Source organism: Falco biarmicus, chromosome 1 (assembly GCF_023638135.1).
Source record: "Falco biarmicus isolate bFalBia1 chromosome 1, bFalBia1.pri, whole genome shotgun sequence".
NCBI classification, from domain to species: domain Eukaryota; kingdom Metazoa; phylum Chordata; class Aves; order Falconiformes; family Falconidae; genus Falco; species Falco biarmicus.
The window spans coordinates 83,444,262-83,516,081 of record NC_079288.1 but is presented as its reverse complement, the minus strand read 5'-3'; the positions used below and the strand labels follow the sequence as shown (position 1 = coordinate 83,516,081).

The 71,820-nt window shown below is 45.0% G+C and overlaps 2 protein-coding genes across 2 annotated transcripts; both read right to left on the bottom strand.

Annotated features, from left to right (window-relative positions):
- Positions 1–17,642: 17,642 nt before the first annotated feature.
- Positions 17,643–32,580, bottom strand: SUCLG1 (succinate-CoA ligase GDP/ADP-forming subunit alpha). The gene is made up of 9 exons (XM_056346787.1): positions 32,420–32,580; positions 24,430–24,533; positions 23,446–23,562; positions 22,711–22,923; positions 22,565–22,622; positions 20,380–20,463; positions 19,585–19,736; positions 18,904–19,092; positions 17,643–17,895 (listed from the first exon to the last, which is right to left on the bottom strand). Exons 1-9 carry the CDS (start codon positions 32,469–32,471, stop codon positions 17,869–17,871), a joined length of 996 nt encoding a protein of 331 aa, XP_056202762.1. The 5' UTR covers positions 32,472–32,580; the 3' UTR covers positions 17,643–17,868.
- A 20,350-nt stretch (positions 32,581–52,930) lies between these two features.
- RPIA (ribose 5-phosphate isomerase A) lies at positions 52,931–69,693 on the bottom strand. The gene is made up of 9 exons (XM_056349437.1): positions 69,430–69,693; positions 64,518–64,578; positions 62,563–62,618; positions 59,422–59,481; positions 58,745–58,809; positions 58,299–58,367; positions 57,654–57,795; positions 56,322–56,421; positions 52,931–54,130 (listed from the first exon to the last, which is right to left on the bottom strand). Exons 1-9 carry the CDS (start codon positions 69,610–69,612, stop codon positions 54,033–54,035), a joined length of 834 nt encoding a protein of 277 aa, XP_056205412.1. The 5' UTR covers positions 69,613–69,693; the 3' UTR covers positions 52,931–54,032.
- Between the last annotated feature and the right edge of the window lie 2,127 nt (positions 69,694–71,820).

Genomic DNA, 71,820 nt, shown 5'->3' with positions numbered 1-71,820 from the left:
GCTCTCTCCTACACCTTCTCCACTGCCCACCAGCACCTAGGCTGGAAGTATTTAAAGGATACTAACAGTTAGTAAAGTTGCTAGTTTTCAGTAACACCTTCCTCATAGCTTCCCTCACTTTCCACAACAAACTGTGATTCAGCCTTCAGCATTATTTCACGTTGATACTAAAGCCTGTTGACCACTTTATACAGTTTCTACAGATTCTACCCTTACTTGAGAGTTGTACAAGGTCAGTATCTTTAATCTCCTTGCTCAGCACACTTAAATAACATGGCACAGAACATTAACAAAGGTCAAGCCATCTCCCATATTTGTCCCTGTCACTTTCGTCACTACACAATCACAAGTGATATCAGCTAAAAATAATCTCTTTTAAAACATTATGCTGAGAGGTGTTTGCAGAGGTCTGCAGTCCACAGAACAGATGGGTTCTCCAGGTGTTCTCCTCTTAACAAAAGGAGTAATTAAGCCCTTTGTTTCCCTACAGACACCATGGAAATAGGGTTGTGTTTAACCTGTTCTTTTTTATTGATGCCACTGGGAACCACAGCAGCCCAGGAGACCAAACACCTGGAGTAGGTGGTCTCACTGCCAAGGAAACTATGGCTTGAAAGAAGTAGATGCAGGTCACAAGGAAGTGATGTTGAGCTTAATACTCAAAGAAGCAGAAGGAATGGGCTCTGATGGTTGCCTGCTGCCAGCAGGTCAGGCTGGGCAACCAAAATAAGAATCAGAGAGCAGAAGCCAGGTGCAGGGTCTGGGTTCTCTGAAAGGCTGCACTGAGCTCACCATGAAGCAGCCATGTTTCTTGATGGGTTTATATACAAGGAAACCACTGGTCACCACTTCAGCACATGGGAGAGACTGTCACTGCCTGAGACAAGTCACCCTGTGTCAGCCTCTCTCCTTTCTCCACTGGTGCTTCAGAGAGCAACCAGTCTCAGCACCCTCACCATCTTGCTTGGCTCTCAAGTCACCACCTTATCTCTCCCAATCTAATCCATGACCTTCCTCAGTTGTTTTTTCTCTCACCTCAGTTGGGCTGTGCTCTAAGGTGCAACCATATTTTAGACATGTTTGTGGTGACACTGAATTACCATTACTTCTACTACAGGAGCACACAGACACGCTGCAGTATTTACAGCCCCATTTCTCGAGGCACCATACAGATGGGTTTGAAGGGACAGTCCCTTTCCTGAGCTGGATATAGAAGAAGTAGGCAAAGACAGACCCAGGAAATTTATTATAGTTACTCAGCAACAGAGCAAGGAAAAAAAAAATGCCAGTCCCAAGCTTGGTTCTCTGCCCAGACAATTTTACCATTCCCACCTTTTAATAAGTTTAACTTTCTCTTTAGCCGGCATTTTGTTGAAACAAACTTTATGGTCCATAGCATCAATGGTACTAAAATAGGACAATTAATCACAGTCAGCCACCAAGTTTCCACTGAGTTCAAGCATTTAAGTCACAATTAGCAGACACAATATTTCAGGATCTCAGTTTAGTTGAAATATTGAAACACTGAACCAAATTTGATCTATGATGTTGGCAGAGATGCAACCAGTCCATTATTGTACAGCTGTATTCATCATAATTTATCTAGTCTCCATCAAACACTGCTGTGTTCACCAGGCCATGATGGAAAGCACTATAAGTGATCCTTGAATCTGCAGTGATGATGGTTCAAATCTAGTTCATCTAGCAGATTTTACTGTCCTGTTTCACATAAGCACAGCCAATAAAATTCCTAAGAAGAAGCACTTTAGGGCCAAAAAGATCAAGTTCTGCAGTAACAGGTTCCAGTAGCGCCAGACCAGCTGTACATTCAGCTCCCAAATATGCTGCCAAAGCAACAGTCACCAGCTCTGGAGCAAGGCAGGGCTCACCCACAGCTTTCTTACAGGTGAGACACTCCTCTGCTATATACACCATTCCTCACTAGCAGAACAAACAGCTACTGAACACCAAAAACGAGGGGGGTGGCGGGGGAAATACCTTTAACTGTCAGGGAACACTCTTTCACCTCCATCCCCGCAAGACCAAGATAATATTTCAGGAAGAGACTACTAGAGGACAGAGAGGATACTTAGATGTTATTGGGTAATAGAGTAACTGTTGAGGACTCAGACTCTTAAATCAGCTCACTAGCAAATCAGAGTTCCTTCAGGATCAGCTTCAGGTGCAGCTGAAAGACTGACACAGGTGAAACAGATGGGGCTAAAACTGCCTATTGAGATACACATCCTGCCTGGGCTGCAACTGTGCTTGTCTCCACTGACACAGAGGTGAGGGGGTCCTCACCCCCGAGCTACACACTCCTCCTCAGTCCTCCTAATTGCACCTCTCAGCTGGTTAAGGTGTGAAACTCCCGCCCCATCTGCTTCTCTGGGCTTTATTCAGCATCACCATCAACTTCATATGGATTTCAGACCAAGCCACCACAGAGGAGGAACAAAAGCAATCTGGCATATCTTGCTATAGCACTGGTGTCACCATGTCTATCTTAGCCTATGCTAACACTGGGCTCTTCCAGCCTGAAAGGTACTACTAAAATTATAGATGTTACAAACTTGGCATGGCACCCACAAAAAGAGAACTATATATGGAAAGTAATCATTTCCTCCTCTCCCTGAAAAAAAATTATGTAAATGGTTGAAAGGAGGGGAACAGAAATGCAAATCAAAGGAAAACCATCAAAAATATACTAGAACTGGTTCATTGTCTGGCAGTCACTGATGAATAACAAGGTAGAAGAGGAAAAATTAACGCCAAAGCACTGGGGAAGTGCCCAGCGGCACTAAAGTGTGGCTTACAAATAAGCTGCATGTAAAGGCAGATAGCTGCATTGCACAGAGCAGATCTGGAAACAAATTTATTCCCTTCATCTTCCCATCCCCATGAGCCTCCATGCACCTGCTGAGCCTTCCCAGTCCTCTGTCCATGAGGTCTCAGCAAGGTCATGGACAAGGGGCAGAGCCAAGACTGCTGGGTCTCTCTTCCCCTCAGCCCCCTGTGATTCAGCCCAAAGAGGCAGCACATCACTTTCCCTTGCCTGCTTACCCCAATGGGGCTGGCCAGCCAGCCACCACTGTCATGCTTCAGCCACCTGCACCCACCTCCTGAAATGGAAAAGAGATCTTGAAGCCAAGTCATTCATCCCGCCATATGGCATGGTGTTCCAGACTCTTGCTTCTCATGTGAGCCTGCACTGACCCTCTTCCATGCTGGGCAAGAAGTGTCTGCAGCCTGAAACCAGGCTGCTTAGTATCCATCAATGCCCCCTGCCTCTGAGCTATGCCATTCCCTGCAGGGCATGAGCCATCTGGACTGCGACATCTTCACGGTGTTGATATGGATGTCTCTGAGCTCTCAAAGCAATGGATGCCCTGTCCAAGTCCCTACATGTGACCAAAATGACCTACTTTCCTCACTCGTCTGAATTTAAAAGTCTTCTAAACAGGTTGCACAGAGCCTATTTCTAGCTTGGCAAATGCATGTTCTTCTCCACAGTGGACTTTTTTAACTGATGGTGCTTAAGATGATTTATAGGTTTCTAAGAGCCAAAGTCAAATCACATCACTGAGTTATTTTTGTATTATTATTCATGAAGCCCATTCAAAGCTCAATTCAAAGGGCATCTGTAAGCAGTTGGTGAAGAGCTGGAAACCCTACTGTAATAAATGAGTCATTTCTCAGTGGAGAACAAAAAACTTACCATGTCAGCAAGATGACTGCACATGGTAGAGCACTGAGAGAAAGATGAAACAGGATTAAGGGAATGGAAATACAGGAAAACCTGAAGGGAAACAGACAGCAAAACATACGGGTGGAAAGACCCTCAAATGGAGTTCTATAAGGAATTGTTCTTATGAAGCTTTTCAAAAGCTCCAGAGCATCAGAATGAGAGAAAATAATCCAGTTTATAAAATGACTTTGCACCTCGCTTCCCACCAACTTTGCTTCACAGACTGAGTGGCCCAGTGCAGAACAGGTGGTGCAAGGAGTCTCAAAGGGAAACAGCCCTCATAGATACATTGGTCCATGCACAGGGTCAACTTGCTAAGTCAGGACATTATTTTGTAGAAAGTACTTGGTCAGAGCAGATGGGGCAGGTTTCCGTGTGAAGTTCAGACACCAGCCTACCACCATGGCTCTCCAGGGAGAGAGCAAGGTTCCAGGTAGGACTATTCCAAGTACACATGCTAGGGAAAGCAGTCAGGAATATTTTTATTTTCTTGCTGCACTGCCCATAACAAGTTTTTGATCCTTAAGGATGACAATTACTCTTGCACTGGGCAACGTCAGCCTTTTCTAAACCACCTAGCACTCCTGCCTGACATTTGGTTGTCAGTAAGTAAGAAAGTATAAAGTACCCTTAGCTTTGTGTGAGCTAAATCTGAGCTAGGCTACATCAGTGCCAGCAGGCAGGGGAGGAACTGTTTGGTCTACAGGGGCTGCCAAACCAAGAGCCAGGCAATCAACTGACTAATACACAGTCCTAACAGCATCAAGGGTGAAGGTAGACAATCTTCACAGCTGGCAGTCACACACTGTGGCTCACAGAAGAAAAAACTTTGCAGGACAGACCAAAGCTTGCTAACTCACAAGCCAAGGCACAAAGGTTCACCTGCCTCTCAGGCAGGGCTCAGCCAGAGGTAGTTCAGTCTAATTTAAAATGAGGTGTGAAAATCACCATTGGCTCCTAGCCTGTTAAAAAATATTCTTGGGCTCACTAAAACCTTCTCCACCTCAAAGAGGAGTTCTCCACTGTGTCCACTTTTGTAGCTGGCTCCTTCCCCTCCTGCTGTCCCCAGCCCAGGCATTTTTACAAGTTCTCCCACTGTTCTCTTCCCATGTGATATCTATGCATTTGGAAACATGCTCCCTACTTATATTTTCAGGCCAGAGAAACCTCTGATATTTTGATGCTCTTAAAAGTATTAGCTCGTTTAGCTGAATAGGAGGCCCTGGAGCTTGTGTTTTCTCAGGAGCTTGGCACAGGCAGTTTTGCAGTGCTCCAGGCAATGGGCTCTGAGGGGATGGATCCCTTCAGATAAGAATTTGGTAAGATGGGACCACAGTCCTTACTAGCTAACTGTGGGAAATAGCTTTTTCTGGTCACTGATATGATTTCACTGTGGGCCCAGAATGTGTTCAGAGCTCATCAGGAATGAACAGAACGTGAAGCCCTCACATTGTCTGGGCCTCAGCAAAGCATGATTGTCTGATGGGTTTGCTGAACTGGCTGCCCTCATCGATGGCAGGCAAACAAAGGAACATGATTGTTTAGTTCTGGTCCAGTCTAGTGGTGGACCTCAGCTCCCAAACCATTTAATTGAATGGGAATATTTCCTGTAACACCAATTCTTTGGTCCCTGCATGGACAGTTTGTTTCATGAAGCACTGCAGTGTATAAAACACACAGAGGAAGCCTTTCAAGATCTCATTTATATCTTCCTGAGGCGTGGAGTTAACCAAATGAAAGAAAAGCCAAGAAATACACTGGACATATTTTTGCAAGTGCCACCTGCAAAGAGGATAGGTCTAGGGAGTAAAACTTATTGTGAAGCAGAAGCACAACTTTCATATTAATTGTGATGGGCAAGAGCGGTAGGATTTTTTTTCCTATTCTTTTGACACAGCTTGAAGATGAGTCACTCTACTTCGAGACCAGGCAACGAGTACTGAAGAACAATCAGGCTCTACCAAAAGAGACAATTCAAATGTCCATATAGACAAAGAGCTTAAAATACCTAAAACCTACTGGGGGTGCTGCAGAATCAGGCTGCAAATGGGAAACTGAAATGCAGGATTATGGTGGGGATATAGAGCAGAGAAGAGCAGCTACACTTCCAACAGCAACTTGCTGAAACAAATGCTGCTGCCAGCCTGCAGTGACCTTGCAGCTGACCCTGCTTTCAGGTCCTGAGGTCCCTTCCCGACTTGTATTATCCTTTGATCCCCCAGCCACTCACCTCCTGCCATCTGGGTTGTGTACTTAGCTTCTGTTTCCCTGGGATAAAGTGTTGGTAGACTTTAGTTAAAGCCCTCCAAGAACAGCTATCCATGTCACAAATCCAGACCACTATTTTGCATGCTTTGCAGGATCAAACAAAACAAAGCACTCATTAGGAGTGAGCCCTGGGATGAAATATCAAAGTCTGCAGAACAGAAATGATTTAATGAGTGTGTGGGTGCTGAAAGCCAGAAAGAACCATCACGGACACTGAGTGTGCCGAACACACGGGTCAAGGCATTTTAGCCAGTGATCTGCAGCAAGCACTTCTTTGCAATAATCACTCTGCTCATAACTGCAGAAGCATTGCAAACACCTTCAGAAGTTGAGATACCTTAAGATGTTAACCCCTTAAGAGGATGCCAGTGGAAGAAAGAGGCACTGTAATCCTTTTGCAGACCCAGGTGCTTGCTTATTAACCACAAAAGGAAAAAGGAGGCACTAAACTACAATTTAGGATCTCAGAGAAAAGCCTTTTCTTCTCCAGTCATCCCTGCTCTCTTCTTTGGGCTCACATCCTGCGATTAAGGCTGGGTCTGGAGTTCACATCAGACTGAAAAGGGCTGTAAAACTGACCCAGACTCAAATAACTTCTGAAATCTCTCAGTGATAAAAAGTGACACAATATACCCTTGATGTCACAGGCTCAGGAGAAACTTGAAAACACTTCTCATGTTTTGCCAATTGAATAGATATATTAATAGCTGGGTTCATATCACAAAAGACAGCCTGATCACACTGGTCTGGCAGCACAGACCTCCTCAAGAGCAGTGGAGCACAGAAAGGCAGATGCTGGTCGCTTTGGTCAGATAGGCAGCTTGACAGTCAGAGGGACTCACAATGGAGGAAGCTAGTTAATGAATGTAGCCCTCTCTATGTCAAAATTCACACACACACCTTTTATTTTTAATTCAGTAATGTTAAAAATGGGATTCTGTTCCACAGACACCTATATTTTGGTATCCAAATACAGGAGTTAGCTGGTTGTCTAAGCTAGGTCTCAATGGTGATCTAAAGTCCAAGTTAGCAAGCAGCTGAGGTCAGTCTGGATGTCCCAGGCCACCCTCCCTGACCTCCATCTGCATCCTTGAGCCCATGAGGCTTCCACAGATGCTGTTTCATATTCACAAGCCCCACATGGAAGGTATGGCTACTTGGCATCTCCATCTGGAAAGTTGAATCCCACCTCTACATTTGGCAAAAGCTGGATTTAGGTGCCTGGACCTGGAGCTGAGTGAAACTAATCTCTTCCCCTTCTGCACCAACTGTTTGCAGCATGAGATATCTCTTCCCCTTCTGCTCCATCATGCTGCCTCCTAAAACCCCATCTAAGGAATCATTTGCTAGTTTGTAATGTCTCTATAGAGTCTGCAGGCTTTTTAGGTAGGGGAGGGCAAAAAAAAATTAAGATCAGTTACTAGATAAGTCATTAATAGCCAGGGTACCAATACCCCTATTCCTGATGAGCAGGAATTAAGCTGTCCCATCTTCAAAGCAGTGGTTCAAACCTAGGTATGCTTCTTTAGTAGTTTGCATGAGAGCTTCACCAGGCCATAAGAAAGAGAGCAGGAATGTTTTGATGCAGACAGTAGGTGAACCAGCGGTCACTGCTGGCTCAAATGAGTCATCAGCCTTTGTAGCCTTCTGCCCTTGAGGGACCTTCCGCTACCTGGGATAATTGGCATTTATTAGCTGTTCCTTAGAGCTGCATCTGTGGAGAACATCCTTTTAAAAACCTAAAGCTGGAATTCACTTCTCTAATCAGAAAAAGATACACATAAAATGAATAAATGAACAGGATAAAAATATTCACAAACTAAATGCCAGCAAGTGGCTGATCTCACCCTCTCTTTAATCACCTGGTTCATTTAGCTAAGTCAAACAATGCTCTCACTGGAAGGAGTCCAGGCTGCACAGGCTTTGCAAAATCTCCACAAACCCAGGCTCTCAGGGCACATCGTGTTGGGTATTTCTGCAGCCATATGGGAACAGGGTGTTTTATAGGCCTGAAAGGAGCCAGAAACTTGGGTGTGCTTTTCACATGGGCTGAAGGCCGAGAACAGCCTGCCCTGCATCACCTTTCTCTCCCCAGGAAACATCCAGCTAAGCATCCTCTTCGTCTGTGAAAGACTGCTGTGGGGGAATTACTGGATGAGGGAAAAAAACTGTTAAACGTGCAATGCTTTCTCTGTGCAGAAGGATGTGTGCAGGCTCTTGCCTCCCTCCCTCACAGTGCAGGCACAGAAGCAGGTTAGAAAGCAACAAAGTGCGGCTCTCTGCTGTCCTCCTACGGACAACGTGGAAATGATCTCTTGCCATCGTGTAACCTCCAGACCTGAGGCAGCTGACTCACATCAGCTGAAGACGTTTGGTCAGGAAAGTAACTTTTCCATTCCTTCCATGTTCAGAACTCTGGGAACTTTGGCCAGGTTGCTTACTGGCTTCAAAGGTGGGAAACTGCTGCAAAGGGCAGATGTATCCTCAAACCTCCAACTCCTTAACCCTCTAAAAAAATTGTTTCCTTGCTTATGCTTTTGCAAAAAGGAACTCTTCAAAAGGATTTTATGGCTATACCTATCTCCAGAGTATGCAATACTTCCCCTGATTCCAGTTTCTGAGCTCTTAGGTTGTAAGCAAGTCAGGTTTGCAAGCTTTTCGCCACAGCCCTGGGGTAAGAGCTACCGAGCTGCCACTCCCAGTGAAGATACAGGCTTGCCGCAGGCTGGCAGCCTCCTGGGCACTTGCCTCCTGAAGCTGGGCGCTTAAGGAGCACAATTAAACAACAAGGCACGAAACAAGAACTTGAGAGATAGCAGTATGGCTTTGAGTCTAAACTTCAGGCTGGCATCCTCTAATCCAAACCATCTTCAAGCTTCTGCATGACTGACATTCAGGTGATCCTTATAGTCAAGAGAAATGAAACAAACCCCAGTTCATTACAACTATCTTCTGAAAAAAATATTTTCAAGCAAGTAAATCCCAGCACACGGGCTCTAACTACATAAAAACAATTTATCCGGGAGAAGATGTTCTCCCCATCCTGCTGACATTATTCACACATTAAATCAGAACTGACAACGCAATCTTTTCAGCTGAGCTGTTCTCATTCTTCTTTTTTTTATCATGATGAAATAATTCCCCTTTTTAACAACTTCCAAATGTTCATACTGATGCATTATTGAAGTGACAATGCAGATTTCCAAGCGGATGATGGGTTTGATTTTTTTCAAAGCAGTAAATAGACAGGATGTTAATGAATTGGAGGAGTATTAAAAATTTGTTTTGCAGAAGGAAATTTTTTTAACTATATAAACTGTTGCAACAACTATTGATTGCATTTCCACCACAACAAGGCAGGCAGAGGCTGATTTATGACAGCAGCCCACCCTATCTAACCAGATTTTATACAGTTACCATCCCATGACACAATGATGTATATTTTTGTGGCAACCTAGAAAATAATTTGCAAGGAATAACAGTTCATTCTTCAGCCATCAGCCATAAAGCTGTCAGGGGAGGGTCTCCAGCACTGTCTGTGGGACAGTGATGTAGTGAGGAGGACTGCGAAAGCTCACAGGCTGGGGGGAGAGAAGGGGGATCTCAAATTTATGGATATGAGCATTTTTAAGAGATTGTGTTGTTACTGATTTTATTTTAACCATAAAACAAAGCTAACAAAGTATCCATCAGAGCACGCAGTGTTTACCAAACTTCACTTTTCAACGTCTGACAAAAAATTCAAATGGGGTCTCACCATGTAAATTGACAATATAGTATTTAGTTGTCTGGAGACAGCTGGAAACAGCTTTGCCTCTTGGAACCCTGAGGTCAAGGTTAAGGAGAGGAAGGTGAAGTTCCTTAAGTGCCTTAAGGAAGAACATTCATATTCACAGGCTGCTGAGACACCAAAGATTGTACAGGAAAGTCCCTGAGATACCTACACAGCTTTGCAGATCCAGCCACCACCTTCACTCTTGGGCTGGCACGGTTATAAGGAAGCTCCCACAAGAAGCCTGTTTTCCTACCTGGTCCTCATTAAGTGCCTCACACAAAAGAATTTCTACCTATTTATCATAAGCAGAGCAAATAAATACCTTGAGAAGCATTGTTTCTGCGCTTCGACCTAGACTGAATTAAACAGGCAAGCAGTAAATACAGACACCCCCCCCTCCCCTCCACCATTCCCCTGCTGCCTTCTTTCTTCTGCCTCTGAACCTGAAAACTCTGAGGGTTTGGGGGTTTTTGTTTCATTTTTGTACACTGCTGTATCACCCCCATTTAGGGTACACTGGCTTCTCCACCAAATCTCAAAGCAAATCTGATTCACAGGAGCACTAGTACACCTGGAGATACTCCAAGCAAACGTCAAGGTGGAAAGCAAAGACGACAGGAGGCCTCCAGATGCCTGCTTCAGGCTGGGTGACTGCCACTGCAGCAGGTTTCCCTAGGGAAAAAAAATCGATGTTTGCAGCCTCTAACGATGCCTCGTTTTCCAGGAGCAAAAAAAATGAACAACATAAAAAAAACAAAAAAAAAAATAAAAAAAACCTAAAGTTAACCACAGAACACAGCCCCTGCTAGAAACAAGCTGAGCATATTTTCTTTAGATGACTAATTCTTGTTTATTTTTTGAAGGCTGCTGCTATAAAATTCACAATCCAATTACAATTTCCAGGCTGAAAGAATGGTTTCTAATTATATTGTTTTCCATCATTGCTAGAATCATTGCAAGAAAGAGCGGATTAATACTGTATGATTTTGTTCCCTGTACAAGAATCAGATCTCAGCATTCTCAAATGATTTATAAAAGACACATTAAATAAACTATTAACAGTTTTTTTGCAACAGAAATGGGCTGTACCATAAACAGGACAAATTGAAAAATACAGATTTGCTGCTGTGTTTTGATGCATCAGAAATGATGATTAACACAGTGCGTACTGACTAAAATGGTATAAACCTGAAACTGGAAGGAAAACTCGGGTGACTTTTGAAAGGTAGGACTGGGCTTCAGGAGAGACGGCTTATTGTCTGGCCTGGCAGAAACTTTCAACATGACTATGGATCAGTCACCTGGCCAAGGGGAGGAGGACCGCAGATCCAGATAGGGACATGCTGGTTGTGCTGCTGGTGTAACTGTCTCCATGTAGGTGTGAATGGGTGAGCCTTGGGTGTCTAAGCTTCTGTTCTAATCAGTACAGACCCAGGAACAAATGTGGATCAATGATCAAACATGCCTATGCGACCATTTCAGAGGTTCTGCTGTCCTTGCCTTGTTTCTCATATGCATTCCCCAAGCACTCAGCTCTGCCATGTGTCTAAACTTCAGGAGATGGATATGGGTCCTGCCCCACGTTCCATGTTTCAGGACAGGGCTGAACAAGGGTCTAGGCTGGCATCTATGAAGCTTCGGCTGGACTTATGCTCAATTCATCTATACTGTGGGAAAGAAAAAAAAATTTAGTGCTTGTCTTGAACAAACATAACGGCTGTCTACAGGAAGATAAATAAAATACATCCAGTTAAATGACTGAAATGATTGGAGACTAAATCTCCTGCCTATTGCTTCTCTTCCTTGCAGCTAGAGCTATAGTTAATAGTAAGACTTGCAGTCTGAAAGCAGAACAAGAAAGAAGAGGATGACCTTGAGCAAGACACAGCCCTTCAGGCTGTGAATTCTTCAGACATTTTTATATGCGGGTGCATGCACAGATCTGTCTCCACATACACAGCAGCTCTTTTCAAACACAGCTCCTAGCCCACAAGACCCCTTGCAGCCTCTTCCATGCAAGGGCTGACACCAAAGACCCTAAAACAAATTGGTCTCATCCAGCTTGCACTCCAAGAGTGGGACTAGTCCAGTCCCCAATGGCATTGCTCACACACTGCCCTGGGCACCTTCAGTGTATAGAGCCTGGTGGAGACAGCAGTGTGGAAGATGCTTTTCTTCCAAGGAGCTCAATCTCCTCCTGCTTCTCTCCAGGGAGTCAGCAGTTGGTGACCATTTCGGGGGGCGGGGGGGGGTGGGGGGGGGTGGTGGTATTACACACTGGTTGGGTTTGGTTGTTGGATTTTTTCCCGTGTTTTAAATTAAAAAAAAAAATAAATCCTTTTAGACCTGACAATTCATTTCTCTCCTCCCTAACAGCCCTATCTCTTCTGCCCTCCAGCCTTGGGCAACCGAATAAAAGCAAGAACAGACAGTATTGCTAAGTCCTTGAAGAAACAGCCTAAGCCATTTCTTGCCCATTTCAAAATGAAGATAGGTATTTCTCTAAAGCATTTGACTGCCAAAGCCATGCAGTTCAGACAATATTACTCACACCAGCTTGAAAAACAAGAAATTTCAACATCACGAGTGTACTGAGAACACAGACAGGAAAATCAGCTAGGTTCTTCCCATCTCTCTCCAATGCACATAGAAGTATACAATCATAAATCAATATAACATCCGAAAGAAGAAAGTAGTAGTGTTTTGTTTTCATCTCCTATTTCTCCAGGACATTTTGAGCCCGAGCTCAGAACGGGAATCAAAACCATGTTTTAGTGCCAAACCTGCCACCTAGAGAACAAAACTGCAAATGAAAAGAAATAGGTTTGTAGGCTGGTGGTTTGTTTAGTTGTTTTTTTTTAAAGTAACAATCTCATAATGTTACCGATGTGCTGAAAAGGATAAATTTGCTGCACTGTCTTTTACAGTAACAAAGCAGATTTTAAGAGACCCTTAATTATGTATCTGCAAAGCACAGGCATCGTTATAGGCTATTGCGCCTGCTCCCAGCACAAACACTGCTGCGTGTGGTTTGTGACTATAGGACAGAAGAAACACTTTTTTTGCCAGTTCTATATATTTTCGTGGCTTGTGTAAACAGACAGTGATCTCTTTTCTTTTGAGGTCATATAACTGTTGCAGAAAGCAAGGCAGTTTTTAATGAGAAGTTTTAGGTGCTTTGAGTGGCAGCAAACAGTCTGGGTCTGAGTCCTGCTAGCGAGCTACAGATGCTCAGCAGGTCTGACAAATATCAGACTGAAGACATGTGCCAAAAAAGCCTAGATTGGAGCCTAAAAAAAAAAAGAAAACCCACAGCCCCAGTGCACTTATGAGAAAGTTTCCTGAGGTTTTTAACTGGAGCAACACTCAGATTTCCCCTTCTAGGGAAATACCCTGCTTGCATCTCTAATTCAAATGGAACAAGTTGCTGATTTCCTTTTGAAACCTGAAAGTGTTTCAGAATTTCTGAGTCAGGAAATTTTCAAAATTGTAAACTTTCGTAATTGTAAACCAAGTCAATTCAATGCTAAAGTATATTCTCACAGATACGAGGAAAGGGTATACATCAAAGTAACCTCTATGTAAAAATGGTACCTGTGAGATTTTAATTCCTGCACAAATCATCTCCCTAACATACTCAGTCACAGGGCTCCCATGCTTCATTATACAGACCCGGCAGGAAAGGAGGAAGAGGCAGATGAGCCGTTGCTATAAATTCGGAATAGTGCATTACCTACTCTTAATCAGGAATCACCTTACTTAGCTTCCACTACCACTCATCTCAAACAGCCCCCTCTGCAGGGTCCTCAGTGCTCTGGGCTGCACAAAGGTTAGGTGCAAGTTAAACAGCAATTCCCATGTGTGCTGCTGCGTGTTACACGCTTTAACTACAAGACTGGTGTACCACCCAGCACCAGGATGTCTTGTCTCTATTGGAATAGAGAAATACTGGGTAACCCCTCATTAAATAATTCAGAAGAACCAATTCTTTAACAGTATGGCCAAATGCATGTAGTATAAACGCCATTTAATTGCTAGTGGGGTACCTCAAGTCGGTGTCCAAGAGACTTTTTTGGGGTTTTGGTGTTACAGTTCCCATGGAAAACAACAAACCCGGAGTCTCCCTTTTTCACCAGCTATTTCTAGTCACCATGAAACCAGGGGCTGCCTCAGCATGCCCAGCCCTGTACAGACGCTCTGGGAGGCGCAGCCCGCCGTGTAAAACCCTGAGCTGCTGCCTGCCAGGTGTCCACAGCAGCACAACTCCTCCTATTGCCACCTTCAGAAATCACCAGCAGGCTCCTGCCCATCAGGCTGGCACACAGCCCCTCTTAGAAAAAGCTTTAATCTAATCCTGCCCAGTGACAGGCAGTAGAAAAGGGAGGGCAAAGCTATTGCAAACTGAGCAAATGATTAGGTTAGCACAGGCGGTGCTTAACCCCACAGTTTTAACACAGTTTAAAGCTTTTCTTTGGCCATCACAAGTCAGCTACTTCAAAGCCATCAGCACAGAAGCCAGCCCCTGAGGTTCTTCTTGAAACCCTTATTATGCCTCTCAGAGCTCAGATCCTGGCATTTTCTGGCCCAATTTGCTCTGCCTCCACCCCTCACATGGCTGCTACCAGGGGACGCAATCACTAGACCTGCTGGGGACTGGTACCCGAATCTGAGCAGAGGTCAGCCACCCCCCAGGCTGAAGGACAACGGGATTTTGTAGGTACTTTCAGCCTACCTCATTAGCAGCCTCTGCCAGAGTGCAGCCTCTAAGCCACTTGTCACCAGTGAGGCCCATCAGTGAGCGCTCCTCTCCTTACCTGAAATCTTGAAATCTATTGTCTATTCTGCAAAGAATTAAGTTGCATCTTTGGTTCAACTAAAACCACCCAGATCATCCCAACACAGCAGCTGACTTACTTTAATTAGCACTGTGCTAGGGCCCTCTGTAATTTCAATCCACCACAAAAGGCAGCAGGTTAGCAAGAAGATAAAAAGTAGGACATCCAAAAAATGGACAACTTGAAGAACGGTGGTGAATCTTAGAAACTCTGACAATAGCAACTGAGAAATCCAATCTAATTGAGAAATCTTGATAGTCCCGTAGTTTTAAGAACATCTTGACACTGGAGTACAGAGCTGACCATCTTTCAGCAGCCTCTCCCCCTCCAGTGGACAAAGGAGACCTTATTTGACCAAATGAGTTGGAATCACTGTTTTGTTTCTATTGGTGAGCTTCAATTAGTGAATCTTAAGAAATCCCCTAGCTAGACTTGCATAGACTTGCTAGATGTCGGAGTGTCAGTTTAAGTGCAAAGGCACAGAGAGTAACCTACCACTGTTCCCCAAAAATATTATGTAACAAAACAGTCATCCTGGAAAACAACACAAACACAGAAGAAAAAAAATCCGGGCATGAATACATTCTAAAAAAAACACAAAAGGAAAAATATTCACTAGGTGTGACAGACCTCTCTAATCAACCTTAAAAAAAATTAACAGCAAACTCCAGGAGCACCTACTAATGAGACTATTAGCTATCAAAGACAAGTATTGCCCAGTAAAAAGTATTGTGGATCCGTATCCTTTTCTCTTTGTTCAAGAAAATCAGTGTGGCAGTGAATTCCCCCAACCAAAACAAATGAAACTGACATCTAGAATTCAAAATTAACATCTAGAACGTATCCCTCAAAAGCGCAAGTGATTTATGGATAGATGCCATTGCCGAGTCTCGATCAATGAAAAAAAGAACTATTTCATAAAACTTCATGAGAACTCAAACAGTAACATGAGCCATGTTTCTCCTGCACATAAAAACTACTTACTGGGTTATAAAGCAGCAAGAAGTTTAAGGCTCAACACTAACTTAACTTTTGCTTTTAAAAAAAATAAATGAACAATTCTCCAGATCAGATTACTCAAAATATTTATTCACAAGTACATATGCTATTAAACAGATGTGTTTTCCTAAAGAGATGCTGCCATTAGCAGGGTGAAGCTCTGATGGTATTTATCAAGTCCACATTTCTAGGCAGCCAGAGGAAAACAAAGAAAAACTGCAAAAACTAAGCCTTTTGATTGGACAAGGTCACATTCTTCCCTATCCTTAGGTGATGCTCAGTTCCGGGCTAGTACAGCCTGCTTCCCCAGGCTTGAACAGAACCAGGCAGCTGCTGAGGTGCAGCAGCAGATGATTGCTGCAAACATTAGAATCAACGTCACATTTTTAAACCTGCCCTCAAATTTCAAGATACAATGAAGCACCTTCCCAGGGTACAATGGTCATTGGAGTTGATGGCTGTCTTCTAAAATAGCTGGCACCCCTAAAAGAGCTTCCATGGAGCAATCCCTAGCAGGAAACTTGCTACATCTCAATTGCCCTGGGAGATCATGTTATAATACTGGTGACAATGACAAAATTCAGGCAGTTCATCAAGCAGCATTACTCACCCCAAAAAGACCTGTTGTAGAGAAACCCACTACTACAACGAGTTACTTTGATCAGCAGGCTCATGAGAAAACAGGCTGCAGTATCGTGACATTCGCTGGTGAAGAACTGCACGTTTACACAGCCTGAGACATTTTAGTACTGGTACTTCTCTAGTTAAAGGGCAACATTCGTTCTTTTTGCTCCAGATTAAATCAGGTACCAGAAAACTGAGCAGATCTAGTAAGAAAATTCCTACCTGTTGCCACAGGCTTTATCAAATGATTTACCACTCAATACTGCTTTCAGCCATCTAGTGACAGAATGTCAGGTTCATTTTAGTAAATCATACCAAGGTGAATAATACAGCATCTGGTCTCAGGGTGTCCTAAGGCCTATATCATCTGACTGATGCTTGATGGTATATGAAGCGTATTAATACGCATTCAGTGCAGTGGAGACATGACCTGTCCTTTTATGCATTTCATCAGGGCTTAGCTCTCGAAACTGTAAATGTCAGTATCAAGATACCTGTCTACTGCTTGCATTAGGAAGAGAAATTCCACAGGCATTTGAGTAAGAAAACTAAGAACAGTCTTAAACAAATAACAACACAAGCTTTTTTAACAGCACCTTTATGGAACACACGGTTAGCTTTAGACAAGTGCCAGCTTACATGAACTTTCAGTCCTCTATATAAAGAAAGCAATCTTGGTTTTAGTCCATCCTGACAGAATTTGTAACACTCATTTACAGGCACAGTGCTCAGGCTATTTCCAAAGTAGAAAAAGGGTTTTCCATTACAGTGCTAGGAGTGGTTAACAAGAAAGTTACATTATTACATTCCTTTCTAGAGTATAATAATCCTCCTCCATTATGCCCCAATGTTACTAGGATTTCAGAACACACAAGCAATGCAATCCTACTTAAGATAAAGAGGAAATTGAATTAATGTAACCTAAAGACCAAATCACTTTCAGTAACAGATAATCTTGAATATATATTTGTATGGGGAATTAAGATTAATTTTTGTGAATAAAAATTCCATCTCTCCACACAAACAACAGAATTCCTTGCCAGTAGAGGACTACACTGTGCACAGCTCATAAGCCTTAAAAAAAAAGTCTGGACTTTAGGCATATCCAGCCACATGGATCAACAAGCAACCCCTTCAGATCCAGCAGCTTTGGTTTAACGGACGGAAACTTTGGCCTGCTGTTCAAACAAACATACTTGCCAGCAACTAACAAGTACGACTGGATTTTTTAAAAATAGAGCAAAGTGTGATATGTGCATAAAGTCAGTGCTTCGATCCTTAAAAGCATCTCTATAAGCAACTTTACCTTAAAAATGGGCAGTGCTTAAGTTACAAAATATTTTGTTTATGACATCTGAAGAAATAGCTCTGCTTCAGGAAGTCAAAAGATGAATCAGATTTCATAGTAGATTTATTAATTTGCTGGGATTTACAATGAGGCGATAATGTCTGAACCAAGGAGACATCAAAACAGGTTTAGCCAGGAGGTTTATGGCTTCCAAGTCAAATTCATAGACCAGTGTCAGTCATTTGGGCAACTGAAGATTAGCAGACAGAAGATAAGTGGAGGCCAGGTGCTGCACTGATGTTTTGAAGACAGTATTCCAAAGTGTCTTCTCTTACAGCAATTTCCTTTTCTCAAACTCCTGCAAACAGCACACAGACATTACCAGTGGGGAAAGAAAGAAAATGCTTCTATTACTATCTTATTTTAAATTACTTCATATTTATCTTAGCAAATCTGATTTTACTGGAATTAAAAATTAAAATATAAAATGCATAATATGTGTGCAAGTTAGAGGAAAGGAGAATAAGTATTCTCCCACCACACATTAAGAAACCAGCTATGAAAACCCAGTAGTGCTAAACTGCAGTCAGTGCACTGCTCTCAGATCCTGATGCTGTCAAGGAACCACTGGCTCCCAGGCACAGCATAACGGGCTTGAAAAACAGTAATTCTGCAAAAGAACTGCAGTAGAATCCTTACAGTAACTGACTCAAGCCAGGCAAGCAATGAAGTAAAGATTTTCATTTTAGTAAAGGAAAAAATGTAACAGAAGAAAGGAAGAATCCCACAGCAGCCCGTGAGGACGCTATACTATACAGTTACCACAGGAAAAGAAAAAATTACCTAGCACAGCTGAATTACACATTTCCTATAGCTGTGAAGCAATGCCTTTTTCTGTATAAGAATTAAGAAAAATGCAAATGATCCTAGTTCATACAGAAGTTTTTCAGCTGTATGCATTCAACCACAATTACAAATTAGTACTTAAAATACAGACCTGTATGCCAAGTCTCTCCTTCCTCAAATACCCTAGTTTCAAAGAATGTTTCCATATTTTAAATTAGTCCAGATCCTTTGCATCCAGAAAACACAATTCAATATATTGCTACACTTCAAAGCAAAATGTAGCCTCTTCTCTATTTTGTTGTGTTTACTTTTCTATAAGGGCAACATCCATAACACTACATGCACATAATTATCTAAGTAGTAACTGCAGCGTGTTCAGTCAAGAGAGTTCTTGTTCTTGTGTTTAACCAAGTTCAAAGCAACAGAGTATCTGGGAAAGAGATGTACTCCCAGCTCATATTCCCTCAAAAGTAACTTCTTGCTCTGGATGAGTATATATACCAATATCTGAGCCACCAACCTTGTAGATGGTGCTACCTAGCTGAGCAGGAGACATGCTGACAACAACACCTGCACTCTGAAGAGCTGCTATCTTCTCTTTAGCTCCACCCTTTCCCCCAGCAATGATTGCTCCAGCATGACCCATCCGCCTGCCTGGAGGAGCGGTCAGACCAGCTATGAATGACACTACCGGCTTGGCATTTGGACCCTGTGAAGAAAGAAAAGATACTGGGTTACACCGGGGAGGGGGTGAGATGAAAGGTAATTCCAGTTGGCAGATTTTTTATTGGTTTTGTTTTGGTTTGTAAGTATCAACTAGCCAGGCAAAGTTATTAAAAAGCTAGAAACCTCAGACAACATAGAACCAAGAATCTGAAGTGTGGAATGCTTCTCTTCCTGATAATCATCATAAACCAGAAGCAATCAAAAACTCAAACATCTCTCCACAGAGTCATGTATATTACAAAACCCAGAATGCTCACTACAAATACCATTACAGGACTAAAAATCTAAAGTTGACACTGCTGTCCAGTTAGATTTAATCTGGATAAAGCTCCTAATTTCAACTCTTTAATCAAAATATGACTGTTTGGGGTTTTTGGCCAATAGAGATTGGAGACTGAACTGAGTTTTGCTTGACAGGGCAAAAAGAAGATGGCTAACTACCAAGATGTCTGGAAGCAAACTGTTTAAGACTTACAGTATTATTTTCCTTCAAAAATGCTGCTGCATCTTCTTCAGCATTTCCTCCAATTTCCCCAATCAATATGATCCCCTCAGTGTGAGGATCCTTCAGAAAAACATCAAGGCAGTCAATAAAATTAGTCCCATTGAAGGGATCACCTCCAATCCCTGAAAAAAATTAAAACCACAAGAAAAAAAAAAAAAAAGAAGACTAACTCAAGATAATGATATTGCTTTTATGACAAATGTTTCAAAGTAAAGTTCAGCATGAAGAATATTCCTAAAGGCTCATAAGATGGGGTAGCTCTGAAGGCTCTTCCCAAATTAGTGTGCCAAACTTCTGCTCTGAATATCTCACCCACAATTTACAGAAACCTCTGGTATCTGAATAATACTATAAGCAAAATATTATGCATTATACAGAGGCTCTGTATAAGACACAGCAGAACCAACACCCCAGCTCCAGAATTTTGCTGAAAGAAAACTGAACCTACTTAACATACCCAACTAAATGCCTAAAAACACCCTGTCCCTTCATAATATTAAATTTTTGGGGAAAATCTGTTTCCAAATTGACATTATATTTGCTAGCAGTTCTCTGTTCAAAGTTGGGTTTTGGCTTTTATTAATCTGATGTGGAAATTGCAATAGGGAAGGGTTATATTCTTCACAGCACATAGGGATCTCATTTCTCAACATAATTGCCATTCAGCAATTTCTATGCTTGCAAAAAGAAATTACTTGGGGTTTCTTCTTGTAAAGAAAAAATAGATTAGTCTAGGTGCAACAGGCTGTTTCTGAGGAAACCTACCGATGCAGAGAGATTGCCCCAATCCAACTTGCGTTGTCTGATGAACAGCTTCGTATGTCAGGGTGCCAGATCTTGACACAATACCTTCAGGAAAGAAAAGGAGATAAACTTAACACTAACACACCTAAGCACATGACTACAGGCAGCTGGTCTTATATTCATGAAAATCACCTTAACAAACTGAAACATGAGATGCCAGGTTTTTCAGCTATCCTTACCACGACATGAAAACTTTCTATAAGGTTCTATCTGTACTATTTCTTGGTTGGCATCTTTTGACACTGAATTGTCAACAGACTAAACCTTCCCAGAAAGTCACTACTACGGTTTTTTGCTGCTGCAGCTCACTGCTCTACAGTACATACTCAGCATTTACATTACCATATTATAAGAGACCACGACCCTAGTTTTAAATTGAGGACCAAAGGTAATACAGGGCCTAGATCAGGGACAAAGATATTTGCATGGATTTTGTTCATTCTTCCAAGTCAAGACTTCTGTTAATACTATAAGGAGGGAAAGGTTTCCAGGAAAAACAGACATCACCTTCCATCTACTTCAAGCCACCTAACAAGGAATATAATAAGTATATTGCATGAACAGTGGAAAAAATACACCACTAGACTAACAACATTAGTTTTCTCAACTGTTCACACTGTTGGACAGCTCAGGTATCTATTAGCAAAGGTTCTTCTCCTACTATGCTTGCAAAGGGCTTCCTGCTTACTATTAAGATCAGATTGCCTCAGAGAAGCTACAGATAAAGGTCCAAAGATTGTGGCTATTTTTATAGCTTGCATCCCAAAATTATCAAATGATTCTTGGATGCCTCACAGTAATACAAAGCTGGGGTGCGTATCACCAAAGGTCATAGTGTTAGACAAAGCCCAGTGGATGGCAAAGTTACATTTTTGTTCCCTGATCCTTGGATCACCATTGAAAGTGTTTCCAGCAGTGGTTAGGCAACTGCATTCAGGATTTAAAATACTCTTTTGCACTTCATGTGCCTTGCATTCAGGTTCTTATATCTTGTGACTACAAGACATTTCTTGTAGGTATTTAGAAAATCTTCACAGAACTTTGATTAAGAAGGGAGCTCAGGGCAACATCAATTGATGTTACATTTTACAGTTCTAGAGCAATGTCTTCATGGTATCTACAAAGGGCATAATTGCAGTCATCTGATTTTTCAATTCCAGGTTTATAGGTGCTTCTGAAAGCTGGAGGTGTAACACCAGTGTTAACACATCTTCCAGCATTCACTAGGTACAACTTACTCTCAAGTCAGAAGTAGCAAAGTAGCAGAGAGAGCTTCTTGTGTTAGATGAATGATGTAGACTCAGTGCAGTTTAAAAGCACTGAACCAGTTTCCCCACAGTAAAATACGCCTTTTGTAAAAAAAAAATCGTCATGTTGCAAAAGGCACTGTGCTCAAGTTGAACTGGTTACCCCGATGACAGATAGCAGCAGCATGTGCTGTCTACAACAATGTTTCTGAAGCTCTATTTAAGTACAAATGCATATTTGGGAAGAATTTCCTTTATAGTTCCTAAACAGCATTATTTCAAAAACAATGAAGTTGATATTTCTATGGTTTAGAACAAGGAACTAACAGAAGTCAGGACAAGAGACTTGCATGCAAATGGGGGTGTGTGCATACCATATGATTACGAACAAGTCACTGCCTTTCTGACCATGATTCCACTGCCTGAGAAGTGAGTATATTTGTCACTTCTACTTGCCGTGGTATAGTCGTCTAAATTATCATGTTATAAACCTGCCTGTAATCTCTTCTCTTTGCTGTAATACTGAACTCACTACAGGCGCAGGATCCCAGTCCTCAGGAGCCAGGCCGTTGGAATGAATAGCACTGGAGAGCTCAGTGCTCTCAGATCCCAAGGTAAACAGAGGTATCCTCAAAGGAGAGTGTTAAGGAAACTAAGTCAACCACATAACCTAAGGAAATTTCCAAATGCTTTGCCTCTACCATCTGTACTCAGTGCCTGCAATGGTAGACTGACTGATTTTTGCCTTCAGGATTGATAATGGCAAAGCACTTATAAACTGAAGGACAGAGCTGTTATACAGCATGTCAACTGTCTTCAGGACAGGATGTGACTAGCTTCATGAGTAAGAACACTACAGCATGAAACTTTAGATGATGCATAAATATTCAAAAACTCACCAATTCTTCCCTTCTTGTGAATGTGGCCAGGCATGATACCAATTTTACATTCTCCAGGCTAAGAAAAGAGTGGGAGAAGTCAGATGGAACATTCAGACCATCACTAAGAATGGTTCAGCCTTGGAGCAACTCCAGAAGTCACTTACATTGATGACTCCAGGGCAGTTTGGGCCCACTAGTCGAGTCTTATCCTGCCGAACTAGCCTGTGTTTAACCCGAACCATATCCTGCTGGGGAATACCTTCAGTAATGCATACAACTAAGGGCATTTCTGCATCGATTGCTTCATTGATTGCAGCAGCAGCAAATGGAGGAGGTACATATATAACAGTGGCAGAAGCACCAGTTTTTTCTTTGGCCTAAAATGGACACAAAAAAAGATAGCAAGTATTTAGTGAAGCCAAAAAGAATATTTGACAACTAGTCATCTAAAATATGTCCATTCACAGGCATAAATTAAGTAAATGGATATGTATTAATTTACTATAATCAAAGCAGTTGTGAAATTCACTGAAGATGGGACACACACAGCACAACTAGGGAACTGAGAACTAACCACTGTCTGGAAAGGATCTGCCCCATGAACACCATCATCAATACCCTTAGATAACAGTTTGCTAAAAATTCATCATACACACCAGAACCAATCACAAACTAGTTGCATGCATAAAGTAAGTGCATCCAGACTCTGTGAACTTCACAGTGGAAGCAAAGCTCATGCTTGATCACACTGAATGCTCCCTCTTTTACAAGGCTTCTATTTCAGTCCTTGCATAGTGACATGCATGGCTCAAATGCTTGCCTCTCCAGTGTGAGCAATGAATTAAGGAGCCCTTCAGCAGCTTTAAATTGTCAGCCCTCCAGTCACTGCTGCAAATTACCTCCTTCACAGAATTAAACACAGGCAGACCCAGATGAGTTTTTCCCCCTTTCCCTGGAGAAATTCCTCCAACTAGATTGGTGCCATAGTCCAACGCCTGCTGGCTGTGAAAGGTGCCCTACGAAAGAGAAAATAAGTAAAGTCAAAAAGCGTGTAATAGCAAATAAAATGAACCAAAAAAGTTGATGCTATCTATAATTCCATGGGCAATTTATGGCACTTAAATTTACAATGAGAAGGGAAGTTTTCACTACAGATATTTAATCAGCTATTTTGAAGAATGCATCAATGTATTTTAAATGCATTCAGAATATGCTATGCTGCTTCTTTTAAATCAGAGCGCTGTTGTTGCTCACTAAAGAGTATTTTGTTGTGTGTTGCTAATACACCTGCAGACATAGCAGCCACATTTTGTGTTCCACATCAAGTCTGGCAGATGACAAACACTATAATGAAATATGAGAAATTAGCATTCTCATCCAAGACTAGCTGATAGTTCTAGCAAAAGTAGTCTTCTCTTGCAAATGTGTAAAAGAGCAGATGTGAAAAAATTATCAAATATCCCGAAATAAAAACAGAAATTTAATTCATAGGCATTACCATTCAAAGGCATTTCTATAAAAGGCACTTCTGAAATGGTGAGGGGTTTGTAGCTTTTTGCATATCTCCCTTTACGAAGTATATATATACACAATAAACAGGCTTAAGAACAAAATGAAGGACAAAAATTAAAAGTAACATAAGAGATAACTCAAAACCAAGTTTTAATCTTGGGCAGAAGTGGAAAATAAAATATCTAGTCTACTGAATTTAAGGGGGGGAGGGGGCGGGGAGAGGAAAAAAAAAAAAGAAGGAAAAAAAACAAAAACCAAAATTACTTTCCTGATCACAAAGTTAGTATAAAATCCCTTTTATACATTATTACATTTTTTGGTCAACTAAGCTGAACTGAAAGGGTGATAGAAGAAGTAGTTCATATACATACCTGTTTGCCTGTAAAACCTTGACAGATAACCTTTGTACTTTTGCTAATATACAGATTTTTCCTTGATGCCGAGTAGGAGCAGTGTCGTACTCCATTCTGTTGCACTAGAGAAAAAAAGACAGCGCAAACTATTAATCCACTGTTAGACTCTAAGTCAAAAAACATCCTGCCAAGTAAACGCATATATGTTTATCCTTATAGCAAAAGATTTATTGATCCAGCAGCTCATGTTTTCAAAAGCAGCTCTAAAAACTGTATTCAGTACTTGTCATTCTAAGATATACAACACCTGTAGTTCACTATCATTGCAATTACTGGGTTTGCTAGGAATCAGGATAGTTATTTCTCATATTGAGTACTCAACATCAGAATTCCTCACACAGACAGAAACAACATCTTAACTATTTTCATTTGCAAATGAACAGTGCCTGTAGTCTAAGAACTTCTGCAAAGCGACAAAGCAGAACTAAAATCCTGATATCCCAGAGGCTGTTACAACATAGGTACTTTGTTTTACCTCCTGAACACAGCACAGTCCATACTGGACAGTGAGATACTGAAGAAGTCGAGGGTCCCTCAGCCCGGGTGAAACCTAATGCCAAGCAAGACATACAGCAGCAGACCTTTTGCCAACAGATTCCTAGCTACGGGAGCCTAGGCATCACTGCTTGAAATGCACTTAGGCTTGTGAGGAAACATAGCTCTCCAGATATTCCACTAGAATGATTTTCAATTTAGTTCTCACAACTCTGGTACTGAAAAAACAACATAACACTAAAGAACAGCAGCACAGTACACGCTGGTATCAAAAAGACAAGGAGAATGACTGCATCTCTGCTGAAGGAAAAGATGTGTTGACATCAAATGATTAAAAATGAAATGCACAGAATGTTACCATGAAAGAGAGCTTGAGATAAGGAGGAAAAAGAGGTCTTCTGGTATAAAACGGATGCACACATTGCCTATATTCATTGTGTCATATGCTTTTTCAAATAGCAGAGCTCTGAGGGGATCAGAAGCAATTTATTCCCTGCAAGTGTTTTAGATAAAATCCCTATTTTGTACTTGGAGTGAACATGGGAGGGTACAATCCTAATACAGATACTGACACCAGCATGTAATTACATACCTCTTCAGCTCTTTGAAAACTTTACCACTTAAGATTTGAGGAAGTGAAAAGTTAAGCTGAAATAAAAATAAGAGATTCTGAATCATGGTCCCTGGATTGTTCATAGTCACTCAGGCATGCCTGAACAAGGGAGGGATTGGTGGGGTTCTTCCCTATTTTTAAGAAGGAAGTAAAACCTATAATGGGGAAAAAAGGAAAAAGGTATTCTTCAATATAAACTGCTAATGCACAGAATTTATTAAGATGCATTATTAACATCTTGTAATAACACAATTTCTATCAGGTAGTTAAAAAGTGCAGAAAATTTAAGAACCCGGTATATACACATTTCTATCACAGAGCTACATAGGACTCTTCCACAAGTACTTTTGCCAACTAAGTTTTAGTGATACACTGCTTTTATGCTTTACTTCTATTCAAGGAAAGTGAGAAGGAAAATAAAACCATGTCAGAAGAAACCCATAGACATTAGTGCTATTGCTAAATCTGAAGTCCTTACTCCGTTTTTAAAAAGTGCTGACAGAAACAACTGAATTCCAACCACCTCCTGCTGTTCTCTGAGGAGCTGTGGCAGCACAAGCATCTGAAGATGCTTCAGACTAACATAAAGTAAAATTCAACTAAATTTTAAAGAGAAACGTGCAGACTAGCATGTAGTTAACTTGTACTAAAAGTGGTAAAAATGCATGTCAGCTTACTGACCTGCAGGGTTTTAAGCTACATCACACCTTTATCCACATATACCGTTACAAACTTGTTGCACCAAGACGACATACAAAGCTGTAATGGACAAAAGTCTGAAGTAAAGATTTAATGAGTAGGGTTACGTGGCTGTCTGTGGAAGGGTAGAGAAAAGTCTTGCTGTTCAATGCCACAGCTACAGAAGACAGCACAGTATGGTCTTCATACTCGGCCAGCAGCTTAGCCTTCCTAGGCCAGGCTGCAACACGCTGCGCGCTGCATCTGTACTGCAACACCAAGTCACTGAAGCGCGTGACTGCCAAACAGCAGCCTGCCTCTAAAGGGGACAAAATAAGCAAAGAAACAGCTGGCCTGCTGGTTAGGAGAGCAGGGCATCCATCTACCCCATCTCAGCCATTCAGGCAATCCCTGCTGGGCATGGTAAAACCCAGCCCTGAAGAGAGCAGAGGATGATCCCCCTGTCACAGTCATGACACACCACGGACGATGCCTCATGGAGAACGGTCTGGGCTTCCAGGAGTACGGGAGTGCATGTTTTGAAAGCCCTCTGACAGGCCTGCAAGGGCAAAGAATAATCGGGCAACACTAATTCAAACCTAAGTTTTACATGTATTGTCTGTGCTACAACACTGACAAATCCACCTGCAAAACAAGAGAGGACTGCTTGCCAGGGACAGAGTGCGCACTCCGTAATTCCAGTATTTGGGGGCAGTGGGGGGAAGGCTTTGACAAGTAGTCACTCCTTTTTCTGTATCATAAAAGCAGTTCCACAGTCCCAGTTCAGCTGCCTGTTCCATATCTATTTTCAGATACTTATAACCTTGCAGAAAAGTGGTTTTGAAAGCTTAAATCTGTCAATTCTCCGTTTTGAGAAGACTATATAAATATATTTTTCAAGGATAAGAAGCTTTTGAGCATTTTCCAAGCTATCAAAGTACTCAAAAAAAATTTAAAAAAAAATCAGGCACTGATAACTAAAAGACAGCTTAAATTCTAAGCTTTGTATGGATTTACTCTGGAAAACTATATGTCCTACTTACATTACTGAAGAGCCTTGGTTCACAGAAAATACAGCTGGTTCAAAAAAGCCTGGCTATAGGCTTGAGCTACTTGGTGTCTTCAGAGACAGGCAGCTTAGCATTGGTAGATGTCTGGTGAGCGATAGATTTTTTTAAGAAATTTAAAAAAAAAAAAAAATCATAAAAATCACCTTCCACTTCCTGGGCTGGATGAGTCTGAGTTTGCAGGGGATTTTAAGCTCACACGATCCAGCTCTGTATCACAGGCCGGTCTGAAGCAGAAAAGTCTGCCCCAGTTATCAGCACAGAAGGAGCAGCAGGGGCATCGGTCAAGATGAGATTCTGCTGTATGTAGCACAAACAGCAAGTCCAGGGTGCAAACAGCTGGCAATTTAAATAGTTAAGATAGATACAAGATCTCTTCAGCCATGAACCAGTAAAAGCCAAGCTCATTGGTGATGCTATTTTAATGCACACGTCTAAATTACAGGCCAAGTTACAAAGGTGCAGGCTTCAGAAGAAGTCCTACAGCATAAGGACAAGTCTTATCAAATCCAAATCTGTCCAAAAGCACAGTGGAAATGCTGTATTTTTGTCAATTCAATTTGTCAAATCAGAGTTCTATGATAACATTACTGTGTCCAACAAAGGCCTGTAATAGACCTTTAGAAAAGAATAGTAAAAATAAGAAACCAGATAATTTTTCCCAGCTAATCCTTTCATTTCTGCCTCATCCCTATTCTGTTTTGCATAGTTTGTGGTCTTAAAAAAAAAAAAAAAAAAAAAGATTATAACAAGATGCATTTATTTTGGCTTTCCAGTACTTTAACTCTACATAGCTAAAAAGACATGTACTGTGGCGAGAACCTACTTTAGTCCATTGTACATTGTACAATCAAGTAGTTATGAAAAGCGGTCAAATACCAAACCCCTGCTGTCCCAGCACAGCTTTAAAAAGCGAGATCTAAATTTGACAAAGGGGAATAAGCCTGTGTTTAAAGCCTGTATACTGTTGTTTCACAGTAAAGAAACCTTACTACAAACTAAGGGACAGAGCTACTTCCAGCACACACACTGCTGGTAGTGACCCTCACATTTCCAGGGCACAAGGCCCCGGCCGAGCCCAGAACTCACTGCAGTTCAAGAAACATGAAAAAACAGCTACCTTCACTTCTTAAAATAAAACCCACAATCGTAGCCTCAAGCATCACCTTCAGCTCATTTATGTTTTACAGTTAACAAGCCTTTCTAGAAAAACGCCCTATTATTTATCACAAAGTCCCAACATGAATTTACACGTGTTAAAAAGAAAACTGACCCATTTGCAAGGTATTTTAAAGCACACATGGAATGTAAATACTGTTTACACTGAGCTGCTCAAGGAGTGCCTTAAAGCAATACTTCCCAAGCACAGATTCCATTTAAAACCATACAACCCAAGCTATATTTCATAGAATCATTGAATACTTTGGATTGGAAGGAACTTTTAAAGGTCATCTAGTCCAACTCCCAGTTGTGTTGTGCAAGCCAGCTGACAGTACAGATACCAAGGGCTAAATTTCTTCCTCATTCAAACCATACAAAGCTGAAAAATTGTTATTTTCAGGTCTGCTTGCAAGATTTCCTAGAGCTACAGACAGGTATGCAATCTAAGTGCCTCCCTGTTACCCACATTTATCCCAGACAAAAAAAAAAGTTTGGAAGCCAAGGTAGCATCCGAGGGTACTCATAAAATGAGCACAATATAAAACCAAGGTGAAACAGCGCAGAAGGACCTGAGCAGATAGTTTTCAGTCTTCTGGCAATGGAGGTAATAAGTGAAATTCTTCCCCTATTAGTCCTTGAAATAGCCAAAGAACTTAAGAGATGAAGAAAGATATTCCTTTTCCTTTCTGTTACCTATGTAAGGAAGGAAGAAAGCCTTAGAAATCACATGGGAAATGGGAACAAATGTGAAAAATGGAGGCTAGTCCAGGGGAAACTCGGGGAAGGACTGAGGTACAAAAAGCACTACTTTAAATGCTAAGGTTTTTTTTTCCACACACATCCTACACCCCACCTTATTTTCCATCAGTTACAGACCTTCAATTTGTTTCTGAGAAATCCTTTCAGTATTTTGTACATATTTAATTTGCATTTTTCACAACTATCAGTTTCCTCTGCCTGCAAATGCATGGCCTGGAGATGACAGAACAGAAACAGTTCTGGACAGCTTCTTACATGGCAGAAGAGTATAAACATTTAAAAAAAAGTTTGTCAAGGACCAAAGTGCTGCAGCAAATTTCAGCATTTACTGACTAGAAGTTTGATATGAACAAGAATATTCCACACACAGTTTCCATCCTAGTTCTTTATTAGGTTTTAGTCTTCATTATCAGGCCATATGTATATATATTCACACACACGGTTCTGTCTGGATAATTCTCTCCCCTCCCCAAACCCATCTACAGAATCCACCCTTCAAGATATCAGTTACATTAGTAGAAGATGATTCTTACTGACAAAGAAGTTTTCATGCTATTGAGAGATTGATCAAAATACCATATTCTTTGATGAAGAGGATTACGTATGTGCACAGAGAATTTCTAGGTATCAGTCCCCAGCCTCTCTTCTCTCACCCTTCCCTTGCCAAATTCCTGTTAATTATGGAAACCCAATCTAGGAACATGGCATAGGAGTTGAGGAATTAAGTAAATTTATCAGGCTGTAAAGGACAGATGCAATGACTACGCTACACCTACCACTCTAAAACTAGGACTAATGGGAAATTATATTCAGAAACATTTCAGTCCTTCCAACACACCTCTTTCCTAACCAAAAATCCCTGCTCATTGCGGTGGACGCAGGGGCCCATGGGAGACACAATGGCATTTGAAACAAAAGCTTTCTCCCAAATTTATGAAGCTAAAACAAAGTAAAGCATCTCAGTGAAACTGCAGGCCTTTGAGGAAACATGCATGTACTTCTCAGCACAGATCAATTATTTCTTGTAAGTCAACAAACTTTTCCCAGTGTATACACTCCACTAAGAATGTGTGCCACTTAAGTTTTGTGAGCTTTCCTCCCTCCACACTGCTGACATAAAAACAATTACTGAATTCTTCAGTTTGGATTGTTATTTCTGCAGCAATTCTTTGCCAGGATTATTCATGTAATTTACTGTAATCTTTTAACCTAAGAGCTCTCCAAAGCCTTCTAACATGCCTAGAACATAAAATCCCTAACGCTGACTCTCCGACCACAATTAAGGTACCTGCAAAGGCTCTCTTCAAAGTGCAGTACAGACCAGCATAGGTCTTCCTTGACTCTGTCCATATATAAACAGTGCTTAGAGTGCCCTTTGAGCAAGCACTTGCCACTCATTGACATATTTCATACCATGTTTTCACAACTGCCTGAAATGAACCTTGCAGATACACCCCTTGCATATTCGCTTCAGCAATGCACCAACAAATAGATATTGCATCTCTTCTGCAACAGAACACACTAGAAACTCGTGAATTCAAATCGCTGAGAAGCAGATGTTAATGAATTGTTACTGAAAATGTACGTACAAAGTTCAAATCTAATGTTTCAGCAGTCTTTTAACATCATGCAGAGTATCAAGGTTTCCAATGAAGGACTACTTCATCTTGCAGGAGTTTCTTTAAAAGGCTTCATGAACTGCTGCAAACAGAACACTTCTTGAGCCACTGTTCTGCAAACATAACACTTGAGCCCCTCCAACTCTCAAAATGACTCTAAGCACTCTTCCCTGAGTCCCTTACTACTACTTGTTAAGGGAACAATGTGGATTTTTAACACATAAAACTGCACCCAAGAGTAGTTTTGCTGCAAGTATAAATTAAGCTAAATTGGAGGTGCTACACTCCTATTCATTCCCCTCCATCAGAACTAATTCTCATTGGACCCAGGAGAGCCAATTCAAAGAACTGAACTGGCAGAAATTAACAGCACAGTAAGAAATACAGTTTTCTGCTTCTGCTCATGGAAGACAAGAGGTAGGAATGGATACCTGAGGGGATGGTAGGTATGCCACAGGAACAGCTCAGACCAGTGTAAAATTTGGGATCATGTCACTAAACCCTGACCTACAAGTTGGCACCACGCTGACACAAAGGAACTTTGCATGCATTGAAATGAGGTAAGTTTAAGTTTGTCCATTCATTCTCAGCTGCAAGAACCAAGATTAATGTATCGATTCCTCAGTTTGGATTGCAAGAAACTGCTCTTGTGCCTAGATGTACCCATGCTGATTTCAGTAAAGCATTAACTGCACAAAAAAAGCACATGGAACAAAAAAAAAAAAGGCATTTTATTGTGAACTTCGGAACAACAACAATTATAAAAACTTCCAAACTTAAGTATTAGTCTCAGACTGCTTATGTTCTCCACAATTAGAGGCCAAAAATATTATTCTTGACAATAAAAACAGCTTTACCAGCTTGTGTTGACATCACAAGATAGTTCAGGGGCCTCCAGAGGTCTCTAAACCAAACCACCACTCAGAGTAGATGCAACTCCATCAGCTTCCTCTGGTGCTCGTCTGATTCTTAGTATTTCCAGGGATGTAAGGAGAGAACAGCGTCTCTGGGTCCCCACACCTGCGGCTGACCATGCTCATCGCACAAACTCTTCCCGACTTTTAAACGCAGCTTTCCCGGCAGCCACTCGTGCCCCCTGCTCTGTACTGCCGCGCACCCCGCCCAGAGCTACCCCCGCTCTCCCTCCAACCAACGCTGCGCGGGGGCGGCAGCCGGCGCCCGAGAGCGGCACCCTGAGCGCCCTCGGGCCTTCTGCATTCAGCCGGAGCCGCCCCAGCTCCGCCAGCCGCACCTCGCCAGCGGCCGCGGCCCGGGAAAGCGCCTTGCAGGCCGCGCCCAGCGGCATGGCGGTACCCCCGGGGACAGGTGGGTCGCTCTCCCGCCCCCGGTGACCTTGCCCCGCCGCAGGCCCGGCCCCAGCCCCTTCCCCTCCCGCGGCGGGCGGAAGAGGCCGGGCGGTGGGCCCCCCCTCAGGCCCCGCGGCCTACTGCGGAGGGACGGCGAGGGGAGAGCGGGCCGCGGCGCTGAGCGGTTGCCAGGCAGCGGGGAGGGCCCCGCGGCCCGGCGCGGCGGGATGCCGGCGGCTCGGTACTCACGGCGGAGGAAGCGGCCCAGGAGGCGGGCGGCGGCGCGGCTGCAGTGAGACATCGTCCCCTTCGGCAATGACACCGGCCGGCCGGGCAGGCGGGCGGGCGGGCGGGCGGCCCTGCGCGGCGCCTGAGCACTGCCCACCCCGGCGTGGATCCGGGCAGCCCCACGCGCCCATTGGCTCAGCGCCGAGGGCCCCTGCGGGGGTAGCCAATCAGGGGCGAGCCGGAGGTGCGGGACGGGAAGAGGCTGCGCGGGGCATTGTGGGGGTGGTAGGCCGCGGTGGCCTGAGCGGGGCGGGCGGGTGGCAGGGCCGAGCTGTGACAGCCCTGCTGTGACCTGCCTGCTACGACAGGGCTGCTGTCACAGCTGGCGGCGCCGCGGCGGGGGGAGAGGCTGGCAGCCAGCCCCCATAGCTCCTAGCTTGTGCTACATCCAGGCCAAACCAGTTTTTGATGGCTGCGTGCTGTGGCTCCCCGTTAAAAGCCACCCTGGAGCGGGAGTAGGTTGGCAGTAAAGTATTGGAGAAGCATTTCCAAACACGCCAAAGGAGTTGGCAAATGGCAAGGCTTCATGGTGTGCTGAGGTGGTGGGGGCCTGCAAATGCCAAAAAACCTCACATTTTGTCAGGGGAAGGTGGTGGGGTTTAGTTAGTATCCAATACATAAGCCCGCATACAAGTTAATTGCTTGATCAAATGAAATATATTACCTCTCTTAAACTAAAAGGGGGTAGATTTAGACTAGGTAACAAGGAAGAAATTTTCTGTGATGAGAGTGGTGAAACGCTGGGCCAGGTTGCCCAGAGAGGTGGTGGATGACCACCCCTGGAAGCGTTCAAGGTCAGGTTGGACGGGACTCTAAGCAACCTGATCCGGTTGAAGATGTCCTTGCTTATTGCACGGCTTGGACTAGATGGCATTTAAAGGTCCCTTCCAACCCAAACTATTCTATGATTCTATGATACCTGACCTTGTTTGAAGCATGGTAGAAAGAGAGTAAAACCCCTGTCCCGACCATGCCAAGCAAGCACTAAGCAAATGCTGCGAGACATAGGGATAACACAAGGAGGACACAGGCAATGGAGCAATTCTGCTGCAATGGTCAGCCTGATAAGCAGCAGTCCTGAGCACCCACCACTTTATTGAGGCTAAAGGGTTTGAGATTAAGTGGTTTAAAATAAATGAAAGAGAACTGACAGTCCTCGGATTTCTCATTCACCATGGACAGTTTACTTACCTGGCTGGTCCTGGGACAGGAAAATGAGTATACTTCAATAAATCAAACAATAATTCTGAATAATTAGTGTTTTCTTTCCTCCCTACAGAGATTCTTAACAGCAGTGTTTTCTTTCTGCTAACCTTCAGGGAATGTTTGTTCTGGAAGAAAAAATGGTTAATGAGCCACAAGAAAGGCGCAGCTTCTGTTTTTTGACAAGGGAGTTTAGGCAAACATTCACAAGAAGAGCATGTGTCAGGGACAGTGATTATGGGAGAAGGATCTCTGGAGCAAAGAGGAAAAAGAGCAAAAGTCTGTACCTGGGACTTGCAGGAAAGTTAAAAAAATCAGGGAGAGCTATGAAGTCAGCTTATTTATTAATAAATGTGTGATTCTTGCAGCCACAAGTAAATTGACCTCAGATCAGGGTCACAAGAAACTGCTGAACTCTACAACGAGGCTTCCCACAAGGGGTTTTAAAAATGCTTTAACTTGTACCCATGAGCTTCAGACATGGGTATAGCTTCATCACCTGTGCCATCATCTGCCTTCAGGAACAACATGTGCATGTATTTGTGTTATCTGTGGGCATAGATGGGGCAGGGGGACCCTGTGGGAGGGGGTCAACAAGTGATGAAGTATTCCTGCAGGACAAAAATAAACATGCAAAGTCATTCTCTGATTTCATCCTGATTATTTTACTCACCTCATGTCCATGAAACTGAGGCCGGAATGAGGCCATGATAAATAAATGAAGCATCCAAACATTCAGCTTCTTATGAGATATATATATGATCCCCTTAGGAAGACATACACGCTGATTTTATAAGGAACCCACTCACTACTAGAAGATTTATACCTGGATCCATTTCCAAATCAATTTTCCCTTGACTTGAGGCTTTCACTAAGACCCTTGTGGGGATTATAGAATTTGAGTTTGATGCTTCTGTATTATCATTCTGTATACAGGAAGATTTCGTTTTCAGCAGTTTCTCAACAAAACTATTTTCAGGAGGGGGAGAAAGAAAAGCTGATCTAGAAGACAAAGACACACAAGAAATGAGTGGGGCTGGATAGCAGAAAACCAACGGGAACAATAAGAACCCCAACTATTTCTAAGTAATCCCCATCACCCTGGTTCATAGGTGGCTGTGACAGGCAGGACTGTCCCACTGCCAAGGGTCAGAGTCACTGTCCTGTCCAAACTTTGGGGAGGTCTGGAGCTTTTGATCCCTGCTCAATTATACAGTGGATTACAACTTCTCTCCTTTTTATGTTGAGCTACATACACACTACATGAGTAGTGTGAGAAGTTTATCTGTTGGATATCAAATGCACTCTAACTCGGGCATGAAGTCAAGCCGTACAAGAAAATAAGGAGAACTGCAATTTTTTAGTGGTTTTAGTAGGATTGTGTAAGATGCAGTTGTAAGTTGTTTTCTTTTTTTTTTAATTCTCAGTAGCAGAAATATCTCTTCAGTCATTTGCATTAAAAACCTGAATATATAGGGAGTCTTTTGCATCTTAGTATTGGTACAAGTCATTATCACCCTAACAGTAAAAGTTTCAGGGTGTGGAAACCAGCTGTACAATACTGAATTGGCCAGACACACATGGCATTGAGAAAAAATAGACCTATTTGTTTTAACGCGGTGGTTTGGTTTCTGTTACAGAACACTCTGTCCCACCAGCATTAATTCAGCTGATTAAACCAACTGCCTAGAAAGAAGCCGTTCAGCCCAGGGAGAAACAATACAGCAATTAGCGATACCCAGGCAGCAGTGACAGGGGCTGACTTGCAAGTTCAGGATAGACCCAGTTCCAGTGGAGTAACCAAAGGATTAAGAAAGATTTTTGGGTTTAATCTAAGAATGATAATTTTCAACCAGTGCAGAAAGCCTGAAGGCCGGGTAAGGGGTGGGGTCACTCCCTAATGCATTTTTAAGTAAGCAACATCATTTTAAGAGCAACATAGATCCTGGAGCTGACACACACCCAGGGACAAACTGAGTTCTAGTGAAAAGATTTTTCTTGCTTTCTTACTCACAGTTGGGCTTTAATCCTGTTTGAAAGCAGATCTTCCTGATACTAAACACAGGACTTTCTGCTTAGTATCCCTCGGCAGAGGACTCGACCTTCTGTTAGTTAAAAGCCCAAAGGAATGTCATGTTAATGTTTACCTACCCGTCAGCCCCAGCCACAGCATAAGACAAAAAAACTCTGCCCACTAACATTTTCCCCTTTGTAGATCTTTAGATGAAAGGGAGGGTCACTGCATGCACAAAATGCAACTTCTTTCTGTACTTCTGTCAAACTAAGGGTAAAACATTTCTGTTTTGTTCTTTCAGATACTGGCTTGGCAGTGGACAGACCTGGGTGTGGTGCCTGGCAGGCTGCATGCTCCCTCCCAATCTCCACTGGCTCCATCTCTCCCAGCCTTGCCGCCTTCTCTGTAAATGAGATCATTGCTGATGCTTTGTTTACTTACATCATCAGCCAAAAATGTGCCATGCAAATAAATCACCAACCTCTTAAATGTCTGGATTTACTAGCACTAAGAGCAGTGAAACCACTTTAGATATCCAGGTTTTTCAGGATGTCCTGTTTACACCCCAGAGTCCAGGTTTGACATTTCACCACAGAATAAAAACTGACTATGCTCTAGGCACTGATACTTAGAAATATATAGTTGTCATCTGCAGCAACCCCGCCGTGTCTGCCTTCTCCACAAGGCCTTGATGGATACAGCAGGTACCTGCCAGTCTCAGTCTTCTTCACCTGCATGAGGAATTCAACCCTTAACTCACACAGCACCCTCTTTTCCATATCCACATTTCCATGTGTGAATCTATGTTATCTCTCTTCTGGGTTTCATACTCACCTGGGTCTTGCTGGAGATAACACAGGAGATGTGTTTGAACTGCAGCTCATAGACTGGCATCTAGTGCAGCTTGAGCTGCCCTGCTTTCATCTGCCTCTTCAGGAAAGCTTGGTTTTCCTGTTAACCAGCCCTCCGCAGAGCTCTCAGATACCCTTGGGCACCCCTCATAGCGCTAGACACCTATATTTAGACACTTAATATGAGTCTTTGCTGTCTGAACAGTATGCAGCTAAGGCTGAAATCCAGGTCTGAATTGCTGCACCTCCTGCAGGTATCTGCATGGCAGCTGTGTACATGTGTGCAGTCCCAGCTCTCACTGTGCCAATGGAAACCTCCTCCCTGCAGGTGGCAGAGGCAAGAGAGCAGTTCTCGTGCTGTCTGCAGGCATCAGCTGCAAGGAGAGGGTTGAATTGCTGTCTTGGAGCCCTTGTAGTGGACAGTCTCCACTGGCTGCAACAAGAGCTTAGAAAACCACCCACAGGGAGGCAGCCCACAGCAGGTATGTCTGCAGGAGGTGTTTGAAGCTGGACCTGACTCCCACCCAAAAGTATTTTGAACCCTGTGAAATGTGCTGCTAAATAAGAGAGGCAGGGACAGGCAGGCTAATGCAGTGGTTGGGGAATGGTTCCGTTCCAAGCTTGTAGAATAATGGGACCTGCAGATCACGGGGAGCGGTCTGTTATAGCATGAAACTGGAAGTACAGTTGCTTTTCTTGAATAAAGCCTTTAACACTTTTTTCTACCCAGCAGTCATGACAAATGAATTGGAGCCCTGTTACTGCTTTGGCAGAGAGTGACGATGTAAAACGATCACCAGGAGAATCCCGCTGCCAACATGGTATATGCATTTCAATATATTGCATTTCACCTTTACATTTGCACAGCCAGAGGTTAAATGTTGCCACTGGTTTCTTAGGGATCTGAGCCTTGCATTTGACTGACAACTTCAGTAGACGCTGTTTGCATAACTGGCCCATCAATGCATTCGCGTCTCTGTGAAATGTTGTCATAAGAGAGCTGCAGAAAGCAGGATGCTGCTGCCTTTGCTTCGGTACAGTTGTTCCTCCTGCCATCTATTTCTGTGACACTGATTTGTGTGGGTGCTTGCAGGACTCCATCAACCTCTTGCCACTTCCCAAAAAAGAAGCTCAAAACTGGAACAAGCTTCTTGCACCCCAAGGTCTTCAGCATTCACTACAGCAGAACTTCCCAGGAATATGAAGTTCCTGAACAGTCTGCACTTACCTCTGAGCTGAAGAAAATGCTGGTCAGGAACATCATGCTCCTGCCAGCCTTTCCATAACAGGACATGCACCCTGATCATGGCATCAAGACAACAAACCTCAAAGTTTTCCAAATAGTCATTCCATATTAAATGGGAAGTAAGAAGTGGCATTGCCCTTCCGCGCAGCAAGGATAAAAGGTCTGTTTGGGAGCTCTGTTCGAGGATGTTTTGATGCCAGCAAGAGACCTCCTCCATCATTTCCCTCCCAGCTAGGATTGCAGCCCCTTATGCCACAAACATTGTAGTGAACTTCATGCCTGGCAGAAATCTTTTGGAATGATGGCAGGAGTCACACACTTGACCCATATGGTAAACTCACACATACTAAAAATTTTATGATTGTGTTCAGCCTAGCAGCTGTACAAACAACAGCTAGCAAAGCTACAAAATGGACTTTGTGGGCAGATAATATTATAAAATACACCCCAGACTTCTTAGAATCAGAAACAGGTTTGTCTCCTGGTGTTGGCCAGAGCTAAAAGACATCCCTTTAATAAATGCAGGTTCCAATGGTGAGGGTTTAGCAGGAAGGCCATCCTTCGAGGGAAAGCCTGTTTTTGGAGGATTGCTAAACCAGGGACAAGCCATTCAGCTGGCTTAGCCCTTACTCACATCAGGGATGACTCTGACCTAGCTTCTGGCACCAGCTGATGTTTGATCACTGTCTCCCATTCTTACCTTCACTGAAACAGCTCTGCAGCTTGATATCCTTATGCATCTTGTTAGCTTTAGTGCCATCATCACCTCCTGTCGCTGGAAGTTAAGAATGTGCAAACAAATCGTTCCTTCCCCCACCTCCCTGGGATCAAGGCTGGGATCCAAGCGTGAAGCTAAACCCTGACCTCATCTGTCTCCAGTTTCCAGCAGCTAAGGGTGCTGACCCTTCTAAAAACAAACTAGTTTGTGGTTTTCTATACAGATTGTAAGCAAAGTCCTCAGCCCTGGGAGAGTCACCAGGAGGAGCTGGACTACTGCTCTCCTTTCCTTTGTAGAGAGCAAGAGAAAGTCAGAGGTAAGGATTACCTCTGAAGGGATTAGCCACGCTTGTGCTTTAGCCCTCTTCATTTTTTCTGTACAGCCTGTGATTTTGCAGTAACAGAGCTATGGCTGAGAGCATCTGCTAAGGAATTAGTTAGAAATGGGCTTACTGGGGCTTCTGATATAGCTCCAGATAAGGAGATAAGGACCAGCTGAGAGTTTACAGCAGGGAGGGGAAGGAGGGTGTTGGTACTATCTTCTCACACCTTTTCTGCACAATCCCCATAGTGCTTTCAGCAAGCAGATTTTATATTCTGTTCTCTGCTTCTGAAACATCATGAAAACATTTGTGGTATTGCTATCAGTATAGTTATTCTAATTTTTTTTTTCAGTATTAGTAGTGCCAAATGAAAATAAGTACACACACAAACACTACCCCCTTCTTCCCTAAGCAGTGTCATGGCTTGGTATTTCTGAAGAGCCTGACACTCCTACAGTGCTTCACAAACAGTGGGTCACGATTCAGCTGGGCACCAATCGGGGTCACAACATCAACATCAGAAGCACTTCCAGGGGAAGTCACCAAGGATGGACACCAAACTGGTACCCACTGCCCACCAGCCCCAGACTGACCCTTTCAGGTTGCTCATGGCTTGGATTTCTCTGGGAAGGAAGATGCTGCTGGAGACCTGTGGTCAGTCATCTTCATCTAAATACTTTTTTTTCCCAGTTTGCTGTGTGGTCTGAAGCAAATCTGGCTCTGTCACCTATCAGGGGCTTATTGGAGCTTACTCATTTTATTCAGTAAATTTTGTGAGAAGTGCTTCAACAACTCCAGGTCTTAAAGACAAGCTTGACATTTGATAGGCTTTCGTAGCAGTTCACTGGGCTGCAGCTTGAGCAGCCGTACATGTTCCACTGCCTTGCTCCCTCCTGGAGGCAGGGCAGCCAAGCACAACAATCCAATTTATTAAAAACACAGGTGTCAGACCTGGGGCTGCCCCACGGTGCTGGGAAATGTTCACATCTTGGAGACCTGCTCTTCCAGATAATCAGCTTGCCCTGCTGGTCATAAGGAACGGAGCAGATGTGAAGATGCAAGGGCTTACAAAAGCTAAACAGCAGTTTGAGCCAAAATCTGCTCTCAGCAACCCTGCATGGGGTTCTCCTGATGCTGGAGCAGGATGCAGGATTCTGCAGAGCCTCTGCCATCCAGGAAGAAGCAGGAGCAAAATGGGATATAGGTTCCTTGAAATGTATATGTCAGAAAAGCCTCTCCTCATGGCTCATCCACCTGTCATAAAGAATTGAGTTTGACTGTTAATTCTTTGTCCTGAAAGTCACTTCCACTGAGCAACAATGAATCCCCCTGCAATAAATAAATTCAACTCTTCCCGCCCTGGAGGCCATGCTACTTTTTAAGGCTTCAGGACTGTGGGGTGCAGCTCAGCATGAGCTAACTGAAAGCTAATGTAACCCTGATGGCTAAGGGCCAGAGCTACAGCAGTAGAAATCGGCACCTCCCCTTTGACCTCAGCAGCCTCAAAATACTTTGGTTTCTCTGTCTCTGCATAATTAGTCATGGAGCAATTTTATTTTTTTATCTTGTGGGTTTAAGAAAGCCATACTTCTGAAAATCAGCATCAGAAAACAAGGGAGTGGTAAGGAGGGGGAACTACCTCCCTCTGCACACCCAAACACCACATCAAAGATGAAATTCTCAACCTAGCTAAATCTAGCACGGCCTATAATAGATCAGGTCTGGTCCTGTGTCCCCAGAGGTCACCAGACACACAGCACAAGCTCCTTCACCACACAAAGCAGCAGATCCTGCTACTTCCATCTTCTCTTGTTCCCCCATAATTTTCATCATCTGCTATTTCATGGGGCAATCGCTAGGACACCTACAGGAGGACCACTTGGCTGGGGTGGGCTGGGTGGTCCTGGAGCGGTAACTGGTGGCTTTTATTAGCCCAGCTGATAAACTTCTCCCCCTAGCAGTCTCACGGGGATATTCCCTTAGTTTCAGTGTTGTTCCTTTAGCTTCCCTAGGGACACATGTACGAAAGCACAAAGCAAAGCTCGGTGATAGCTCTTATTTAAAGCTGTATATATGCTGAAGCCTTAAGAAATGCCAAGCTGAGAAATGGCACCTCTTTACTCTCTTTTATTCAATGCCATCAGATCATTTGTAATAGTCGGACAGGTCACCAGCACAGTTTGGAAATTCCAAAGCTGGCTGCAGCAGCTTCACAAACACATCTGTTGGACTTTTTGTACTAAAATTGCTTTTGGTTTCAGGCATTATGGAATTGATGGAGCGTATAAGTTCCAGCCCCAGAATAAAATATATCGTTTTATCCCATAGCAGGATTTGTCTTGCACCTAAAGAAAATAGTATTTTGCTCAAATTGGGGGGGGGGGGGGGTGGGGGGGGGTGGGGGTGGTGTGCTGAAGTCATTCTTTCCCTTGCAAAAATAACTGACAGCATAAGAAGTACCTAGTTTCTTAGTAAAGTGAGGATTTTTCTTTCGGGTTTTTTTTTTTTTTGCTGAACTCTTGCTCACTCAGCAATGTTGCTGTGCAAAGCTCTGCGGGACCAAGTTAATGTTCTACTGAAGTGCTTTACTTCAGGATTAGTTCTTAAAATTTAATGTCTACAAAATGTAGACAAATGTCTGAGCTAAATACACAGGGGCTAATCCTCTTTTTGCATACCTGCACTTAAATTTGGAGCTCCAGTAGTGAAGGCACTCCAACTGCAACACTTGAGACCTTGTGGTCTCTGTGAGATCCCTGAGGCTATATAACCGTATATAAGCTGCAAAAACATCTTTCTTGTGTTATATCACACACACACACCAATTAGTTTTCACTAAATACACCTATCTTTACATTCTTAACGTTGTTCAATATATATTTTTCTATTCATCCCTAAAGTTGCTTTGGCACTGGTGAAAACCCACAGAATTACTGACATTCAAATCTCTCTTTTAAAACAGTTTGTTCTGTTCTTCTATTCTGGGAAACTTTTCCAACTCAGGTGCAGCAGAGAAAAGCAAGGGGTGGCTGACCATCCCTACTCCTCCGTGGAAAAAAGTATAGCCACCACAGGACCAAAATGATGAGTTTTTTCCCCTGCAGCACCACTAGATGTCACAACTGCCTCACTGTTTGACTTTCTTCCCAGGGCTCTTTCAGGGAACAGCCTCGGCTGGAGGACCTTTGCAGATTTAGCTGAAGAGCCAAAAAAAGGACCGTGCAACTCAGGAAAACCAAATTTTTGTCCTCAGATAGTGCCAGGTGCTTTAGGACAGACCTTTCCTGAGCAAAGAATGCATGCACTTCTGAAATCCTCTGGTTTCAGGCACAAGAAGGCTCTGCAGCTTGTTCAATCTGAAGGAAACAAACCTGCAGGACTTGACTTGGAAGCTACAGCAGAAAATCAGGGTGAAGAGGTTTGAAGAAAAAGCTTCGCTGAAGGCAGGAAAGCACAGTGACCACAAGGATATTATTTTCTCCATTATTCTGGTGATTTTGGTGTTGGAAGTAACTTTTTTGTACTTCAGACTTAAGTTAGCGCATGGTGTTTGCATTGTTGCTGTGGTTATTGATGCTTGCTGGTCCTGGAACCCATGAACACCTGCCTCCTCCTACTGAAATATGTAAGAAATAACAATAACATCAACTGAACATAATCAGGCCAAACTCAGGGCATTTTCAGTCGAAGAGAGTTAATTATAGTGCCAAACTGCTACAGAGGTTGGCTCAGGTCCTCTTTTAGCAGCTTATAGGAGAGAAGCAACTGATTGCAATGCAAAGGAGTGAGCACAGATGACTTAGCCCATGTGAAGGTCAGGGGAAGAATATTCTTCATCCCTGCCCAGGGTAGTCTGATTTCTGTCTCCTCTGGTGTTATCTGTAGGATGTTCATCCTCAGGACTTAGCACTGAGGGCATCACAAAATCAAAATACGCCTGTTGCCGGGGGAGGTTCAAATTAATTATCTCCCGCAGGCCTTCAGAGAATTTTTCTTCTCCCTCTAAACATACTGCAGTAAGTGCACCAGCCTGTATCATCATTATGCACATGAAAATAATAACAAAGCTGAAGATAATTAATTCATTTATTCGTTCGTCATGACCAGTAATTCTTCCTGGGATTCCTTTTTCACTCCATTGACATTTACTACAAACAAAACCAAAACTGAATTCCTGTGAAATTGCTATTAAAGCATTCCCTGAAGGTTAAAGAAAATAAGATTAAAATAAAAGACTAAAACCCTTAAAAAAAATTAAAAGAGAAAAAGAAGGCAAAAGTGATTGTCAGAACAACTGCATTTTACATGGACAGCGTACATATACACAGTGGTGGACATGTTCGCTGGGGGTGTTCTTGCTGTGCTGAATTTGTACAATATACATCAGCCTTGCACAGCTTCTACTTTCTGTCATGTCCACAGCATCACATCTGTTATCCCAACAGATGCAAAACAGAGCCTCATATCCTTGCCCTGCCCTGCTGCATGTGTTGCTTCACAGCAGCAACCAGCTGCATTTTATTGAGTTCATTTTAGAGAGCCCAGGGCTGAGGAGTGTCAATTCCCATTGCTGTTTCCACAGGGAGCAGGGAAGCTCCCACATGTCCACCGGCATAACTTGCAGGCATCTCCTCTCCAGCCCAGTGCTGATGAATTTTTATGCAAACCAGACGTGCCCAGCTCACACCTGGCAGTGTCACCCCTCCACCCATATAGACCTGCTGTGAGCTTTCCACATTGGTTCTCACACACCCTCCATCAGCATCCAGTCGACTGTGCACACCAGGATGGGCTTTCGGGCTTGACTCGTCCAGCTGCTCCTACTCTGCATCCAAGGCAAGGATTAAACCAAGGAAAAACGTTGTTTAACTTCATCTCTAAAATGGAGATTAAATGGAAAAGTCCAGGAACTTTGTGCCCCATCATGTAAATTCTTCAGCTAAATTCACTTATATCCTGAGTGTCCTTTTCTAAAAGCTGAGTGTGTTTAACAGGAAAAAGATTTAAAATCCCACAAAAATAAATGGCACTTTTACCTTGAATGAGCTTTGGATCAGACCTGCAGTGGATAACAGAGGAACCCCCCTGGAGGCTTTCCCACCCATGGCTCTCCCACCGCTGTGGGAGATGTCCCACCATGGGGCATCGGAAGCATGCAGGCACACAGTGCTTTTCCTGAGCAAGGGGCATTTTTCAGCTCAGTAGGGTTTCTGCTTGGTTGCACCACTTCAGTGGGTATCGCAGAGGATTATTAGCTGTCTGCTCTCACACTCCACTGAAACACTCAGGGACATTTACCATCAAACAGAAATATTTGCAATATTGAAAATCGCTGGGATTATTTACAGGTTTAGAATTAGATGAACTCAAGACCTGAAGGAGGCCACAGCAAAACACTGCTCATCATACATCTGCAGGTGACAAAATACAATTTTGACTGGATGTACTTGTGCAGTAATATGAATGCCATACCTTCTGCAGTGATACACACAAAGACATTCAGAAGATAAGTTTTAAAATTGCCGATTTCTGTTATTTACATCATCCTTATGACCAAACAAATGAAGAAAATAAGGGAAAGCTAAGGTTGTAATCTGATCTCAGGTAGTCATCTTCTTATAAGTCTTAATGAGCCAAAGACAAAGAGTAAATTATAACATGTGAAAAGGCACATGTAGCCATGGAGGAGACCTTGAACACATCATATGAGAGTGCAAGAGGGCAAAGCATTAACTGCAGGGACCAAGTCGTCTGCTCCCTGGATATCCATCCAGCACCTTTATCCCCACAAGCTGGAGCAATGCCTTTATATTCCCTTTGGCTCTAGTTCCTTATGTCCATCTCCTACGCGCTTGCCTGTTGCCTTCAAGTTCAGCTCGGTGTCCCCTTTCTCATCTATGCTGGCCTCCTGCCATACCGGCTCTGCTTCCTCCACGCTGGGGTGAACCACAGAGGAGGAGGAGGTGGACCACAGAGGAGGATGATCCTCCCATGGGTCATGGGGCAGGAGGTGGCCCATGGCTCTCCACTGATGGACTGTAACGTGAACCCAGAGTGGCACAAAGGTGTCTGAAATGCCTCACCTATATCAAAGCTTGGCCAAATGGTTCCCACCCTGTTTGTCTACATTCACCTAATTGGCACAACTTGCCTGTCAGGAGATTATTTATTACAGCGGCTTTAGTCAAATTCCTCTTCCGCACTTTAAAGCAATGCTTATTTTGTCTGTCTGACTTCAGATGCAGACTAAAACCAACTGAGGCCAATAGGTCTGCTCATGCTTACACGCTTTGCTGAATGAGCACTTTTGTTAGGCTCAGAGATGCTTTCTTTTGAGATAATACCAAATCACAGCTCACTCAAGCCTGGTGCCAACTGCCTTTCATGTCCGGAGGGAAAAGAAACTCAGCCCATAATTTACCCCAGGTAGGATACATAGGCTAGGCTAGGCTAGGCTAGACTAGACTAGACTAGAATAGAATAGAAAAACAAAAGCAAGCTTTTTTTTCCCCATCCTATCCTCAATATATAGCCAGCTTTTCCTAAGTCCATCTACCAAATCCTAGATGAAAACATTAATAATCACAGCTATAGATATAGCCCATCTCCTGCTCTGTATCAGCCTGGGGAAGCACTATGCGACACCCAGGGAGGCTTCCTCCCTTCTGCATACTGTCCGTGTTGTGCCACTTGGACCAGCCCAACCTCAGGGCATGGAGGGATGGAGCAGTGTCAGAGATGCCCTAGGTGATCGTCTTCAAGACACCAAAGGTTCGCTGAGTATTTTGCCTCCACTGCATGGACTGACCACCCCAAGCATTGCACGTATTTATCTGGAGAGTCCTTGCCCATCTCCAGGAAAACAGGATGGCTTCGAACCATCTGTTTATCAACAGGGGTGACAACTAGTATTGCCAGGTGAAAACTGAGCCCTCGTCTCTCTTGTCTTCTTGGAACTGTATTGCAAAAAAACCAACGCTATGGCTGATCAGGTTTGGTCACAACCCAGCAATGCTCTTTAGCAACCTGGCCGCTGGCATCTGAGTGCATTAAATCAGACCTTCACGAGTGGTGAAGGCGATGGCAGGACTGATACGGTGACAAGCAGGGAGTGGCTGGCTGGCACGTAGCCTCATCCCCAGCACAGCCACACTTCACCATCCATCTGGTGGGGAGGTAAACAGCATAAATTTGAGTATGTTGACCTCTGTCTTACTCTGCAAAAATCAGCTGTCATATTTCTGCCAAGCCCTGGCTGGTTCCCAGAAAGCATCCCCCGCTCCCACCCAGGTTTCATGGAACCTTTCAGCTCATGAATCTCCACACCCTCCCCCTGAGCACACCGCGCTGTAGAACAAGCCCAGTTGACTTGTTATGTCAGCAATTTGTCTATGAATCACCTAGATTTTTAAAACCACATCTCACTCAAAATTTCAAAACATCTTCCTTCTCCATCTTTGGATCCATTGGCAGCTAACACTGATTTCTTGTTCATTAGCTTCACCCACCTCAATGGAGTTGTTCCTGCTTTACAGGGAGCTGAGGAACTGTGGCACATCACCCTCTGATCAGTATAAGCCTTTTACCAGACCATACTTTCCTAGCAAGTAAGCAGTAGTTTGGATTGACATGAAGTACGCTGTACTATATTTTCTGTGGTAGATCTGAAAAAATCTCTCTGGATCCTTCACTGAATATTCTGAAATTGGGAAAAATTTGTATCCATCCTTTTCACTTTGACCCATCTCCACTGAAATTGCATTTTCTGCTTTAAGTAATGCAATACTTCTCTGAAGTGCTATCATGGTTCTCCAATGTAGAGAGACTGGGAGGCAGGAGGGGATGTGGGTTGCATTTATCTGGAGTAGGCACTCCCAGGAGGTGATGGATCCTGCCTAAAATAGATGGGGTGAATCCATTTGGCTCTTTCCATAGGGCCCATGTTTGCTCTCAAGCTAACTGCTCACGTAGCTTTTGAGTGGGAAGTTATGTGAGAAAAATCCTGTTATTGATGCGGTAAAACTAGGAACAAGTTGCTCCTGATCCTGCTACAGCTGTCTGTTTGATCAGCAAAACGGGTGCAGAGATAGATCAATAGACGAAAAAATGTATTACAGCAGACAATATTTGTCTGTGCTTGGCCAGGCATCTGGCTAAATAGCAATATTGATCCTGTAAATAATGACATCCCTAAAATATCTAACTCGGTCCTCAAGCAGTAAATAGAGGCCTTAAGGCATTAATTTCTCCACTGAATTTTTCTTGGGAAAGGCAGCCATCCACCACAGAGTAACTGCATAATGTGGACTCTCTCACACTGGTTCTATCTTATATATCTGTCCTAAATCAGTCAGTAAAGACTAGAAAGGCATCAGGTTTCTTTTCCTCCCATTTAGTGAATATTCATTTTGGAACTTCGAGTATTATTTAATGCAGAAATATTCAAGTTTTCTAGGTGGTCATTGACCAAGCAAAGCTTATTTGTTCCTTTATAACCAAATTGTTCCCAATCTGGATGATTAAACTAAGCTACAAGAACTCATTTTAAGCACTTAATGACGGCACCACTTTCATGAAGCCAAGTATAAGAGCTGTGTTAAAACACAAAATGCGGACAGAAATGGCATATGATGCCCCACATGGAATGCTGCCTGCCTGGGAGCTTAAAAACATGTCCATCTGACTTCCAGAAAAGAAACATCATATCTTTTCTATCTTTTTTACAGGACCCAAACTAATTGAGTTGAAAAACAGTAAAGGGAAGAAATATCTCAGGCAGAATAGATTAAAAAAAACACCAAAGGTGTGAATAACGTTTTGATGTGATTTTGACCAACATGTGGCAAAGCATTGCTGGGACCTCCAGGTGCGCAATCCTGTAAGCAGAGAAGATTTTTCTAATGTTCCTTCTACAACTGAGGATGTTCAATCTGTTAAAAGTTTCTTGCTGACTTGCTTTAAAAGCAATAAAAAGGGAACAGCCCTTGGCCAGCCTAGCTGCTGGTGGGACAACTGTGTCAGTTGGGCAGAGCACCCCAGGAACTGGAAATGAAGCTCAACAGGCACCTGTGGGCATCAGAGGGACCAGCACATCAACCCAACGTGTCCCACAAGCTGGTGCCCCCACTAACAGGGTGAAAGAGCCGGGCTGGGGAGCATGCAGCTCCCTGCTATCCCAGCATAACCAGGATGGGGAAGATCTGTGCTGGAAAACAACCCCCCTGTACCACAAACCTGTGGATTAAGTCAATTTTTTAATGGTCTTCAGCAATTTTTCCATCCTGGAGGAAAGGGGTGCTGTGAGGGGGTGGAGGAGGGAGGAGAGCCTTCATGGGGTCCCGGTTCTGTAGTGAACAGGAATGAACACAGAAAATACTGCCGCAGGGGCATCACTGCAAGCAAAGCCTCGTGGAGTATGAATTACAGCAATGGCTATTACAGGGAAACACGGTAACAAGAGACATCTAGCTCCTCTGAAACACTCACTTCTATTCAAGTAGAAAACCAGACTTTTTTAGTAAAAAGTTATCTCTCCAGCCCCACATAAAACTGATACCCTTCCACTTCTGATACCCAGGAGATATGGCTAAGTAAAGAAGGGATTGTTCAGTTTTATAACACAGCATTCAAAACAAAATAGTTTTGTGAAGCATCTTTTGCACTGGCTGGGCTGCTCTGCTGCCCCAGCTAGTGCAAATGCCTTGGGCTGCTGGGAAGCCTCCTGCCCAGGAGTGTCCAGGGGAGGGGGCTTGAGGGATGGCACACCTGAAAAGGCTGTAGATAGCCAGAGCCAGGGCTAGTCACATCAGCAAATCCACAGGAAAAATGTTGAGCTTCATCCAAAACACACAGTGCAGACCTCAAACCAGAGTCAACATGTGTTGTCTGAGCTCTCAAAACAAGGAGGAAAGAAACTTTGCCATAAACCACGGCCACAGGAGCCTTCTGCAGCCAGCTGACCTGCAGAGAAACCTGCAGGTAACCTATCAAAAAGGCGGTGGTCTGCAGCAAAGGGACCGAGTTTTCCCAAGATGCTCATACAGTGGATCTACATCCCAAAGCCAAATAAATGACCAGCTCAGTAGAAACAGTTAATATCTGCTTGCTCTTCAATTATACAAGATTTTGGTACATTAGTTACAAGCTGTTGGATCTGACTCCTCACTGGTCTGGTCCAGCCCCCACTAAGCTATATATAAAAGTCAAGAAGAGAATTATAACCTCCCTTTCAAAAAACAACACTCATATGAGGATTAGAGGAAGGCAAGAATGTCTTTTTTTTTTTGGCAAGGAATTAAGTAAGAAAAGTGTCACCGTGCACAGTCTAGATTTACAGCAGGCTTTTTCAATTTAATTTGTCATTGCTGAATATTTTACATTGGGCTTAAACCATACAGGTTATTAAATACTGATTACAAGAAGACAGTGCACTGTGGCAGGCAAATAATTTACAAGTTATTGAAATTAAGGCTTTGGAAATGTTTTAAGGGAATTAATGTTTAATTAATGGTTTTGATCTAGAAGGGATTCCAGTAATAGCTTCAGTAAGAGATTACACAAACCTGAGAGACATTTGTAAATAGAAAGGATGCTTGACGTTAGATTTTGGGGTTTTTTAATTAATCCTGCATTGGAAAACTACCACAAGGGAATTTACACTTTGGTGCACAATAAAAGGACTGTTGTGGTTAGCAGGCACTTTAGCTTCCGTGATTTCTTTTGCATGATCAAATTTATGTGCACACATTTTTAACAACACAGCATGAGATTAACTTTTAATTTCATGTGATTAAGAATATTCCTAGTTCAACATCCCAAATGAACTTGGATATTAAAGTGTAGGAAGGTTTACACTGTATAGTTGGCGTAATAGTCACTTTCTTCCACTGAATTTCATCTTTCTGCTACTGACTTCCAGAAACAACATAAATCAGCAGCAGCATTTAGCTTTCCAGCATGACTGATGGTTTATGTTAGAAAATTTAGCTTACACTAAGACATTGTTGTACAAAGTCTTTTCTTTTTCCACTAAAAAAAGTTGTTTATGTCATTTCTTACAGTCAAACCCAATTCACCGGTCCTTTCTTGTTTTTCTCACAACATTTACCTCGACGATCTGACAGTATTTTCACAAGGCTCTAAGTTTAGTTAAGGATGCTTAGAAGATGTTTGTATCAGTAGCTGTAAAAATACAAACAGGAAAGTCTACTGAACGGAAGACAATATCTGGTATCAGTTTTCCTACAGAGATAATGTTACAAAGGTTCTTTTATAGAAACATTTTCATTAGGGAATTTCATGGTGATTTATAGTGCCCTGTCAGGAGATAAATCCCACATGAGATTTGAGATAGCTAAATAGTGGATCTGTCGTTCTGTAATTGTAGGGGGGGGGGGGGGGCGGGGGTCACTCTTCTGATCTTGATGGGTTATGGAGATACGGGGATGATACAACTCCCATTAAAGTTACTGGAAGGGGAAACAAACAAACTTTAGAAGTTTTAGGGACAAAAACATGGCAGTTTATAGGTCTCTAAGTTAATCTTCAAGCTGAAACGCATCACCTTTCTGCTAATGTACTGAGTAAAATAGAATGCAAGAAATTTTGGAGAATTCATAAGGCTTGAATTTGAAAAATCACTTTAGAAATGAGGACTTCATTCCTCTTCTTCCTTTCCTGGTGCAGCTGGGCCAATGCCAACATCACTACACAATTTTTGGTTGCAAAATGGATCTGGCTTTTTGTTTAAAAGATATTAATACTTGTTACAGCTTGCTAATATTCATTCCAGGTGATTTTTATTGCTGGTTATAATATGCTTATTTTCCCCTTATCACTTTAGCTATAATTGGTTGGTTTAATACACAGAGCACACATCCTCCATGCTGCCTGCTTAATTATTTTCATGTCTTTTTATGTCACATTTCTCAGAACAATAATTATGTCAGATCATAAATCCTGTCCTACAGTGACACAAATAAAAACCTGACAGATGGTAGTACTTGCTTTATAATGTGGAGCAAGGTGATTCAGTTTAACTAAACGCTTAATTTATTTCTACTTAGTTTAATTAATTCAGCTTAATTATTTAACCTATTAACCAAAGGTTAATTAAATTGAATCTGAAGCACTCTCTTATTATATTTATATTGCTTTTTTTTTGGGGGGGGGGGGAATGGGACTAGTGTTTCATTACCTCTCTTGCTCATTAATGTTAGTGCTGCTGTTGCTCTTTCTTGAAACGTTTGTTTTCTCCAGGGCCAAGTTAATCCATAATTCAGCGCTAATGGTAAATCAGCTGTGCATTACCCACTGCGCACCCTCCAAACGGTGACGCCAGGGTTCGCATGCCGGGGCTGGATTGCACTGTCTGGCTGCAGTTAGCATCGGGTAACCAAAACTACTGCCGGAATGCACCCTAAATAGCCATCTTCTAAAAATATGTCCCTGCTCTTCTTCCCAACCTGCGAAGAGAGGTGGCAGCCCCATTTCTAAATGCTTCTTAAGGCTCTTTTGAACAGCACCTTGAAAAATGAAAGTCCAAAGCAAAGGCTACAGTGCAAACCATCCAAGATGTTAAAATCAAATTCAACAAACTCAAGCCCAAGAGCTATTAGGAGCAGCCCACTGGTGCGGTCACAGCTGAACTGCCCCTACCCAAGGAAGTCATGGGCACCTGCAGTGCCTGCCCTCACCCAAAGGTCTACCATGGGCTCACCCGCAAACCGTTCTCTCTCCAAAAAACATACATAATAGTGATAGTCTAGAAAAGCAAGGGTCAGGGACTAGAAATACCTCTGCTGCCTGTATACTTTATTTTCATCAAACATGCTGACGGCTAGGCAGCTAAGCATCAGCGCCAGCAGGCTGCGTCGGTGATGGGGCACAACCACAGCATGCCACAGCCACCCTGGGAGGGGATGGAGTCCCTGCACATCTAAATGTGACCCACACATGCTGGCAGATGATGTGGATGGTCATGACGGGTCAGGGAGCCTGGCAACCTCCAAGGGAAAGGACCAGACCATTCTTAAGAGCCCCTTAACCCAAAAATCCACCTACTGACTTTGCAAATGCGAGCTCGGGGAGCACAAGAGGGGAATCTGCACAAAGCCTCCAGAACTGGTTTGAACACCAAAATTTCTCCAGCACTTCAGGGATTTGAATTCCATCCAGAGATTTTAATTCCACCTCTATAGCACTGCAAACTCCATACCCATAACCCACAGCCCAAGACCCACTCAGAAGTCCCACTCTGGAGCAGGGGCATCTGTTGCAAAAGCGCCCACTGGGTGCTACCTTCATCCCAAGCACCCACAGACGCTCAAGAATCAAACCTGCCGCCTTCAGGCTTAGATTTAACAAGTCCCTGCTAAGCACAAAGCTGAATGAGATCACATCTGGTCTAGGGCCAGAAAGTAATGGTGGGGTAACGGTTTTATTGGCTTTTAGAGAAGGAGCTGTTTGATTTCAGAGAGAGAGAGAGAGAGAGGAGAGTCAACAGCAACATTCGCTCCTGCTAATCTCATTTCCAGAAGCATGCTGAGTGAGAAGGCACTTGGGCACAAAGCTTTGCTCGATTGCTGTCTGTTTATCCGGGATTACGTTAGGAGCCCAAGACGCATCTGAAAACAGCCCATGGCAAGAACTAGGGCTTTGCAAATGGCTTCTGCAGCATCAGGTTTTCGGGAAGAGATATTCCAGTGTTTCCAGCAAGTTGTTGTCTGGATGGCAGCCAGTTTGCTCAGTACAAGTGCTTCAGAATTAACAGAATAGATGTGCAGGAAAGGGAAGATTTAAAGACCTAAAAATAGCTCATTTTTGTTAAAGCTTTTTTTTTTTTTTTTTTTTTTATTTAGATGCACAGGTTTTAGCCATGCAAATCTAAGACAGTCTTGAGGCAAGCACTGCAGCTAACAGGTGTTGATTAGATATTTTAAATGAACCAAATGAACCAGATTAACATATTTACCTTAAGCAAAAAGATCAAATGCAGAATGCTGAATCTGGCCTGGGCGAAGGGCTCCTCTAAGGGGGAAACTGCAGCAGAAGTTAGTCTGACGATGATCTGCCCCACTGTCCACAAAAGCTACTTTTAAGACTCAAATTACCACCAAATCTGGTATTAACAGCTCTTTATTTCAGTGTCAACAACACAAAAAGAGGGCTTGCATTTTGACATCAAAACCATGCAAAGCACCTATACACTGAGAATAAGATATTGAACAAGTGCCTCTCTCCTGCTACATGTGGAAAATTTGGCAGGAAGACTCAGTTTTCCTGTACGTTCTGCTCTATCCTTCCATAAATCAACCAGCTGTGAGGGGTGATAATTAACCTTCATTCCAAATCAAATAATTTGCCACTGAACAGTATTCCACGCTGCCCTAAGCTGCTCAAGGATGCTTCTGTAAACTTCATCAAGGACCCAGTTCTGCTCTCGGTTTAAAAGGACAAAGTCCCAAACACCTCCAGCTACAGGAACAGACTTTAATCAGAGGTACTGAATTAATGGTGAGCAGAATTTGGCTCAAAGGATGAATGTCTCCTCCATACACAGGCCCAAAAAAGGCCGTTATTAATGTCCCGGACAGAGGGATGTAGGGACCACCCTAGGCTCAGAGAATTGTCACGTGCACAGAGGACAAATAGACATCCCAGACTATTAAAAAACAGTGGTATAGAAAAATAAAAGGCAAAAAATATTGAACCAAAAAGGTTCCAAATAAGGCATCAGCAGGTCCCGACTGGATGTGCCCCATTACATACATCACCCTCCCAGCCAGGGTGGTTAGGAACGATGCATTAGGATTGTGTTTCTGATCTCAATGATCAGAGCACTAAGCACTATGAGCAACCAGAAGGGTTCAAGTTCTCATTGAAAAAGAAAAAAAACCAAACCCAAAACACAAAAACAAGGAGTATTCTTTTTGGTAAGTATTTCTTAGAAAATAAAATAAAAACAGTAAAGCAATTTTTTTAAATGATTCTTTAAAAAAAGACAACATTTCTGTAAAGTAAAAATATATATATATAGAAATAGAATATAATTTTTTGTTTTTAAAAAAGACATTCAGTATCATGTCAGCGGATTCTGATCAACTTCCCATCCGTCTTCTGCAATAACCGCTGCTTGTTAAGGCAAAACGTCAGGTTGGCACCATTACAACAGCTGAATCAAACTGGCCGAAGGCTAAGCAGAGCAGGCAGCACGCCGGCGTCAGCGAGGCTGCTTCTCCCGCACGCTGACCGAGCCATCCTCCATGCCAAAGTACACCACCTCTGCCATGTCGATGAAGAGTCCAGTCTCCACCACACCTGGGGAACAAGAGTTCACCTGCCTGTTAATGCCAAAGCCACCCCACTGCTTGAATCCTCTCCTCTGCCCATGGTTTTGTTTGTTAAAAGGCACCAATGCCTCCATCAGAGGTTTGGAGAGAGGTGTCCAACCTGGGTGATGTTGCATCAGCTGCACAGGAAGCCTCTGAGAAGTCTTTTCCATGTGGCCACCCCTAGAAGAAACTCTCCAGAGAGTGAGAAACAACGCCTAAAGCTCCCCCCAACGTTCACACCACCCCAGCCACCACCATTACACCACAACCACAAACATGGCATTTTCAGCCATCTGAAGACCCATGGGAGCAAGAGGAAGCTACGTGCAGCCACAGGCTTACTCACTTTGCTTTAAACACATCTAAAACACTACCCTGATAGCTAACACTTCTTCAAATGCTAAGACTCCGCAGATCTGATGCTACCTCTGCAATTTGTAGCCCATTTGCCAACGTACTTTTGGTTGCATTTAATTATGGGGTGCTTCTACCTTCACAGCGATCACTGAGCCACAGCCAGAGGCCAGAAAGGTGGAAAGAAATGGAGGACAAGGGCTACCACAAGCGCAAGGTGGCCGCAGCCCTGCTAGCACCGCTGTATTTAGGCTTTACCAGTTCTGCTCATCCACTTCTGGGTAGGGAAGATGCTCTTCTTCCCCTTAGCAGGTCCATTTCTGAGCAGCAAATTGTGCTGAGACCATCTCCACACCAATACGATGGAACAGGTCTCATCATTTACTGCTCATCTCTCAACCAAAAGAGATGCAAGGAAGAAGTCCTTGCTGTTTTATTTGCAAACAGCATAACTGGCCATTGTTGCTTTCTTGCATGGAAACAGCTCTCATGATGTAGACATTTGTACAGCAATGGGCAGCAACCACATTAGGATATGGAGCACCACACCAGGGACAGCCCAGACCAGCAGCGGTCACCAGTTCATTTAGATCCGTCACTGGTTCATTTAGATGTGCTCCTGCCAAAGGTACAAACTTGCCATCTACTGCTGGCTACCAGCAAATACAAGGTAATTATTCAGATTGCAAAGACACTGGGACAAAGGAGGGCAGAGGTAGCATCCCAGCATTTTGCTCCTAGAGCAGGAAAAAAGAAAATGGGTGTATTTTCAGTAAGTCAGCCTTATATCAGCATTGAGGGAAGCAAAGCCACTGAACAGAAGCAACTAGAAGTTACTGGTGACTCTTCACCCAGCTTTCACCCATGGCCTCTGCCTGCTCTTGTATTTTAACTGTGATGCCAGGACAATATACTGCTGCTTTATGGGGATGCTGAGGTTCATGCAGCAGGATCCCAAACTGTTCCTGCACGCTCTGACAATGCACAAACAGTGAGTGAAGGCAGCTGTGTTATGGACTTAGGGCCAGGCAGGTATCTGGTATAAACTCAAAGAAGACACAACCGTATTCAATTCAATTCAAAAGCTGACCAGATTCAAGACCAGGCTTTGCCAAGATAACCAGAAAGATATCCAGACGTGGCTCAGCCAGTCTGCCTGCTGATTCACTGAGGTCCATAGAGTGCCATTGCCCCTGGGCAGGCTTGGATTGTCCAGAAGCAGCTCCAGGCTGGGCAGCAGGTCTCATGCAGGGCAGGAGTCCTTGCAAGGAGGCTGTTTTGTTTGCAAACAGCACAATCAGCCATTGCTTCTCTCTTGCACAGCAATAGCTAGGACACACTGCACCCTCACACCATAGCCTGTAGGACTATGCAACGGTACTGGGATGCAGAGCTGTAAGCAGCTTCAGGAAAATACTGTAACCCAGTGTGAACCCTCCCTCGAGTCCACCAGTGTTTCCATTAAAAGTTCATCTCTAAATGGGCACAGGGAGAGTAAGGAAGAGCACAGGACTGGTGTGCCTAATGGGAAACAGTGTCATAAGTCATCCGGCATCACCCCAGGTTTTCACTACCATATGGAAATGCCACATGGGTACAGTTGTACTAATTCAGCTGATAGATCTCTCAAGCAGAAACAAGTGTAGAGACCCATAAGAGGGCAGTCAACACACACACACAGGGCAGTAAACACACATGCACATTCCTGCCCATCCAGGGGAGAGCTCCCATGGTCAGGGCTGTCTAGCACGGACCCAGCCTTAGCCAGCTTTTGTTTTTTGTTTTTGTTTTTTGGGGTTTTTTATCTAAATCACAGGCATTACCTGGTATCATTTTTATAGCGGTGTTCACTTCACTCCATTCATGAACCTTGTCAAACTTCCAGTCCAGGATGAAGTTCCCGTTGTCTGTCACCACGGGGCCCTGGGAAGCAAACCCATTTGTCACCACCTTGTCTACTGAGCCCAGCAGGGACTGTCACAGCCCTCACCGGGACCAGCCATCCCTGCTGCAACGGTTTACAGAGAATCAACGTTCAAGTAAATCAGAGCAGCCTACAGCAAGCCCGTAAGTAAAAACATCACCCAAGGCAACTGCCCATTCCTCATTCTCCTGCATACAGATGATCATGCAGAAGCTGGAAACAACACTGCAATTTCATCCCTGCAACAGGGGGTCTTTTTTGCAAGAGTAAAGCTAGATTAACATCCTAAAAAGGCTACTACAGGCAACAGAAGCCAAAGTAAGACCCCTCTGCCCCAGTGATAACAGCAAGCTGCTGGTTGCCATGGGGAGGTTTTGGAGCTGAAGAACTGCTGGACTCCAGCATCCCAGATGCGCTCAGCACTCTCTCAAGGCCAACAGAAGGAGCAATGGGGTGCTTTCAACAGAGCAAAGGCAGCTGGGGCTGAGGACAAGGTGTTTTAGCAGCACCGAGCAGGGTTTGCAACTACACACGCCAGGAGGGACCAGCATCCTCCAAGGACACAGCTCGTGCTCTAGCAGCACCGATGTGAATTCCCTGAGCGAGGCTGGTCTCAAGTTCACAGAGGACGACAAGTTTGCTTTTCTCAGGCATCAAATGCAACCTCCAGAGCCTCTTGGGATTAGACACATCAAAAACAAGTATTCAGCCTTCAGGTGTTAACTCCAGCCATTACTGCAGACAGCCTTCCCCTTCCCTTGCCACACACCATGGGCTGGCGAAGCCCTGCTGCCCAAGTCAGGACAGGACAGCGGCAGCAGAGACAAAGCAGCTTCAGTTTTAATTTAGTCTGGCTCCTTGTGGCACAGAGAAGCCTGGGATGGAGTGTGAGCTGCCCCTCCACTCAAGACCCTCTGGCAGTGCAGGCTGCCTTCCAGCGCCCCAGCATCCCTGCAGAGCGGCCGGTCAGGCCCAGACAGGCAATCCCTCCCCTCCCTGCTCAGGGATGTTTGCTTGAGGAGGCATAAGCCAGAGAAGCTTTCAATGAGCAGCCTGAGCACCTAAACACACAGTTCATTAACCAAAGTATAATTAGGAGGAATTACACAAGACGCCACTCGCGGGAGTGAAAGCCCAGATTTAATTAGATGGAAGGCCAGACTGCTGGTCCTCCATTTGCCCACGTTCAGGTGGCTCCTCTGGGGAAGTGGGGCGGATCAGGGACACATACTGCTTTGCTAACAGCCATGCGCAGCTCCGCAGCACCTCCGAAGTTTTTGGTCAGGGCTCTGGTGACAGGGACGTAAGCCATGGGGATGACTTCAATAGGAATTCCCTTCTTCCATTGCTCCCCGAGGCTCTCCGATTTTTTCCTGAGGACACAGTTTGAGGTGGGATTAGCATCAGACAGTACCATTGCTAACACCATTCACTTCAACACATTGCCTCTTGCAAAACCCTCAGGGTAGGGCACAGTGGTCAGTTCACGTGTGCACACGTGTAGGAAGAACCAGTTTAATACACGATGCTCAGTTCACTCATAAGCCGTTTTGACATGTTTGGGACAAGCAGGACACGAGTTGTTTTTTCAACAGCCCCGCAGCTGTATGTACAGAAGGGGAAATTTATTCAGTGCTGACAATCACTGAGCTCAAAAAGCAGAGCAGCCATTTCCTCACAAGCTCTGCTGACTCCTAAGCAGGCCTGCTGAGTTGAAAATTAAGAAAAAAAAGCTAAACCGAATTGCTGAAGCACTAGAGCCAGGCTAATTTCCACCTATTCCTGCTCCCTTGACCCACTGGAAGGACAATAATAGCCTAACCTATCCAAATCACCCCACGGGACAGAGAGGTATAATGAATATTAATATTTTCACCTGTAATCAGCAATAACAATGAAGCATTTTGCATATCCTGCAACTATCTTCTCCTGCGTCAAGCAGCCACTGCAAGAGGCGGAAAAATAATTATAATAATAATAATAATAATAATAAAAATATAAAAAAAGCCAGAAAACATCAGACCACCCCTCAATGTGCCTGATGGCCTTGAATTCCAGTCCTCTCCATCATATTATTGCTGGGTTTGGTGCTGCTGTTGCCCCATGCCAGGGCTCCTTCCCCTGCCCCATCACTGTATCCTCCTTGTCCCTTGCACACACACCTGGTCAGGAGCCATGTCCCACCACAGGGGCACGCACAGCCCCGCACAAGATCCCCTCAGCCTCTCCAGCCCACCCCAGAGGCATCTGCAGCCAGAAGAGGATGCTCAGAGGCCACCCGCCACCAGCACCATGCGCAGACAGACGGACAACAAGGCTCACCCGCCACCTTTGATAAGGTTGAGGTCAGAGTCCACTTCATCTGCTCCATCGATGGCAACGTCGAGCTATAGGAAGAGGAGAAATTTGGTGTGGAAGCTCTTCCTGTGTGGCATCCAGGCGCTGCTCTTGGCACAGCTTGGGAGGGCATCAGGTCCCAAGCAGCAGCCAGAAACATCACTAGAGCTGAGACCACCTCATCACCAGCCAGAGATGGGCATCTGCTCAGCCACCCAAGGACGCCAGCTCCCACTAAACCACAGGCATTGTGAGAGCAGGAGAAAGAAAATCCAAAACCAACTGCTGGCCTGCAGGCACGTCACTTCAGACTCTAGCATCACTTAAGGACCAGCACACAAGCAGGGGGCTCCCAGGGAAAATCTTGGTGACACTTCAGCAACACAATATCCCTGTCTTGGACCAGCAAGCATCAGCCTGGAAGAGATGCCAAACACCTCGAGGAATCAGCTCGGCAGCCTACCTGCCATCTAAAGGGACAACACTAAAACAAAACTAAGGCTTGGCGGGGGGGAAATAAACTAAACTAGTTCTCACGCACGTTCTGCAGTGCGGCTGCCTGAACTCTGGTCCTCAGGGGAGGATAAGGAAGCCTCACGCTTTCATGAAGGACCAACTTAGAGGAAGGTCAGGTGAGGTCTCACCTCCGCAGTCCCACTTACCTCTGGATGTCGGTCCAAGTCACTTAGCGTTAAGCCGTTCTGCAGGATCAGCTGACGGGCCTGCGCACCAAGAAGACAGCAAACACCATTTACCAGCAGCAGAAAGGAAAAACAGGCTCATGGTGTCATTCCCCTGGCAGCTGCTTCACAGCTCCACCTTGAGCTGGCAGAGAGGCTGCAGCCAGCAGCAGGAACGCACAGCAAGGAGAAAATGATGCCTCCAGGCCAGATTATTTTAATCCAAGGAAAACCCTGTTGCTGATTTGAACTAAAATGCTCAGGTGGTGCAACAGGACTCCTAGGTTGAGGTCTCTCAGTACTAAATAGAAGAGGCCCCGTCAGCTTGGTGGGAATCACTTGTATCTAAGCATTAGAGCTGACATGGGATTTTTGACTCCCGTGTTTTTTCAGCTTGGACATCATTCTCCCTCACACCCATCCAGCCCCTCCGATTTCCTTCAGCTGAAAAACGGGAGCAAGAAAATTAAATCTTTACGTCATAGCAGTGCAGGACTAACAATGAAAATATCTTTCATATTGGAAAGAAACAAAAAAAAAAAAAAGGCAGAAAAAGAAAAGCACGAGTCATGGGAAAAGTGTGGGAAACCTCCTGCAACAGCTGTTTGGTGGCTCTGATCTACTGTTACTGAAGTGGCCATGTATTTCCCTCTAGTGGCAATGGAACACAGAGCACCCCGTTACTCTGTCAGTTTAAACAGGAGCTCAACCTTACAGAACCTTCAATTGCTTCAATTTTCTGTTACAGATCATCACCTGAGTGAGACCCCTTCCCTGCACAGACTCTGCTCGCCTTCTAGCTCCAGCTAGACCAAGAAATGCCAGTGTGATAGCCTGGATCAACTGATTGCCCTGAATTTTACCCACTAACGCTAACAAAGAGCATCAGTTGCACGTGTTGGCATCCCATTAAACATTAAGAAGAGAGCAGGTGGAACTCCTGGCAATGAGCTATAGTTGGAATCGTTTATCGTAGCATTTCATAGCATGCAGTTTTAACACACATGGGCTGTGGGCTCTCGATCTGTGCACTAAGATTGCCCTAAGGACTCACAAAATAAAAAGAATAAAAATCGGTGGGTTTACATTCATCACACAATGTCCACGTAAAAAGGTTTCAAGGACCTAAGAATCGAAAGCATTGAAAAACACCATGCTGTACGTGCAAGCCAGATCCTGAACAGGCTTAGAGTCAGCAGTGTGGGAACGAGGTGGCTCTCTTCAGGCTCTCTGTTGCAAGGCCATGGGAGCAGACCAGCAGGAATGAAAAGCAGAGCTCCCACAACTGGGGGGAAAGCAGCAGTAACTGCGCAGCACTTGCCAAGAACAGTATCGCTCTGTGCTCTCGGCACACGTCCGGGTGAAAAGAAGAAACAACACACAAGCCAAGGGACAGATACTTACCCCGGCTCTAGCTTTACTGATGGTGATGGAATAACCCAACCTGACAAGAGGGAAGGGAGGAGAATAAAAGCCCACTGAAACCAATTCTTCCTTCCCAGTGAGCTCAGCCAGCCACTTACACATGTACATAGTGAAAATAAGACGCTGTTTTGCTGGCCTGCCAATGCTTCACTTGGAACTGGCTGAGGTCTAAGAGACTGCAAAAGACAAGAGCACGTATCCCCATGTCTGGGGGATTTTGGCTCCTCCAGGTTTACGATCTATCCATTCCCTTCAACAGCAACCTTTTTGTTTTACTGGTAAGAAACTCTGTAGTGTTACATGAACTGTCCCAACATTTCAAGGCAGGACAGGCTCCAGCCCATGTTCCTTACACAAACTTTATCAATATTGTCTGTGAGACCTCATCACTCAGAGCACTTTTCCTACGTTCAAATGGGACATTGTGTCTCAGGATGGGGATCATTTCAGACAGATCAAAGATGGACTCTCACCACATTCTATACATGCAACAGAAAAAGATACAGGTTAAAAAAGGAAAAAAAATATCTAGTTTTTATTTTTTGCCCTTTGCAGCAGTTTGCATTACACCCCAGTTGGCCACTGGTTGTTTGCAACAGCTGGGAAAAGAGAGGGTTTTATCTCCTCACACTTAAAGAACATCCACAGGATAAGATGATGTTAAGTTTTCATAATATTTTAGGACAATTCAGGTTGGTCTCTATCCAACCGCCAGGTCAAAGCAGGGTCAGCTCCCACCTTGCTCAGGGCTTTACCCATTCAGTCTTGAAAACCTCAAAGGACAGACTCTGCACAGCCTGCCTCACTGCTTCACTGCCCTCAAGGTAAAAAGGCTGTCACAAAAGTACAGTCCCAAGGTCCACACCAGGACTGCAAGAAGGACACATGCCCAATCCCTAGAGAGGGGCATCAGCACCCAGCCTCAAAAACCTCACAGGTGGTCCCTGTCATGTCACCTCTCCCTGCCCAAAGGGGACAAGGTAACAGCTGCTCCTCTGCAGCATGTTCCCAACTCAGGGAATAGAGGCAGAGAGACTAAAGCCAGTTGCCTGAATGCATGGAAGTAGCTCAGAAGCTTCCCCAGCCGCTCTGCACTTAATTAACCACCAAGCCATGTTCTCCCTCTCCCTGCAAAATTCTCAACAGTTAGCTCGGTATGAACCAAATCCTGCAAATGCTGTGCAGCAAAGGAAAGATTCAGCTGATTTTTCTTACGCAATTTCTTGTAAAAGCCAGCTGATGCATTTTAAGTTCCTCCTGAAAGCACAAGCTTGCTATTATTGCTTGCAGCGTGATTTTTACAGCTTCTGGGGCCTGATACAAAGGAGACCAAGTGTCTCCAGTGAGTTTTGTCTTACAAGGCCAGTTCACCACTGAACAGCATTTTTTTTGCAAGCGGGATCCAGAGCAAGCCATGCACCAGCACTGACATAACCAGAGCTACCACCCTAGTTCAAAACACACCTCCTAGCACTATGGCATCCCTGCAGCTCAGGTCAGGGTGACACAGCACCATCACTGCCAGCTTCCTGAGGTCCATCTGCAGGCTGCACCATGACTGCTTTCACCAGTGCTTTTAGTGAACTCACGCCACATTGAGCCAGTCCAGAGTGCAGCGTGGTGGCCTCCTGCAGCCAAAGAGACCATCCTCTGCATGAGTGTCTGGACTAGCAAAAAGCCAAGGAGGAAAGCACTTACCTGAAAAGATGTAGGGATGCAGACAATTGTCAGGTTCTCCTCTTTAACCCGCTCAGCTGTAGGAAAAAAGGCAGAAGCCTCTCTTTGTTCATTGCAGAAGGAAAAAATGCACCAACTTGCACTTCAAGAAATCTCTCTTCAGAGCAGCCCCTCTGAATCACTGCAATTACTTGCCTTGCAAATAACTCAGTCATGCTGAAAATGCAAACAGGTGCCACCCTGCACAGGTTAAGGCTCAGTTTCTAGTCAAGAAATGTTTAAACACCCACCCACCCTAGCTCAGCCCAAGATATCGTGAGCCATTAACCTTTGTGCCTCCAGCAGCAGAGGAGCACCATCAGCAAATTGTCACCTGGGAAATTAACCCCACTCCCCTCTCTCACTCCATTAAGAGAGTTTTTTGCTGCCCTCCTTGTAAACAGAGATCTCCAGCAGCTGCCTGAAAGGTTTTCTGGCTTGTTGCCGTGGGGACACAACATTCATTTATTATAGAACATTTAAATATATGGATGGAAAGGACTAATAAAACATGTATTCCATTAAATGGAAGGAAATATTTCCTCCCCAGGTTAACCTCAAATGACTAAAATCTATTACTAAGATATCATTACAGACAAAATTTATTTTAGTAATTAGGGTATTTCAGCATAAGCCAACAGCCTGAGAGTCAGCAACAGCTCTCGCACCACAGCAAGCACAGGGGCTACATGCCTCAAGGTAATACCGCTGCTGGAAGGGCTAAAGATGCAATACATGAGGCTGTGTGTTGTTACAAACCACTTCCCAGTGTGAACACATTCCGTAGGTGTGAGAAGTCAGAATTTGCAGCCTGGAACAGGCACTCCACTTTAAATACTATACCCATTTGTACAGAGACTGATTCTGTGTTAGAGCCAGGAGTGGTTGCGATATTAAGCCAAACTCAGAAAGCTGAACCGCAGCTCTCAGGCAAATGCGTATCACACACACGGAGCGTGGGGCAAGGCAGGTGCTGAGGGCAGGCACAGCACCACCGCTGGTACTCCCCTGCAGAGCAAAGCACTGGGCTGTGCTCACGCTTCAGCCCCACACAAGCCTCCCCAGCCACACAGAGCCACCCAGGTGGGACACATTGAGCTCTGTTTCCGAACGGGACACCCCCTCTTCATCCAGGCAAGACCCCCAAGAACAACAGGGCTGATCCTGCTCTCCCAACCCACTGCAGCACCCACAGCTGCTCTGTTCTGCGTCCAAGGACAGCGAAACAGGATGAGGCACAGCACCTCCACAAGCAGATCTGCCCTGGGGCTAAGAGTGCCCTGCAAAGGACACTTTAAAGTTTCTCTGCACCCTCGGCAGTGAAGCATGAGGATAATTACCCTCATGTTCATTTTGCAAAAATGTATTTGCCTCGCTTGAGTATTTTGCTGAAATTTTCTGAATAACACCTTGAGTGAACTCGCACATGAGGCAAGCAGGTAAACCTAGCTGTAGGGTACAAAAAAACCACCCAGCAGGATTTCACATTCCAGATTTTCTGTCCACCTCAGCAGGACCCTCAGCGTGAGTAACACAATGTGAGCGAGCAGAGCAGCGTCAGCTCCATCAAAGGGGTTAACGGAAGCAGAGCAGCTGCATGGCCCAAAGCCACAAAGCAAGTTGGGACTCGGCAGAGCTGGAACCAAACAGGGGAGTTCGCTCCAGTTTGTGGTGGGTGCCAGTAAAGTGCTTTGCCTGGCTGGATGGGGAGAACAGGTGGCAAATCGTTACCTCCTCAGGCCTCCCTATGCAATAAATTTAGAGCACAAGACCCAGTTTTAACCTTCAGCTTCAAAAAGGACACAGCAGCAGCAAACAGACCCGACACATCAGCTCTACGTCAGCATCCGAATTATTTAGGTTGTTTTTCAAGTACTTGGGACAGCTGGACAAGGGGGCTTTCTGCAGCAGGAGGGCCACGGAGGGGAGCATCCTACCTAATCGATGCACTGCATGGACAATTGTAGAGCCGCTTCCAATCCCAAGAACTTGATTGTTCTGCAAATCAAAGAAAGACAGAGAAGAGCTGTTACTGGGGACTCGGCACAAGGGCTGTCCACATTTCCCAGTAGACTCGACATTACAAACACATGCAAGAGGAATCCTGCCCAGAGATGCACGCCAACACACAATGTCTTAGTGCACTGCAGGCAAGGAAGGGAACACACTGTGCCAGCAAGGACATGACCACTGCCTGCGGCTAAGGGATTTTAAGCAACTCACCCTCTCATTAAAGGACATGTGCTTGCTAATTACCACCATGGTCTGAATCTCAGGGGTTTCAATGCACACTCACTGGTGGTTGCTGGCACTCCATGCACCCTCTCCTGCCGGAAAGCTGGGAGTTTCAGACAATACCACAGAGGAAAAAGCTGAAACAACCTCAAGATAACATCTCCCAAGGAAGCCGCACAGTAAAAGCATGGGTTTGCTGCCAACCATATTGTTAGTAAACGGTACAGATGCATCAGTAGCCAAAGCAAAGAGCACAGCAGCTGTACACAGAGCACAATAAAAAGCGCTCTCCAAAACAGAGCATATAACTGCCTATATGAGAGCCCAGCAACACACCTGAAAGATGTGTGAGCCTGGCAGCACACACTGAAGAGGATCGTATTTTAACCACAGCTCAGCCCTGGCCTTCCTCTGCTTATGGTCTGGTTTAAGAAGGATTGCTACTGTCTCACCCGCAACACAGGCACGCTTCTAAAAGGTGCTGCAGGCTGAGGGTGGATGGGTGCAATGGTGTTACCTCTGCAAGAGGATGCTCTGCAGTGTAAATCTCTGTTTATTATCAGCTCAGTCTCCCACCCACTGAAAGCTACCTGCAGCCTCCTGCACACTCCAATTCCACAATAATTCCCATTCTCTGGACAGGATCCAAAGCTTCAATTGACTTAAGGAGGCCCAATATCACTACAGACATTTCAGACAAGAAAGACTTGAAGGCAGCCAGAGATGCAGGCACAGAGGAGCTGTTGTGCATTATCTCTCAGACATTAGACGGGTCTGAAGCTCCTTTTCCATGTGCAGCAAATCCCAGAGTTCAGCAGCTGTGGAAAAAGCCACACCTGCAGCACTTCAACCAGCTAACATCTTAACAGCAAGCAAGCTTGCCAGGAAAGGTGGAACTCAATACAGGTCACAATCCCCTACGATAAACAATTTCCCTAGCTTCTGCAGGTGAAAAACAGAAGTTCTCCAAAACCCAGCGCGCAACCAGAGACTCGGCTTATACCCAGCCCTCACTAACCACCGTGATGCTGCATAAGATGGGGAAAACAATGTATCACAGCCACATGCCTGCAGCTTGCCAGAAGAAACCCAATAGCTCCCAAGGTTTCTCAGTTTCACCTGCCCAGCAGGTGAAGCCAAGCACGGCCAGCCAAGGAAGCAAACCTGTGTGGAGGCTGGCAGGACACGGGCAGTACCGGTGCTCCCGAGAGACTTGTTTCAACCTGGGAAGAGGCAGTTTCTTCTCTTTGCCCCCATTTCTATAGAACAGGACAGCTTCTTGGAGCAGATGGATGCCCTAAAGGGATTGGGAAAGCCTCAGCAGTGGCCACTCCACTGTAATGAAGTGGGATGAGCTCACAAAGGTCCCAACCCCTCCCTGGCGATAAACTTGAAGGCATTTATCAGTTTTGAGAAGTTAAGCACCCTCTCTTAGGCGGTGGCAAGACTTTGGGCTAAGTGGGTTTCCCAGAAAAAGTTTAAGCCAGTCTAAACTGGTGCTGTCACAACCCCTGCCGTACTGCAGCTTCCACCTGTCCCTCCTCAGCTCCAACCCCAGCCAGATCAGGGGCAAAAAAAAAGCCAAAAAACATCTGCTATTCAAAACAAGGACAGGGCAAACATTGGTGAGAAGCAGAGCACAAGGTCAGCATGCAAGGGGCAGGTCCACCTCACAGCACCAGGGAGCAGCATCCCATGCAAAAAAAAAAAAAGACATTTCAGGTTGCTTACGCACACCCCAGCAAACAAAACCAAGGCGCTGAGCCACAATACAGCTGAGGACCCACATATGGACTCTGTGAGTGGAGTCAGCAGCAACCACAGCATTTTCTCAGCTAACCCAAGGAACTAGAGATGCTGCCCAACGTTACAGATGCAGACACAGCAATGCACATTGAATAGGTACCAGCAGCACCACAGGGGCTGGCCTGTCTGGGCCGGCCCAATGTAACCCAAGACTAGGATTTCCATGGGCAAAAAGCAGGAGATAAATACAGCACAAAGCCCGAAGTTTCCTCTTACTAATGCTCAGTCCTCTGGGCAGCAGGACCTACAGCTCTCGCCCATCTTTTCATTTCTAACAGAGGCACTTAAAGGACCTGCTTTCAGAGTTGTTGTATAAACACAAAGCCAGCTCTCCCCAAGCAGCTTATGGCTCTAAAGCCCCAGGTCCTGTGCCAGCCCACAGCCCACGGCTTCTGAGGTTGGCCATCTCAGTGTCCACTCCAGTACTAGGGAATTCTGCTCCTACAGCTGCCTGGAGACAAGTGCTTTGGGCAAACACACCAATCTGGCTTTAATTAAAAAAAAAAAAGGGAAAAATGTTCTCCTCTCCTAGCCCCTCCACGTACCCTCAGGTTTACATCTGCTGCAGGCTACACAAGAAGCTGCTGTGCTGGCACACCAAGGAATGGGCATGCAGGAGGATGCCAAGAAAGGAGCCTCATCTAGTACCAGCACCAAGCCCCCCGTGCCACGGATTTACGGCAGTTAGGTAGGAGATATTTGTCCAGCGCAACCACGGATTTACAGCACAGTTAGGCAGGAGATATTTGTCCAGTGCAACCAAACTGTGAAGTCAGTGGCATCTCCCACATGTCCCTGGCGCACAAGGAAGGGAGCCTGCAGCTTTCTGAAATCACATCGCTCCCTCCATTAACAGCAATAGCTCTAACGACAAACTCAGAACTATTGGTGACAAGCAGCTGAGACCATCGAACTTCTTGGCGGTGACTCTAACCTGCTTCTCCTTCTGGCCAACCCGCATGACAGGCGTTGCAGTATTACCCCAGACACTGCCTGTTTTACTTAACCAGTGTCGCCAGCTGGGCACTGAACTTTGATCAGTTGGGATGTGGCCAAAAACATTACCCAAAGTTTGTGTGACCATACAAACACGCAAAGGACAGCTATTTCACTAGGAAAAGTCCAAAATTAAGAGTCACATTCTACCCCAAATCAAAGGCCCATCCAGCTGGCAATAACCCACAGCAGCGGCCGTGCTGTGGCTCCGCACCTTGCGACACGAGTCCTTCCTCCTGCAACCCCTCAACGTGCCACTTTTGGGGCTTGCTTTGGGTAAGAAAGGGGATTTTTATGCAACTGCCGGTCCATCCCCCAGGCTCCCCAACCCCACAGACTGCTTTTGAGTGCACTGGCCTGGCAGGGGGTAGGTCTCAGAGAGCATGTGGCTGTGCTCTCTGCAGCCACATACAGACTGCTCAGAGGAAGGAGAGGCTGCAAAACAAGTGAAACCTTTACGGGACATCAGGGAAGCCATCCGTAACTGAACCTCAAGACGCTAACCCCGCATGGGGGAGTGGGAAGGAAAAGGAAATTTTTTTTTTCCCCCAACTGCCAATGTCTACCTTCTTGGCAGCGCCTCTACACCCATTTCATCACTGCTGTTGCAAAAGGGCTTGCACAGCAAACATTGCGATAAACTACAGCGTGACTTTAACCGTCAATCTTCCAAGTGTTCACGATCAGCCTGTGCCAATTTTCAAGCAGCTCCCGTCCTATTTGACCTTCAATGGGTCGTTTATAGCCCCTTGCTGCACTTGCCTCCCTACAGAGGACAGGATGCAACCCCCTGGTTCAGGGCTGTTGCTCCTTGCTTAGCTGCTCAGAAACGGGGAGCAGCGGCAGAGCACCCTGGACTCGGAGCAGAACATGGTGTTAGCCTGAGCTCCCGCCACTGCCCAGCTTGCAGGAGGGTTCATGGTTAAAATTTGGAGGTGCAAGATGTTACCCCAAACTCGGTGTGCATCGTGCTGAGCCGGGCAAGGCAGGCAGCTGCTGCCTGGGAGGCAGGCGCTAGGCAAGCATGGAGATGGGAAAAGAAAAGTAGTTTTCTCCCTTCTCTCCAGGCTAAAGAAGCACACATCAAAGTGAAGGAGGAAGAGGCTTGGCGGGGCCCATGCATGCACCCCAGGGTCCCCCCTTGCACCCCAGGACTGTCCATGCTCCAGGAGGGGATGGAGTTGTCTGGGCACCCCACAACCTGTCCATGCACCTCGAGGATGCTCTGTGCACTGGAGGGGCCCGGCACCCCGGGACCACTCTGTGTACTGGGGGACCCAGCACCCAGGAGCTGGTCCCAGCACTTCAGGACCCATCCCTGAACTGGGAGGCCCTGGACACCCCATGGTGGTTCCATGCTCTGGGGGGTCCCGGCACCACAGAACCAGTCCCTGCACCCCGGGGCCACTCTGTGTACTGGGGGGGCTCCGTGCACCTCATGGTTGCTCCATGCATTAGGGGGTCCCGGCACCCCAGAGCCAGTCCCTGCGCCCCTGGACCGCTCTGTGTACTGGGGAGTCCCGGCTCCCAGCACTCCGGAGCCGGTGCCTGCAGCCCAGGACCCGTTCCTGCACTGGGAGGCTCCGTGCATTGGGGGTCCCAGCACCTCAAAGCCGGTCACTGCACCCCGAGACCACCCGGTGCACTGGGGAGTCCCGGCACCCCAGAGCCCGTCCCTGCACCCCGGCGCCTCTCCGCGCACCCGGGGGTCCGCCCGTGCACCGGGAGGCTCCGCGCCTGGCGCGGCCGATCCGCGCCCCGGGGGGGTCCGTGCCCCCTGCCCCGGGCAGGGCTGGGGTCCGGCCGCCTCACCTGGACGTGCTTGTCCACCGCGGCGCAGGCGGCCAGCCTCTTGGCCTCCTCGGCCATGGTGCCGCCGCGCCGCCCGCCGGCCCGGGCGCGCCTCCCCGCCGCCGGCCCCGCTCGGACCCTCCCCGGCGGCCGGGCAGCCAGGGGCGTGCTGCGGAGCGGGCCGAGCCGGCCGGGGAGCCGCATGCCGCCGCGGCCCGCCCCCGGGGGGCTCTCCCGCACGGGCTGCAGGCTTGGGCCGAGCCGGCTCCCTTCTTCCTCCTCCTCCTCCTCCTCCTCCTCCTCCGGGATGCTGGGACTTGTAGTGCGGCGAGCCGCGGACTACAGCTCCCACAATGCACGGCATGGCATGGCCTCGGCACAGCATGGCACGGCATGGCATAACGTGGCATGGCATGGCATGGCATGGCATGGCATGGCATGGCATAGTGCAGCACGGCTCAGCACGGCAGAGCAAGGCATGGCATGGCTTGGCACAGGATGGCTTGGTGTGCCCACTCCACCCACTGCACCCACCTGACCCACAACCCCAAAGGAACTTGTTATCAATGTATTTACGTGTGTGTGTATACATATATATATATTCATATCTATATCTTGTGTTTGCCGGGGTTGGAGTGGCCGAGGCTTTCCCGTCAGGTGCCAGGGAAGGCAAGGTGTCCTGCCTGGAAGTGCTGGGGAGGAGAGGGGCACCAGGCAGTGCAGTCACGCAGGAGTCCCTCGGCGCTGATGGAGGTTCTCTGAAGTTCCTCTGACGGTGCACTCCCCTGAAGGAAGAGCCTCTCTTGGACTCTTACTCACACTTTGTAGCACGGTCTCATGGGAAGTTGTCATGTGCTCATGGGATGTTGTCATGTGCGTTGGGGGTTAAGGACTGGCAGAGCAAGGCCTGCCCAGCCATCCACATGGAAACCCTGCTCTGTCGCAGGACTCATAAGTAGGGACATGCCTGTGACAAAAGCTGCTGGTCCTCTGAGCATGCCAGTTACCAAACAGCGCTCACTGCTCCTTATCCCACCCTGCAGGAGGGTCAGGACAAAACCCAATGGAGGTTTTCTGTCCTGGAGCACATAGAGCCTTTTGTGGTTTTGGTTTTTTTTTTTTTCTTTGCCTCTCTACCCTGGGTTAGCATCTGCTGAAACTCTTTCTGAAAAAATATTAGAGAGGTAGATCAACCATCAGGTACCCCTGCACCAGCAGTGCTGATCCTGGAAGCCGTGTTAGGACCATGCAGAGGCATCTCAGTTTCTCTCCAGGCAGCAATCCCCCCAAGACAGATGAGAATTGCAGGTATTTACCCCTGACTACTCACACCAAGGCCAGACCACAATGCAGAATAATCTTTTTTATTTATTTTTTTTTATTATTTTACTTGCACAACAGAAAAGCCACTGTTGGCTTCTGTTTTTTTTAATTCTGTGCATGACTGACTTGTTTTGTTGCCAGCCTCTGGGATTCTGCTGTGGTTTTTAAGGGCTAGAAATGTTTCCTTTTGTTTTCCCTGGGTCGGCACACCAGCCTTTGAACAATGGCGCCGTATTGCAACAAAGACTCTATTATCATTGCCCAGGCTTATCTCAGTGCTGTAAGGCCTTACCTTTCTGTACAGAGCAGGTGACCAGCTATTAAGGGCAGCACATGATTGCTATACAGTCCTTTGGTGTTTTCTGCTAGCTGGCAACGATCTTTCCTGCAAGTTACACATTTTAAAACGTAAATACACACACCTAGTGGGATATATATTTCGGAAAGAATCAAAGTACTGTGTTCTTCCGCGATGCATTAACCGTAAAACTGAAGGAGCAGCTGCCTTTGGGGTTACTCTGTTCACTATCCTAAATGCTTGAGTACTGCCTGGAATGAAAACCAGTCATGGGGGTTTTACACCAATTCAAGAAGCCAAATCTTGCATGTGCATATCCCAGATCCCACCGGAGTGGGGAGTGTTAGCCCAGGAGTCCTGTATGGGGGGGATAAACCTGTTTGTGTCCTCACAGCATGGGCTGATGGCTTTGGCTTGAAACACAACTTGCAGGGTGTCTGCCTGGAGAATGCAAACATTTCCACTTCCAGATAATGGGGCTGTTAGCAATTCATCTGAATCTGCAGGTGGGTTAGTTTCCATGAATCCTTTGTTTATAGAGTGCTGAGCCTCGCCAATGCACAAAAAGGTGGCGTTGGGCACTTTAGAAATGGATTTTCTTGAAGTTTCAGTGATGACCAGCTCTGTCTGCAGACAGCTCAAAGTCCTTTTGTACAAACCTGTGTTTGTTCCAGGTCAAAGCCTCTCCCAGAGCCAACTGTCACCCTCTCTGCTCCAGTACAGGGGGAGGTGTTTGAACCTGCTGTTTGAATAGGCATTTTCCTTGTTGAACATAGTGGTAACTGCGAGGT

Coding starts and splice junctions, on each gene's coding strand:
- SUCLG1 (XM_056346787.1), bottom strand. CDS start 32,471: ATGTCTCACTGCAGCCGCGCCGCCGCCCGCCTCCTGGGCCGCTTCCTC. Junction 22,924..23,445: donor TGTTTAATTCTGTGAAGGAG/GTAATTTGCAGC, acceptor TGTCCATTTTAG/GCCAAAGAAAAAACTGGTGC. Junction 22,623..22,710: donor ACTGCCCTGGAGTCATCAAT/GTAAGTGACTTC, acceptor CTCTTTTCTTAG/CCTGGAGAATGTAAAATTGG.
- RPIA (XM_056349437.1), bottom strand. CDS start 69,612: ATGCGGCTCCCCGGCCGGCTCGGCCCGCTCCGCAGCACGCCCCTGGCT. Junction 64,579..69,429: donor CGGTGGACAAGCACGTCCAG/GTGAGGCGGCCG, acceptor TTTGATTTGCAG/AACAATCAAGTTCTTGGGAT. Junction 57,796..58,298: donor ATTGTTATTGCTGATTACAG/GTGAAAATATTA, acceptor CTGTGTCCTCAG/GAAAAAATCGGAGAGCCTCG.